Raw genomic sequence first — 72,089 nt, 5'->3', positions numbered from 1 at the left:
TGGTGATTAATATGAATTAAACAAGTAACTTAATTTGTGCTAAAGAAATAAAGATGTTTAGCTAAAGCATGCTAGACGGCATCTTCACCTGTGAGAGCAAAAGTGAAGATGCCATTTTGATTTGTCGAGAGAAGGTTAGAAGAATGCATTAACTAAAGCAAAAAGCACTTCCAGAGATGGAAGCAACCTTGCGTTCAATACGTTCGTCCCTGTTTCACTACAGAGATGTGGGAAATGCGATCGATCACCGAGAGGTGTACGCCAAGGGAAAGCAGAATCACTCTTATATCTTCAATGCAATTAAGAAACTTGCGATGTTTATATTAACTATCCTTTCTCATTCTGTTTCGCACATAAGCCTTGCCACCGCATAACACGATCTTTGTATATTCTTCACAATCAGTCTCAACCTCGGTATCTTGTATTATGTAACCTGTATCTTATATCATCATAGCTTAGGTTTACTTTATCGCACTTTACTTTTATTGCAATTTACTTTATTGTCGCATTTTTATCGCTTATCTTTACTTTATTACATAATTTACTTTACTGCATTTTTAAATACCTGTACACACAACCTTTTTATAAATTGAAAAACCCCCAATCGCATATACCACAAATATAATGAAATTAACCTAAGACAATCCCTATGTTCGACCTCAGATCACACCGAGAAACTTGCGGTGAAATTATACTTGGTTTTAACGCAAGGAAACTTGTGACAACGCATAGAATACTACAAGATTCTCATAAATAATGCATATCTAAAAGTAGTATCACATAGAGTGTGTCTGAATAAGCATAACACAGCATCCACATTCCATTCCTATTCCAAGTCATTGAGTTTATGGTAACATGAGCTTGTATGATCGATCATTCATCACAATCCATATGCCTATTTAGAATCACCGCATCTTAAGTGTTGTATGGCATCATCGCATTTCATTCTTTATACACATTCATTCTTTTGCGCAACAAGTTTATGGCGCCGTTGTCGAGGATTGGTTAATGGTTTAGTGTTGAGTATGTTTGTGGTATTTTGCAGGACAGATCTCTTTGTACTGGCTGATCAACGCGGAGAGTAGTCTGACGGCTTATGCATATTGGAGTAATCCAGAAATTCTAAGCGGACCCAGAGATCAAGTGTATTATTCGCGTAAAAGCACATCAGGGCCAAATCAAGCGGTGAAGAAGCATGGCTAATCATAACGAGGCACCCGCAGGGAATCAAAGGGAAAATTGGCCAGCACAAGATTCCATATTCCTTGTTGCTAACCGCAATGTCCCAATGAGAGATTATGCAGCACCGGATTTCTACAACTTCTCACCAGGAATCTCAAGATCAACGGTTGAGGAGAATGTAAGCTTTGAAATCAGACCGATTATACTGCAGATGATTCAAAATGTGGGGCAGTTCGGAGGAGTACAAGGAGAAGCCCCACATACGCATTTGACGAACATTGTAGACATGTGCAGCGGATTCTCCATGCCTGGTATGACTCAAGAAAGACTTAGGTTATATCTTTTCCCGTACACACTGCGGGACGAAGCGAAGAGGTGGACTCAATCGTTAGAGCCGGATGAGATTAAAGCATGAAGACAGTTGGTTGATAGGTTCATGAATAGATTCTTCCCTCCAGCCGTCAATGCAAGGAAACGGAGGGATGTGTTGAATTTTGAGCAAAAGGGTTATGAAACTTTGAGTACCGCCTGGATGCGTTTCAAACAATTAGTGAAGAGTTGTCCGCATATCGGGATTCCCGATAGCATTCTAATGGAGACATTTTACAATGGCTTAGATCAATCAACGCAAGCAGTTGCCGATGCCTCCACAGCAGGAGGATTAATTGACAAATTATATATGGAAGCCAAAAGCATATTAGATCGCATCTCGCGACATTTTGATGAGTGGATTGATACCGGGTTTAAGGAAAGTGGTCTAGAGCAAGAAAGAGTAGAAAGTGCTGATGTGTCAACTGATACAATGAGCACACTGGTAGATCAAAAGACCACGATGACCTCTCTCCTTCAGACGGTGGCTAATCAACAGAGAAATCTCTCTCAAGGTTTAGTGCAAGTTAATGCATTGACGCATGTGGCCGCAATGAATTGCGTTCAATGTGGGGAGGGCATCCAGCAGAAGTCTGCCCGTGGAATCAACAGGCTGTCTATAATGAGTCATTTGGCAACATCTAGAACCCTGGGAATCACAACCAGGGGAGCCATAGTTTCCATCATAATAGTTATCAAGGGGATCAAGGCAACCCTCCGGTCTTCAATAATCCAGACTGTAGCCCAAGTAACTCTCAAAGTACACCACCCTATGACCAACCGTTCTTATATGATACCTCTTGCAGTACCTCGTCTCTGGAGACTTCACTGAAGCATTATATTGAAACGAGCGAGGCAATTAAACGATCGCAAGCTGACTCCCTTAGAGGTTTGGAAGAGCAAATTGAACAGCTTGCAATTGAGTGGAAAAATAAAACGCCTAGTACACTGCCTAGCAGCTCAAGAGCATCGGGACCACGAGGCAAAGAGCAAGGTCATGCAGTGACATTGAGGAGTGGTTAAACAACAGCCCCTATGTCATCAGTACCAGATGCTATAACAAAACTAGTAGATTTAACTGTTGATGGTGACCAATCAACCAGTAGTGGAAAAAGTACCAGTTCAGAAGTAAGTTCACCTATAAAAGGTGAAGCTCCTCAAGACTTGAATTCTAAATTAACGCAACCTCCAGGTAATGAAACACAGCAAGAATAGGACCTCAAATATAATGCAATTAACCTAAAACAATCCCTGTGTTCGACCTCAGATCACACCGAGAAACTTGCGGTTAAATTATACTCAGTTTCAACGCAAGGAAACTTGTGACAACGCATAGTATACTACAAGATTCTCATAAATAACGCATATCTAGAAGTATTATCACATAGATTATGTCTGAATAAGCATAACACAGCATCCACATTCCATTCCCATTCTAAGTCATTGAGTTTATGGTAACATGAGCTTGTATGATCCATCATTCATCACAATCCATATGCCTATTTAGAATCATTGCATCTTAAGCGTTGTATGGCATCATCGCATTTCATTCTTTAAACACATTCATTATCTTGCGTAACTAGTTTATGGCACCGTTGCTGGGGAACTGGTAACGGGAACATGGACTAATAGCTTAGATTAAATTTCATGCTAACAAGTTTATGTCGCCGTTGATGAGGAACTGGTAACAAGAACATGGACTTGTAGCTTAGATTAAATTTCATGCCAACGGTATACTGATTTGCAGCCAGAAGTGACTGACAGTTAGGAACAACTAGAAAGGGAGTTCCTAAACTGCTTCTACAGTACAAAGCGCACTGTTAGCATGATGGAGTTGACGAACACCAAACAGTGGAAGGGAGAGACAGTCATCGATTACATCAACTGATGGAGAGCATTGAGTCTTGATTGCAAAGATAGACTCACTGAATTATCTACAGTGGAGATGTCACTCAAGGCATGCATTGGAGCTTATGTACATCCTACAAGGGATAAAACCTCATACATTTGAGGAGTTGGCAAAACGCGCTCATGATATGAAGCTGAGCATCGCCAATGGGGAACTAAAGATTTCCTAGTCCCGGAATGGAGAAAATACAAGAATGAACCCAAGGGCACTGAAAAGATCGTGGATAGTGCCACAAAAGAATCTATGGTCGTTCATGTGACCCTGCAACAATTTTCCTCCAAAGGAAAACAAACAAAATTTGAAAGAAGGTACAATGAGGGCGAGAAGTGTCGTCCAACTCTTAAAGAAAGACAAGAGAAGATTTATCCATTCCCTGACTCTAATGTGGCAGATATGTTGGAGCAACTGCTAGAGAAGCAACTTATTCAACTGTCGGAATGCAAGCAGCCAGAACAAGTAGGAAAAGTAGATGATCCTAACTAATGCAAGTATCATCGAGTCATTAGTCACCTAGTTGAAAGATGCTTCGTGCTGAAGGAATGAATTCTGAAGTTGGCTCGTGAAAAGAAGATTGAGTTAGATTTGGATGAAATAGCTCAAACAAATCACGCTACAGTAGCGACAACTTCAAGGTTCCAACATTGCCTGTGTCCCATGCACAAAGACAAAGCCTAATCTAGTTCGGAGCCTTCAAGCCTATAGTTGTTTGGTTTCAGCAAGAGATTCAAATAGCAAATTCCAAAAAGAAAGATGAACTCGTTGGAGATGACAACGAAGGATGGATAGTTGTGACTCGTCGATAAAGAAGACAGCCAAACTCCACCCAAAAAAAGTCACGTTCCTAATGAAGCTATAGAAGAAGGAACAAGACTCATAAAAAGAAAGGCAAAAATATGACGCGGAAGCCTAAGCCTTCTTTGAAAGAAGACAAGAACTTTCCTCAATTCCGACGGCCAGCTACTTTGGCAGAATTTCTCTCAATAAGCTTTCTCAATAATCATCCAAAGAAAGTATCAAAAGTTATTGCATGTCACACTATCGGCATAGTGGAAGTCAACAACAATCATATAACTGTCGAAGAAGTCAACGACTCAGAAGAAATGAAGCAAAGAACTTCTGTCTTCGATCATATTAAGCCTTCAAGTGCTCGATCTTCAGTCTTTCAAAGATTGAGTATGGCCACTGTAGGAGAAGAAGACCAATGTCTAACAACTACTTCTACTCAAACTTTGGCCTTCAAAAGGCTAAGTATATCCACATCAAAGAAAGATCAACCTTCAGCATCTGCTTTTAATCGTCTTAAGACAACAAGCGATCAACATAAAAGAAGGATGAAAATCTTGAAGGCGACGACGTCATTCCATGAAGAAAACAACGACGAAAAGATTCACAGTCGTGTCCCTTCACGCATGAAGAGGAAATTTTCTGTTGACATAAGTATAGAAGGTTCCTTGATAGTGAAGCCAAAACCCATCATATTGATGAATCCTACAAATGAAGAGGATTATCAAAACCATAATGAAATAAGAGCTTCTGAAGTTTAAATGAAGAAGCTCCTCATCGCAAGAGCCTAAACTACATGATGCTTCTAGCCCGCATGAGCTTAAAATGTGAACGACCCCCAAAAAAAAAAATCTTTGTACGAACTACTTTACGACTTGATCCCTGTCATTATAAAGGGTACCTAAGCAACTTAGAGAAATTTAAGTTCAGTAGCACATTAAAAAAAAAATCTTTTTAAACAACGTTCTGACTTGATCCCTATCATTATGAGGTGCATAGGCAACTTAAAAGAAACTTCAAGTTCAGTCCAGTAAAAAGAACTTGAACTACATCATGATTTGATCCCTTTCTTTAAGGGTACAAAGACAACTTAAAGAAATTTAAGTTTAGTCAATCAGAAAGGTTACCACAACCATCTAAGTATGATACTACAAGATTGATGTTGATCATCCCCGCTAAAGAATAACACTCCAGATTGAAGATGTTCATCCCTATTAGGGGCAACACAATGGATTGAAGATTTTCATCCCTCGTAAGGAGCTAGCACAGTAAATAAAAGACACACACTTGGAATGCACTTCGTTTCCTCTTCAAAATCAAACTTGAATGCTCCTCTATCTTCAAGTTCAGAGGTTTTGTCGATGCTCCTCAATCTTCAAGTTTAGAGGCTTCACTAATGCTCTTCCATCTTCAAGTTTAGAGGTTTCATCGATGCTTCATCTTCATGCTGAAGTCTGGAGGCTTTGTAATGCCATCTTCATGCTCAAAGTCGCAAAGTCGAGCTCAATACGAAGATTCATCGATGCTTCGTCAAACTCAAGTGCAGAGGATTCGCTGATGTTTCAAGATCAAATGTAGAGGATTCGTCGATTCTTCAAGCTCAGGTGCAGATGATTCGCCAATGCTTTGCCAAACTCAAATGTGGAAGATTTGTCAATGCTTTGTCAAACTCAAACGTGAAGGTCTCATCGATGCTTCTCCATCTTCAAGTTCAGAGGCTCCATCGATGCTACTCCATCTTCGAGTTCAAGATCGGCGTGCATGGCCCCACTTCCATCTTTAATTTCAAGGTCGGTGTGCATGGCTCCACTCCATCTTTAAGTTCATGGTCAGTGTGCATGGCTCCACTTCATCTTCAAGTTCATGGTCGATGTGCATGACTCCGTAAAAAAAATCATGACATGGCTTTCCTTCATCTCCAAAGTTTGGCGTGGTTTTCTTCATCTTTAAATTCATGGCGTGGCTTCGCTTCATCTCCAAACTGATGGCGCGGCTTCACTTCATCTCCAAAATCATGATGCAACTTCGCTTCGTCTCCAAAGTCTGGTGTGGTTCACTTCATTTTCAAAGTCGTGGCGTGGCTTCGCTTCATCTCCAAACTGATATCTCCAAAGTCTGGTGTGGTTCACTTCATTTTCAAAGTCGTGGTGTGGCTTCGCTTCATCTCCAAACTGATATCTCCAAAGTCATGGTGCGGCTTCATTTCATCTCCAAAGTTTGGCGTGGCTCGCTTCATCTCCAAAGTCTGTCGTGACTCACTTCATCTCCAAAGTCTGGCGTGGCTCGCTTCATCTCCAATGTCTAGCGTGACTCCCTTCATCTCCAAAGTCTGGTGTGGCTCGCTTCATCCCTCAAAGTCTGGCGTGGCTCACTTCATCTCCACAAGTCTGGCGTGGCTTCGCTTCATCTCCATAAGTCTGGTGCGGCTTCGCTTCATCTCCATAAGTCAAGTGTGGCTATGCTTCATCTCCACAAGTCTGGCACGGCTTCGCTTCCTCTCCACAAGTCAAGTGCGACTTCGCTTCATCTCTACAAGTCAAATGCAGCTTCGCTTCATCTCCAAAAGTCAAGTGCGGCTTTGCTTCATCTCCAAAAGTCAAGTGCGGCTTCGCTTCATCTCCGAAATTCAAGTGCGGCTTCGTTTGGGAGAAAAAAATGAAGTTAAATAAAAAAAGAAAGGAAACAAAAAAGAAAAGATCAAAAGAAAGGAAAAAAGAGGAAAAGAAAACAAAAAAGAAAGAAAGAAAGAAAGAAAGAAGAATGAAAAAAAAAAAAAGGAAAGAAAATTGAAAGAATAAAAGAAGAAGAAAAAATTGGTGAAAAAAAAGAAAGAAAGAAAGAAGAGATTAAAAAAAAAAAAAAGAATACATTGGAAGAAGAAGAGAAAAGTGAAAGAAAGGAAAGTGTAAAAGATGAGGAGAAGATGAGGACAATGGAGGGGTTTAGGGTCTTATTTATAAAGTTTTTTAGGTTCCATAATAAATAGGAAATCCAAATCAAATAAAGATTTGATTCAAAGTATTAGATTTTTTATTAGATTTCCTAATTTGATTCTATCCCAATTTCAATTTTTTTAAAAAAAACTAAATTAAACAAATTCTCTATCTAATTTGATTTTATTAGATTTTGTCCTTAAATTTATCTTCAACTAAGATTACATATTCCAAATTTTATTCAAAATCAAATTGTTCAACATTGAGATTAAATTGTAAATAAAATCGCAAATTAAAATTTGGGTATATTCCAAATTTTATCCCAAATTTAAATCACCAAATCACCATACTTTTATCAAGCCAAATTATTAAGGATAAATTTTCAAATTAAAATTTGGGCATCTTCCAAATTTTATATCAAATTCATCTCAATCTAGGTTATTTATCTCTATTTCCAAATCAAGTTGTGAGAAAGATCTAAAATTCATGCCAAATTTCCCAAATTAAAATTTGGCCATATTCCAAATTCAAGTATCCTATGGAGTTTTTTTATCTTCAATCAAAATAAATTGCGAATAAAAAAATCTCAATTGATCTTTTATTAAAATGTGGGCATATCCCAAATTTTATCTTAAATCCAAATCAAATTAAATTGGGACAAAGCTCAAATTTTTTCATAAATTTGGCAATATTCCAAAATTTATCCCAAATTCAAGTTAAACTCATGTACTAAATTCATAGTTTGACAGACACATCAATTGAGGTCAAATTCAAGAACAGATATATTTGGGTTTTGATTCCAACTTTATATTTTTCGAGATTCATCCAACCATATATGTGCATAAATCTCGAAAGAGGACATTTGTTGAACGAGAAATTTTGGACCAATCACAAACTACCACGTCATTTATTAAATTAATGACAAAATTCCAAATAATTGAATTTTGAACTAATTAGAAGTCGCCATGTGTCCCAAATTGAAGTTGAAGATAAATTCCAATGATGCCACGTGGTTTCATCATGACCGTTGAATCCTATAAGATTAATTTGACCCAATTTGATATTATTATTTGGGTTAGAGTCCAACTAAACCAAAAAAAGGGGCTGAATTTGACCCAAATGTCAAATCAAGCCCAAATCCAACTTATTGGGCCCAAAGGCCAAGAACATGGACCAACCAAGCCCAAGCCCACGAAGCCCACCTGTGAACTCTATAAATAGAGAAGCTCCTCTCATTTGGAGGGGTCAACAATTCTCCTCTCATTTGGAGGGGTCAACAATTCTATACTCTAGAGAGCTTATAGGGAATTCTCTACAATCAGAAGACTCCTTGACTCCTGAAGCTGATCACACCTAAAGACTGAAGTCCTTCGAAGATAAAGCATCCTGAATATTGAAATCCTTTGAAGATGCAAGCATTCTAAATACTGAAGTCCTTTGAAGATACAAACACTTTGAAGACTGAAGTCCTTTAAAGATGCAAGCAATTCTACATTCAGAGAGTCCAAAGAGAATTTATCAACAAGTAGAAGACTCCCAAGACTTCTGAAGCTGCACTCCTAGAAGATAGAAAACCTTTAAAGACTGAAGTCCTTTGGAGATACAAGTATTCTTCCAAGACTTCAACTCCAAGATCATCACGCGCTTTGCTTCCTTAAATCAAATGTACGCATTTGACTGAGAGAGAATCAGGGGATCAAGTATTAGAGATCGAACCACATCGCATCAAACCAACCTTAACATCAACACCAACTCAAGTTCAACTCCACGTAAAAAGTTTCTCCAGAAGCCTCGTGCAAACACTAAATCCTTCAGAAAGATCAACAAGCCCGAAGGCCGATAATCCAAGAAGATCAACAAGCCAGAAGGCCAATCATCCAAGAAAATCAACAAACCCAAAGGCCATTCTTCCATGAAGATCAACAAGCCCAAAGGCTGATCGTCCAAGAAGATCAACAAGCCCAAAGGCCGATCGTCCAAGGAGATCAACAAGCCCAAAGGCTGATCATCCAAGAAGATTAACAAGCCTAAAGGCCGATCGTCTAAGAAGATCATCAAGCCCAAAAGTCGATCGTCCAAGAAGATCAACAAGCCTAAAGGTCGATGCAAACCAAAGGCCGATCACCCAAGAAGATCAACAAGCCCAAAGGTCGATCGTTCAAGAAGATCAACTAGCTTAAAGATTATAATTTATTTTGAAAGCATCAAAATACTATGTATTAGAGATTGTACTCACTTTCCACAAAATTAATACAAATACAAAGTTCAAGTTCCACGAAATAAATTTCTCTTTAAATCTCGTGCGAACAGAGGGTTTCAAGAACATCATACCTATGTTGAATTCCTCCACTCCAAGTTGTTCCTCACAAATTCTCAGCTTCAAATCTTCAGTGAACCACCGAGAGATCATCTCTACTATTCTCAACCTTGAATTTGAGTGGTGGAACTCAAGATTGAAGTGAATTGTGAAGGGATTTTGTGAGGGTTTATGTGCGAGAGAATTTCATAAATTTTCTCAAAATTTTGTAACTCACCCCTCAATTTCTTAAAATTGAGAGTTTTGTTCATCAAAACCATGCAAGCACTGATAGAACACTTTAATTGGATAAGTTTAGTGGGCTAGATGGTAGTGTATTATGAAAACACATCAATATTTCAAAAATTTGGAAATCTCCACTATCAACCTTAAGTTCTATTTTTTATTTCTAATTTTAATTAATTCAAAATTAACTAAATTAAAAAAAACAAAATTCAATTTTTGAAATTTAATAAAAATGAAAATTAATTTGATTTTAATTAATTAAATAAATTTAGTTAATTAAATAATAATTTAATATCAAATATTAAATTAATCACACACCTAATTTTGAACATGAATCTTATTTATGTAATTGATATTTAAATATTATAAACTCTCATATTTCGTTTAATTTTGCTAAATTAAACATTTAATTATATCGAATATAACTATTCAAACACTAATTGCAATTTGAACAATTCAAATTGAAAACCCTAAATTCAATTTGAACAATTCAATTTGAACACTTCAAATTGTAATCATTTCAAATTCACTCAATTTACCAATTCAAGGTCTTCATGTTTTACGATCTAGTAGAGGGACCTTATGGACCTACAGATCATGAGCTCCAACGATTTGAGATTAATTGGCTAAAACTCTTTAGACCGAATTAATCAATATTCGTTAACTACCGAGTCACACCACTATCGCTCGATAGTTGCATTCTTCTCACTGTAGATATATTTGTATCCATTTGATTTAACCATAATCAGTAAGTCGACCTTTCATAGGTTGTTCGTAATAACGGTCAGGTCAATATGTTGTTCTACCTCTGAAATTACATCTTGCTCCTTAAGTTCCACTGATCCTCTATTGAACAATTGGTTTGTAATCCAATCACTAAATCAGATCCCTCTCAGGCCAATAAGAGGGTAGGACCCCTTGTTTAAGACTTGGATTCAGCACTTAAGAGAACAACCTTTTTCCTATCCCTTAATCGGGTAGGCATGAATTCCATCTTGCACCTTATGTCCCTAGCTATTTACTCGGTCTTACCCCTAAAATGGGAGGCTTATTGAGCTAGTACTGTTGAGCCAACCCTCACCTATGTATATCTAAGGATAATCTCCAATAAACAAGAGTCCATAGTTAGCTCAGGATTAAGATCGAGTTACCCAGGTCATCTAAGCGAAATAGTCAGTCTTAAACAGTAAATAGCGTTATATAGTAAGAGTGACTTTTTTCTTGGTCCGATCTTACGCAAACTCATTGTATAGGACACTTCCACTCCTCATGTCAGTACATGAAAAAATCAGGATCACTTCATTTGTAGCACTTTATAACAAATTGTAACAACTACAGAGTAGGTCGCATCCGATAGTGTTAACAGAATAAGGCACCCACTTTATTCGTATACTATAGACCGTTTTGGCTATTTACTCAAACTTGATTCATCTTTATGTCTCAACATAAAGTTAAAGTATACATATAATATCCATGGATCTTAGCTTATTGGATTTAGTCTTTACAAGTGCAATTTACAAAATTCAATAACAATTTTATTGAAGAAATAATGAATAACATATTTATTGATAATAGAAAATGTTTAACTTTACAAACTATGAGTTTTAGGACATACAACCCAACAGAAGATGTGTTGCATTATGCAATATATGGTCATCACCCTATCTCTCGGGTTTAAATTATCGTGGTGTTGGGCGTCAGCTTTCTTTTGATGAAATAAAGCCATATATTGGCTCCAGGTGTGAGGCAATGTGGGGTTAAGGACAAGTAACCTGTATGTGATGAATGCCATTCAGCCTCAGGCTTGGCCACCATCTCCAACGCGTGTTGCAACTCTTCTTCCATGGGGTTGTGGATTATATGGTTCCCTTCAACATTAGGGTTATTGGGCAGGTCATATAATTCATTAATCATTTTTGCATCCAAGTGGACCCTCACACAATTGATTTTCGCATAATCCATTGTGCGATTAAAGTTGCTAGCATAGAAAGTGACTGCTACGCATGGTCTGATTGATGTGTGGCCTTCACAGTACTTCTGCGACCTAAGAACGTCAATCACATCAATGAAAAATGCAGGCAAAGTCCCATTAGTAAGGAAAAATCCCAATTCTAAGTGCAACTTTGGCTATTCTTCTACCTTTCGTTTTTCTTTTTCATCAAATTCCTTTCCTTTCTCTTGAGTAGGGTTTTTGGGCACCCTACTCCCTTCACCCAAAACTTCTTTGTGCAACTCATTCTTTTTGTCACTGGTCAAAGAGGGGTCTAATTTTAGTGGGACTATGATTAATTGTTCATTAGAAGGATCAATGACACTTAAGGAGTTAGATGTAACTTACGAGCAATTTGTGAAAGATCAGCGCATTGTTGATTGGTTATATCCAATGGGCACAAAAATATATCTATAGTGCGAAGAGTAAAGCTGTTGATCTTTTCTGGAGTGACTGGCAGTTAATGAAGTTTGATTAATTTAATTAAAGAATTTAATTAATTAATCAAATACCATCGAGCTTCAATCTATAGGTCCATAAGGTCCCCGCGTTAGCTCAATTAGGATTATTGAGAATCAAAATTTTGAATTAATTTGAATTGTTCAAATTAATTAAAGATAATTAATTATATTAGATATAATTAATATAATGCATATGATATATTTTAATATAAAGTTTTAATGAGAGAAATAAATATTTGAATATGATTCAAATATTAATTATATGAATACGATTATATAAAATCTCTAGGTTAAAATTAATATGAATAAGATTCATATTAATATCATATGCTATATAAAAGATTAATAAACTATAGGTTATATTATATGTGATATAATATTGACTATAGATTATAGTTATATGTGATATAACATATAGTTTTATTAATATATAATATGGTGGTTATTATATATATTCAAAATTCAAAATTATGAAATATGATTTTGTTTAGAATTTTAAATAATGGAGAGGGAGTTCTTTTTATAACCACCCTATCCCCCTTTAATCTCTCCATAACATGAAGCACAGAGAAATTGTCGGAGTGAACAGTTTTGTTCATCTTCATCCTCTCGATCATCTTTGCTCTCTTCCCAGTGTGTGAAGAATTGTATCTAAACAATAAAAAACCTTTTCTCTTCCCTATATTAATCAAGATCGAGCCCACAACTCTGCTAGGATTCTCATCCTAAAGGATACGAGGAAGCCCTCGGGGTGGTGTCTCCTTTGTTGCTATGAATTCTTCGTTCATGGTGCTATGATTGTGAGATCAGGAAAATGTTTGTTTGTGACCGTGTTGTGATTTGGGAGAGGAAATTGAGAAGGCGTATATCTTCAAGGGTGAGTTCTCGATTCTTTTTTTTCCCTCTGTAAATCACAGTTTTAAATGAAGGATTGTGAGGTCCATAGCGGAAGTAAGATCGGTCCTAATTTTCAATTCTCACAGATACTTAAAACACAGTAACCTAAGTTATGCAATATTACAGAGAATATTTTACAGCATGCCTCTAAAGGAGGAATTAAGGTTAGAATAACACTTACCCTTGAAAAACTAATTCTTCACGAATTTCCTCCCAATTGGTCATGAACTCTCCGTACAGAAACAAACCTCAACATGGAAACCACCACAAATTTGCCTCATGTATTCTCTTTAGGAGTGAGAATTACAAAGAGAGTTATGGACTTCTTTGATGTTTAGAAGATAGATAGATGATTTTGAGAGGGAAAAGAGTTTTTCTATGTATTTTTTCACAGGGAGAGAAAAAACCAGAACACACTCTACTTCAGAAACAATAAAGAAGATTAAGATCCTGTAACTCTCTCTCTGCACGTTTTTTAGAGAATTAAGGGGAGGGAAGTTGTAACTCCTTCCCTTTAATTTTAAAAGTTAAATTTAATTTAATTTAATTTAATAATATATATATATATGTTATATCAAATCATAACCTATAGTTTTTATATTGTATCAAATACAATATAACCTATAGTTTATATTCACTCAATCATTTATGATATTTAATATAAATCACATTTATACTGAATTTAATTATATGAATATAATCCATCCAATTAATATTTGAATCATATCCAAATATTTAATTCCTCTCAAAACAAACTTCATATTATAATGTATCAAATGCATCATATTAATTATCGCATATAATTAATTTAAATTACTTATATTCACTCAATTAATTTAATATAATGTATCAAATACATCATATTACATCATATTCACTTAATTAATTATTGAGAATTATTTTTGAATTAATTTGAACAATTCAAATTAATTCAAAAATAATTCTCAATAATCCCTATTGAGCTACAGAGAGGACCTTATGGACTTGTAGATTGAAGCTCTAGTGGTACTTGAATAATTAATTAAACTTCTTTAATTAAATTACTCAACAACTTTTTCTGACCAAACTCATGCATTGCCCAGATTCAATCATTCCCAATTAATCATGCTATAAGATATGGCTATCCAACTTGTAGTATGTCTCAAAATTGAACCCTTTTGTAATGCAATTCGATTTTAACTTGTATTTCGCTAAGAAAAAAAGTTGTAAATTGAATTAGGGTTAATTTAGTTTAATATCGCAAACATTTGAAAGCATGATTGAGCAATGAAGATTAGTCGTACAGCTAGAAAGCAATAAAAGGGTCAATAAAGCTTTATAGCATACAAATCTCGGATGTGAAGATAGGACAACAAGTCATACCCCCACATAATGCATTATGTACAAAAAGACATCCGCCACCCTTGCATATGGAAACGGGCGAGTGGTCATACACTAAGAAAATTACATAGAAAGTAAATTAACTAGCAAAATGAAATACATAGGACGAAAGCATGGTAAAAAGAGGTGGAGACGGACATGCGGCCATGGACAACACGTCTTGGACAAGCATGGTCGTGACATTCTTGCCTACTCAATTGGTTGACGTCCTCATCAACCGACTTTACTCAAACTCAGTAATTTGTTGAGTAGTTGCCTTGAGGTTATCTGAGCGCTCCCAACTGACTTCTTTATCTTTGAGGCTTTTCCACCTCTCAAGGAACTCTTCAAAACTTTGTCCTGGTCTTCTAACTCTATTGCTTCTTCCAGCAAGTATCTCATAGACTTCTTCCTGTATCATTCCCTTTGTCGTGGCAGGTGGATAAGTTACAACACTACATCACTCATCAGCATGGTTGAGGTGATAGGGCTTCAAGTTACTTACGTGGATGACAGAGTGAATCTCCATCCACGACGGTAATTGTACCCGATAAGAGGCTTTCCCAACCTTTTCGATGACTTCCACCTGTCCTTCATAGCTCCTCACGAGGTAACATTCTCTTTTCCCTTGTAATTGAAACTATTCTAGACATAATCTTACTCGAACTTTGTCCCCTGGTAGGAACTCTCGACATCTGAGCTTCCTATTCCTCCATCTATTCATGTGCTTTGTTCATTCCTTACATAAGCATGAGCTAGCTGGAAGACTATATCCCCCTTCTAGTGAAGTTTTGAGCTTCAGAACTTTTACTCACACAATGGCTGTCTACGATGTGTGACATGAATGACTATCTACCATGTACAATCTCTTGATCAATCCTCCTCTTTGGAGGTAGAGACTTGTGTAACTCGACAACGCGACACGTTTCCAAGATGCACAAAATGTCTTGAGGGGCTTTCCCTTCCATGGTTTCAATTGACTCGTGGGTAAGGTCCCTCTTCAACTGGACGGCTGAGATCATCTTTACCCCATTCAGCTTCTAATATGCAAAATGGTGGGCGTATACCCTATGATCATTAAGCATTTGGCGAGGGGTATTGGTATTACCTTGTGTTCGAGCAAGAATTCTATCCCTAATACCACATCAAAGTCATCAATTTTAATGAACACAAAATCGGTATGGAACTCCAATCCTTCAACTTTACGACTGTTATCTTTACAACTTCTGTACTAGTAAAAGTCGCAGAGTTCACTGCTTTCATTTTCCCTGTGCCTCCTTCCCAATGGAGATTCAGTCATCTGTTTCAGTTTCAGACATAAAGTTATGGGTGGCTCCAGAGTCGACCATGGTACTCTTTGCCGACCTATGGTTGACCCAAGCATTCATATACATCAATCTACCTTTTTAGGATTCCTTTGTTTCTTCCATATTCCTCTGGAGGGCAGCTAAGAATCTTAGGACCCCAACTCATAGAGTTTCATCTTTCTCTACTTGCATATTCTTGTTCTCTATATGAATAGATTTGCCTTTCAAGTCTTAGGCTGATGAAGCTTGAAAGGCATTAAAGGCTGCTTGTTTCAGACATTCGCTTGCATTGTGTTGCCCCTTTCATATATAACAAGATAGAGGGTGGTAAACATTCTATTGATTTGGCCCCCGCCACATATTTCCAGTCTTATGTTGAAGTGGTTTACTATCCCCACTAGTATCTTTGTCTCCCCTACTATTTCTTGATGGGCTTGAGTAGTTGCTCTTACTTCCTCTAGTTAGAAATCTTGAGTGTTGCCTCATCTCTTGAGATTCATCAAGTAAGTCAAACAATCATTTGGTCGCTGCATATATGGCTGGGAGATCCTATACTCTCTGTTCATATAGTTTTTTTTTTCACCCACGGTTTCAAATCTTTGACAAAACAGAAAATTTTATCTTTTTTGGACATATCTTGTATGTCCAACATCATCCCGAAATTTTTTTTTCACAAAGTACCTAATAGTGCCAATATGTTTCAATTCTCGTAGCTTACACTTGCCAAAATTTCAACATTTTCGAGGAAGAACTAAGAACCCGATTCCTGCTTTAGTCTCTCCTATGTGTCGATGGTGCATCGACCTTCTTGGATCTCCATGAAACAGGACCTCCACCATAACTTGGCATCCTCTACCAGACGCATTGTCACCAAAGTGATCTTTGACTCTTCAGTAATGTGTTCGTAGCTCTGAAATACTGCTCTATGTCAAAGATAAAATTTTCTAGCATTTTCGCATCACGAGCCCCACAGAAGGGCTTAGACTTGGGTACTTTTATCCTGTTAAATTGGACTGCACTATCAGCTGGGGCTTGGTTTTCCACCGCTCTTATGGTGAGGTTAACTCTTGCACTAATGTTTGTAATTTCTGCCCAAACAATATCGAGAGTGGCTTGAAATTCTTCGGATAACTCAGTCACCATCTAAATTATCGCATTCTATGAGCTGTCTAGTTCTTCGACACTCTCTTCCATAAAGGGAATTATTAATAATTCCTGGATGGGCATTCCATCCAAGTGGCCAGCCACCACATCAATTTCATCGACCTTGTCAAAGACTTCTTGTATCCGAGTTTCTAAGAAATGAACCTGATCAGGTACTTCTATTAGATATAACATTTTCTCTTCTATCTCGACCAAGCGATCAACATGGGACTTGCCCAACTGCTTCATAGCAGAATGATTGCAACTTTTCAACTTCACAAGTCAACTTTCCTCTGATACTAACTGTCACAATCACACTCTTGTAAGAGTCTCAAGGCAATTGTGTGGTACTTGTTCTCACCCTTAAACAAGTCAGCTGATCCAAATTCAAATAGTCGATGGCATAATGGGTGTTTCTTGCAAATTTGAATAGTTGATGGCAAAAGGTTTTCACAAATATTTGAAAGCATGATTAAGTAATGAGGATTAGTCATACAACTAGAGGCAATAAAAGGGTTAACAACACTTTATAGCATATAACTCTCGAATGTGATGATAGAACAACAAGTCATACCCCCACATAGTTCATTCTGAACAAAAAGACATCTGGCACCCTTGCATATGGAAACGGGCTAGTGGTTATACACTAAGAAAATTACATATAAAGTAAACTAACTAGTAAATGAAATATATAGGATGAAAACATTGTAAAAAGAGGTAAAGGCGGACATGCGGCTATGGGCAACACGCCCTGGACAAGCATGACCCTGACAAGGGGCATATACCTCTGATGTCTACCAAGGTCCATTCAATGGCCTTGTTGTGGCATTTAAGCACCTTCAATAATGATTCTTCATCAGAGACATTCAAATAAGAATATATTATAACTGGCAATGTGTTTTTCTCTCCCAAGAATGCATATTTCAGGTGTGCAAGTAATGTTTTCAACTCCAGTGTTGCAGTTCTTCAAGCAATTGCTTGGTTTTCTTTAGATTTCTATTATTTAGGTCTAAAGATTCAACTTTCTTCTTTGTTTCGGTTATGGCACTGAAAACTCCGTCTTCATGTTCTTCCTCAAAGTCTTCTTTACATTCTTCTTCACAAGTAAATTAAGATTCAACTTCATTTCTTTTAAGTTTCAATTTCAGTGCATCGATTTGTTGACAAGTTTCCACTTCATTGGGATATTTAATTGCATCAAATACATCAAATTTGACTTCCTGGTCATTTACCCTCATTGTCAGTTCTCCCTTGTAAACATCTATAAGGAATTTTCCTATGCATAAAAATGGCCTACCAAGAATAATTGGCATTTACCTGTCCTTTTCATAATCTAGAATTATGAAATCAGTGGGAAATATAAACTTGTCAACTTTCACCAAAATATCCTCTATTTTTCCTTCTGGATATGTGATGGATATGTCACTAATTGGAGCGATACTGTTGTAGATCTCGTCGCTCCAATCTCCAATTTCTTGAAGACCGAAAATGGCATTAAGTTGATGCTAGTTCCTAAGTCACACAAGGTGTGACCCAAGTCAATCCCTCCAATAGAGCAATGGATTGTGAAGCTTCCCAAATTATTTTGTTTTTCAAGAATATCTCTCTTGAAGAAAGCATTAGTTTCTTGCATTAGAGCCACTGTTTCAAACTCGTTCAACCTTTGCTTCTTTGATAAAATGTCTTTAAGAAACTTTACATAGGAAGGCATTTGCTCTAACACCTCAACCAAAGGGATATTCACATGTAGTTGCTTCAAGATGTTAAGAAAGTGACGAAACTGAGTTTCAACATTTTCTTCTTTATTTGTTGAGGAAAAGGGGGTTGTGGTCGTGTGCTGAGGTTATGATATTTGCAGAAGATTTCCTGCAACCATCGACTTGCTCTTCCCCTCCTTCTTCTTTTTCCTTAGTTTTCTTATGCGTTGAGTCATTCTTGTTCGAATCTAAAGTTGGTTTGTTTGTTGATTGTTCCAGGGTCTGTGGCTCACAAATTACTTTTGTCTAGTTGGTTGATTTCCTTACTGTTAATTTTTGCAGATATGGTTTGTCATTTAGAGGTTTACCACTTCGTAATGTCACAACATGACACTGCTCCTTTCTTGTGTTGTGTGGATTTTTCATATTACTCGGTAAGGAACCATACGGTCTGGCCCTCAACTCACCAACGAGTTGGCCCACTTGTATTTCAAGTCTATGGATTGAGGAAGCCTGACTTTGCAAAAAAAAACATTATTTTTCTGCATATATTTTTTTAGCAGGTTTTCTATTAAGGATGATGATGAATTGGCCACATGTGTGCATTGGTGATGTTCTTGTACTGGTTGGTGATGCTGCTATTGATGATGTTGGTAATTCTGGTGGAATCCTGGTGGTCCACCTTGATTTATCTGTTGGTCACCTGATCTATTATGCTATGTTGGCTGATTCTAGCCCCAAGCGAAGTTGGGTTGATTTTTCCACCCTGGGTTATAGGTGTTGGAAAAAGAATCATGCTTCACGAAGCATACAGACTGTGGGTTTTGCAGGCACAAATCATAACTATGCGGTTTGCTGCTTCCCACGCAGTTGGTATCAGTAATATGGTTCATCGCCTTGACTTGGTCGTTACTTTTGGTATTAACTTGATTCATCATCATTGATTATAAAAAATTTATCATGGCAACTAGTTGAGTTTGTAGAGCGGTCACAATTTCCTTGTCAACTTCTCCTTGGTCACTTCGCTTTCTACCTGATCTCGAGCCAAAGTTATTATCTTTCTAATCCTCACGATTTCTTAAGATTCTATCCAGAATTTCCTTTGCCTCAACATAGGTTTTGTCTAACAGTTTCCTAGTTCCTGTTGCAGCTGCCTTTGCCGCTTGTTGTGAATTCTTGTTTAACCTATCATAGAAAATCTCTATTTGTATATAGTCAGGAATGCCATTATGTGGGCAATTCCTTACCAACTTCTTGAATATGTTCCATGCGTCAATGAGAGTTAATGTCCCTTCACAGCTTAGCATTCTTCGTAGGAGGAAAATACTTTTTCATAAAATTCTCCACTATCTGTTTCCACGTGGTTATTTCACCAGGTTCTAGAGAGTAGGCTCATTGTCTAGCCTCTTCCTTGAAGGAGATGGGGAAGAGTGACAATTGCAATTCCTCATAAGTAATGTTTGGGATGACAAATGTATTACAAATCTCTAAAAGCTCTTAAATGCATATGAGGATCTTTCCCAAGAAATCCTCCAAACTGAGAAGTGGTTTAGATCATTTAAAGCATCACAGGCTCCATTTCGAATCTGGCTCCTTTAAAAGTCGGTCACATGATACCTAGAGAGAAGTTGTAAAGATTTGGTGAAACGTACTCCCTTATGGGTCTGTTGTGATCATGGGCACACAGTATTAGGTGGACTAAGGCTGTGTTGGCATTATTGGATGCGTTTTTCATTGGTGCTAAGATAGGAATATATGGATTTTGATTGTTCTCATTAAGATTATCTTCCATGTTTTGATTCCTCAACCTCCTTCTTCTATTTACTCTCTTTCTCATTCGAAATGTACGCTTAAAGTGGGAAAAAACTTATTGTTTATTTTCTCTCATATAACTTATAGTATTAATATGAATCATATCCATATAATTTTAACCTATAGTTTTTATATGAATCTCATTGATATGACTAATATTTGAATCATATTCAAATATTTATTTCTCTTATTAAATTCTATATTACAATGTATCAACATACATTATATTAATTGTAACTCATACAATTAATTCCCTCTACTTAATTTGAATAATTCAAATTAATCAAAAATTAATTGATTCTCACGAATCCTTATTGAGCTAAGAAGGGGTCCTTATGGACCTGTAGATTAGAAGCTCCAATGATACGAGATTAATTAATTAAACTCTTTAATCAAATTAATAAACATTCGTTAACTGCTGATCACTTCACTAAAGACAAATAGTTGCACTCTTCACACTATAGATGTATTTATGTGTCCATTGGATATAACAAATCAACAGTACGTTAACTCTTCACAAATTGCTCGTAAGTACAACTGAGTCAAAGTTACCATTTTACCCCTATAGTTACATTTAAATTCTTAAGTACTATTGATCCCTTTAATGAACAATTAGTCATAGTCCAAATAAAACTAGACCCTTAACTGGCCAGTGAGAGGGAGAGGCGCCTCATTGTTCAAGATCCAGAATCAGTCCTTAAAAGAGTAATTTATCTACTTACCCTAACAAAAGGAATAAGTGAATTCCTTCTTGTATAACTATGTTCCCAACTCCCCACTTGGACGAATCCCCAAAATGGCAGCCATATTGAGACGGCAAAATTGGTCATTCTTATCCATGTAGATCAAAGGACCGCCTTTATAGGCAGAAGTTCACAACTCACTCAGGATTACAGTCAAGTCACCTATGGTCATCCTAGTGAAATGTAAGTCTTTTCTAGTAACGGTGTTATAAAGAAAGACTAATCATTTTGTGATTCAATATTATACAAACTCTTTGTATAGGATACCCTCTCTCACATATCTCCACATGAATGATTAGGATCAGATCATTTGTAACACTTTAGAACAATTGTAACAATTACAAAGCAGATCATATTTGTAGTGTCACCTAGATAGTGTATCCAACCTTATCCATCTACTACAAACCATTTAGGTTATTACTTAAACATGATCCACCTGTTTATTTCCACATACATGTTTAAGCTACATTAAGTAACCTTATATCTTAGTTTATTGGTTTTGAGTTAATGAAACTAAATTTCAAATAAAATAACATCTTATTATATTAAATAAATAATCTGTTTGTACAAATAAAATTACAAACTACGAAACCACAAGATTTAGGGCATCAACCTCAATATACTCATTATTGATGACCTAAGATTTTTCTTGTTATTGAAGTGTCCCTAGATTCCCCTGCTAATGTAACTCGAAATGTTCGAGATGCATATGAGAGGTGGGTGAAGGCAAATGAGAAGGCTAGAGCATATGTTCTTGCCAGCTTAACTGAAGTCCTAACAAAGAAACTTGAATCCATGGTCACTACACGCGAGATTATGGATTCATTGTGAGATATGTTTGGACAACCATCCTCACAGATCAAACATGTTGCGTTAAAGTTTATTTTCATGGTCGTATGCAAGAGGGGACCTCAGTGCGAGAACATGTTCTCAATATGATGGTCCACTTCAATGTATTTCCTACAATTTTATAGTAATGATGTTATGAACAAGCTAGACTACACCCTTACCACCCTCCTAACTAAGCTACAGACTTTTGAGTTCCTGATGAAAGTCAAAGGACATAAGGGAGAGGTAAATGTTGCCACTTCCTCTAGGAAGTTCCACAAAGGTTCGACCTTTAGAACCAAGTCTATGTCTTCTTCATCTGACACTAAGAAGAGAGGTTAAGAAAATAAAGCTAACCTTGCTACAGCCCAGAGGGCAAGAAGGCCAAGGTTGCTTAAGGAAACTGTTTCCACTACAACCACGAGGGATACTAGAAATAGAACTGTCCCAAATATTTAACGAAGAAGAAGAAGGCCAACCAAGGTAAATGTGATTTATTAATTTTGGAAACTTGTTTAATGGAGAATGATGATTCAGCCTGTATAATTGATTCAAAGGCTATTAATCATGTTTGTTCTTCTTTTCAAGAAATTAGTTCCTGGCAACAACTTGGGATTGGCGAGATGACTATGCAGGTTGGAACAGGGCAGGTCATCTTAGCAGTGGTAGTGGGAGATGTGAAGTTACTCTTTTAGAAATCATTTCTTTTATTGAAAGATGTTTATGCAGTTCCTGATTTGAAAAGGAACCTGATTTCTGTACGAACTTGCTTGAACAATCATATATTATTACTTTTGATATAAATAAAGTGTTTATTTATAAAAATGGTGTTAGTATTTGTTTTGCAAACTTAGAGATTAATTTATATGTGTTAAGGTCATTAGTATCTAAAGTTCTTCTAAATAATGAAATGTTCATAACTACAACTACTCAACATAAAAGACAAAAGGTTTCTCTTATTGAAAATGCCCATCTTTGGCATCTAAGATTAGGTCACATAAATCTAAATATAATTGAGAGATTGGATAAGAGTGGACTTCTAAGCGAGTTAGAAAAAAACTCTTTACTTGTATATGAGTCATGCCTTTTAGGGGTGAGCAAAAAAATTAAAGAAAAAATAAGTCGAATGACCGTAACTAATCGAATTGAGGTCGATCGATCGATTTTGAAGACTGGTCAATCGGTAGTCAATTTGCATTTTGAAAAACCGAGCGATTAGTCGAGTGATTTGAAACAGAAGTGCATCATGACCAAATCCGACCGATAATTATTAAATAATGATTATATATTAAATTTAGTATCATATAATATATGTATATATAAAAATTGACAGGTGTGCATAATGACAGGTGAAGTTCAATTGCTAAAATATATTTAAAAAAACTATTTTGGTAGGTAATTTGTAATAGGTCATCATTACCTAGGTAATGATGTGGGTAATTTATTACCTATTAAAATTAAATAAGTATATTTTCTTTTTTACTTTTTTTCCCACCTTGTCCGATCCCCCTCTTCCTTCTATCCCTTCTTATTCCTTCACTCTCTTCTTTTACTCTTCATCTTCAAAATTTTTCTTCTTTCAAGTTTTACTTTTTGGAGTGAAGTATTTACCAAAATCGTACACTCCGACCAGTAGCTCCATGACAATGGTTCCGTTTGTAGGAACTCTTAACGAAGAGCATTCATGAACGCGTTCAGGTTTTTCCGATTCATTGTGACCGAAATTACCATACACACATTCTATCAAATAGTTATGCAATTTACACTAATTAACAGCATGCTTTGATAAATAAAATACAAGGGATTGAGTTCACATACTAGTTGAAAACTCTCTTCAATTTCGAACTCAATGCAGTGGAAACTACCCTCTACGAACTTTATCGACCACCAAAGAGTCGGCTACGGCAGCACAATTGTCTACATGAACGGCAGAAATACGAATAAGCACAAGCAAGCAGGAGCGGGGATGACACCACCATTTAAAGCCCTTGGTATTCTCGGAATGAGAATATAAAGAGTGGTCTTTGTTGAATTTGTTAAAGGAAGGATGAGCAGGTTGATCGTGTAAAACGATAAGCAAGTGGGAGAGAAGGCTATCATATAACGAGTATGCTTATTGTTTAGAAAAGCTACATGATCGTGTAGGTTTTACTAAGCAATCGTCTAGTAATAGGAAAACGATCATTTAGAAAACACGACTCACTAGGTGATTGTTTAGTGAAGCTAAGCGATCGTTTAGAGAAAAGCGTGTGATCATTTAGACGCGGGTGTGCAATCATTTTAAGCGATGAAGCTCTATCGTAAAGGCTCTCAGCTAAGCGACCGAAATGTTTTCATACAGATTGTGATTTTTTTCAAACCCCTTGCAAAATGAAACAAATTTTCATTTTACTCTTCAGTTACAATAACCAAATACTAAATCTCCCACTAACGCACGACCGAGGAGAGGTTTTCGAGCAATTATCATATCATTAATCAATTTAATTTATAAATGAATATAATCATATTATATTCTTACCCTATAGTTTGATATCATATATCTACTATAGTAATTTCTCCTCCACTTGATATAAATCATATTTATATCTAATTTCCTCCAAAATAGTGTATCTCATACATTTAGCCAATTATATCATATATAGTGAACCAGTTTAATTATATCATATATAATCGAACTCACTCTTGTCAATTTGAACATTTCAAACTGACCCAAAAACTGATTCTCAACTTTATCCAAGCTACCTAGGGGATCTTATGGACCTATGGTTTGAAGCTCCAACGGTACATGAATAGCTGACTAAACTCTTTAGCCAATAAATTTACCATTCATTAATTGCCAAACATTCCACTAAAGATCAATAGAGTAACTCTTCTTACCACAAATATATTTCTGTGTCCATCGGATATAACCAATCATGAGTACGATGACCCTTCACAGATGCTCGTAAGTACAGTTGGGCCAATTTACCGTTTTGCCCCTGTAGTTACATCTCACTCCTTAAGTACCACTGATTCCTCTAGTGAACAATACAACACAGTCCAATTATGTGTGAACATCTCATGGGCCAAGAGAAAGTGTGTGGCGCCACATCGTTCAAGCTTTGGAATCAACCCTTGAGGGAGCTATCTATCTACTTGCCCTGCCCCGGGGAAGAAGTGAATTCCATTTTGTATAGCTGAGTTCATAACTCCCAAATCAGACGAATCCCCAAAATGGTAAGTTTGAATTGGCGACCTGGCCACTCGCACCCATACAAATCAAAGGACCGCCCTCAATGCCAGAAGTTCCCAACTCGCTCAGGATTGAAGTCATGTTACCTATGGTCATCCTAGTGAAGTGAAGCATATGTCATGAACGGTGTTATATAATGAGACATTAACTCTTTGTGGTCAGGTCTTATACAAACTCTTTGTATAGGACATCCCCGCCCCTATGTCCCCTACACGAATGATTAGGATCAGACCATCTTACAACAGTTGTGACCATTACACAAAATGGGTTGCATCCGTAGCATTACCAAGATAAGGTTCCTCCTGTATCCATATACTACAGACCATTTTGGTTATCAATCAAGACATGATCCACTTGTATGTCACCATATACATGCTTAAGTTACATATAGATAATCAGGGATTTTATGTTTATTGGTTGGTAAAAACAAACAACTGAGCAAAAACAAGATGTGAAGTAAATATCATATATTATACAACACAAGTGTTCGTAAAAACTGTTTACAAACTATAGGACACGAGACTTTAGGGCATCAACCCCAACACCCTTTTCCTTCTCCATTTCTTATATTTTTTCCTCACTTTCTAGTCTTTTCTTTATTTCTCTTCAAATCAAAGTTTTCCTTCACTTCCCCAGAGTCAAAAGCCACAACAAACGAACTTTTCTTCTTCTTAATGACTACGACAAAGCTTCCTTTTGAAAATCGATTGGTCACCAGTGTGGTCGACCGATTGATGTCTTTGCCCATTCTAAAACTGCTTGCAACCGACTGATGGAGGCCAGTTTATCGGTGGGTGACGACGGTTTTTTCCCAAAACTGACGCCGCCCAACCGACGATCACCCTTAATGCCTTGAAGGCAAAATGACAAAAGGAACTTTTTTTAAAAAAAAAACAAAGGTTATAGAGCCAAATAACCCTTTGAACTTATACATTCAGATCTTTGTGGTCTTATGAATGTTAAGGCAAGAGAAGGATATGAATATTTCATCTCTTTAATAGATGACTATTCAAGGTATGGGTATGTTCACTTAATGCAACACAAGTTTGAAGCACTTGAAAAGTTCAAGGAGTACAAGGTTGAAGTTGAGAATTCATTAGGTAAAACAATTAAAACACTTCAATCAAATCAATGTGGAGAGTATATGGATTTAACTTTTCAGAACTATTTAATAGAACATGGAATCACATCCCAACTCTCAGCATCTGGTACACCTCGGGAAAATAGTGTATCAAAGAGGAGAAATAGAACCTTGTTGAACATGGTTTGATCTATGATTAGTTATGCTCATTTATCTGATTCTTTTTGGGGATATGCAGTAATGACTATAGTTTATATTTTGAATTGGGTTTCGTCCAAAAGTGTTTTTGAAACGCCTTCAAAATTTGGGGTTATCCAACACATGTGCTTGAGACAAATCCAAAGAAATTGGAACCATGTTCAAAATTGTGCCTATTTGTAGGCTATCCCAAGGAAATGAGGGGTGGCTACTTCTATGATCCTAAAGAAAATAAAGTATTTTTGTCGACAAATGCAATATTTTTAGAACATGACCACATCAGGGAGCATAAACCACGCAGTAAAATCGTGTTAAATGAGCTTTCCAGTTAAACTACTGAAATTTCAACCAGATTTGTTGAAGAGGCTAGTACATCAACAAGGTTTGTTGATATTGGTTCATCTAGTCAAGTATATCCTCCTCAAGAGTTGAGGATGCCTCAATGTAGTGTGAAGGTTTCCAACCCATCTGCTCGTTATATGGGTTTAACAAAATCCATAACCTTCATATCAAATAGTGATATTGAGGATCCATTGACCTATAAATAGGCAATGAATGATGTGGACCGAGATGAATGGGTTAAGGTCATGGATCTCGAAATGGAGTCTATGTATTTCAATTTGGTCTAGGATCTTGTAGATAAACCTGATGGGGTAAAACTTATAGGTTGCAAATGGATCTCTAAGAGAAAAAGAAATGTAGATGGTAAGGTGCAAATCTTTAAGGAGAGACTAGTGGCAAAGGGTTATACCTAGGTTGAAAGAGTGGACTACGAAGAAACTTTCTCACATGTTGTCATTCTTAAGTCTATTTGGATTCTCTTATCAATTGCCATATATTATGACTATGAGATATGACAAATGGGCGTCAAAACTACCTTTTTGAATGGTAATCGTGAGGAGACCATCTACATGCACCAACTAGAGGGATTTATTAAACAAGGTCAATAACAAATGGTTTGCAAGCTTAATCGATCCATTACGGAAATCCTGGTGAGAATACAAATACTGCCCACTTTATAATTGTTACAATAGTTGTAAAATGTTATATATGATCTGATCTTGATCATTCATATGGAGACATGTAAGTGGGATATCCTATACAAATAGTATATAAGACCGGACTGCGAAATTATTAGTCCCTCTTTAAAACGCCATTACTTGAAGAGATTTACATTTCACTAGGTTGACCATAGGTAACCTGATCTTAATCCTTATTGAGTTGTGAACTCCTTCCTATGAGACAATCATTTGATCTATATGGGTGAGAGTGGCTAGATTTTTTGACTCAATAAGCCTACCATTTTGGAGATTTGTTTGAGTCAGATGTTGGAAACACAACTAGGGGTGTTCAAATGACCCAACAAACCAAACAACCTGGACTATCCAACCCAAATTATAAGAGTTGGGTTGGGTTAGTTTTAATTTTGGGTTGGATTAGGTTGAATATTGTATGTTTTTTTTTTTTTTTTTTTTGGGGGGGGGGGGTGTTAGGTTAGGTTCAGGTTAAACTTTTAAGAATTTGGGTTAACCCAACCCAAATTTCTAATATTATTAAAGTATATATATTATAACTCATATATATTTTTATGACATTTGTATGAAGTTTGTAATAGATATCTTAGATTTTGATATTCAACATTTGAGTTTATGAAATTTTAATTATTAGTATGTGTTGTATACAAATTTACATTATTTTTAAGTTAATAAAAAATATAATATAAAAAGAAAAGAAAAAACTAAGTCGACGACTCAACTCAACAAACCTAAATTTTAAGGGTTGGGGTTGGAGACCCTATTTAAATCATTCAGGTAGCCAAGTCGACTAACCCGAATTTTCTGGTTGGTGCAAAAAATCCCTCTAACCCAACCCATATACATCCCTAAACATAGTTACACAAGATGGAATTCACTCATTCTCATTTTGAAGGTAGGTAGATGAATTGCTCCCTTAAAGGCTGATTCTAGGTCTTGAACAATGATGTGTCTCACCCTCTTACTGACCAAAAAGGGATCTAGTTTATATTCAGGCTAGAACTAATTGTTCATTAGAGGGATCAGTGGTACTTAAGAAGTTAGGTGTAACTACAGGGGTAAACGGGTAATTTGACCCAAATATAATTACTAGCAATTAGTGAATGGTCAACTTACTGTTGCCTGGTTATATCCGTGGATGCAAAAATATATTGGTAGTGCAAAGAGTGCATCTATCGGTCTTTAGTGAAGTGATCGGCAGTTAATCAATGTTGATTAATTTAATTAAAGAGTTTAATTAATTAATCTCGTATCATTGGAGCTTTTAATCTGTAGGTCCATAAGACCCCTTGCTAGTTGACTAAGGATAAAACAAGGAATAATTGTTTTTAAGATAATTTGAATTGTTCAAATTATTTAAAGGAATTAAAGGTATTAATTATATTAATATGAATAATATAAAGTAAATGTATATTAATACCTTATAGTATATAGTAATTATAAATATGAGTTAAAATTAAAACTATATAATATGTGAGAGATAAATACTTGAATAAGATTGAAATATTATTTACATGAACAAGATTCATATAAATATTATAAGTTAAAATTAATTTGAATAAAATTCATATTAAAACTATAAGTTATAAGGGAGGATTGTATTTTAATATGATTAAGGTGCATAATATATGGTTCATTAATTAATGTTAATTAATCAACTGTATATTATATTATTAATGTAATCTTAATATTATAATAAAATAACCCCCTATTACAAGGGATTTATGTTTGTAACTGTGTGGGAGGGAGTTATTGTAACTTCCCTCCCCTCACCTCTATGTCTGTGATGTGAGAAGACACAAAAAAAAGCATAATTCATTTTTAATCTAAAAGGAACTCTCTCCAAAAGAACTTTCTCACTCCCTCTCAAATCTTTCTGTGTTTCCCTTCTCCTAAAAACAAAAAAGAGACCACACTTCCTATCTCTTGTCATGAGAGTGGTAGACACTCCAAGTGGTGGTGTCTTATTTGGTGGAATAAAAAATTGATGTGTTCATGCAGTGTTGAGTTCGTGATCTTCGAGAGGTTTTTAATGAAGAAGAATAATTCTACAAAGGTAAGCACTTTTTCTTCTTTTCCTCTCAGTAGAATAACATACTTATAGGCCTGATTTATAATGTTTATCCTGTTGCTTGCATTTCGCTTATTCTTTGTATTTTACATTTTTCAAATTAGAAACCAATTGCATGGTATTCATGCACTTTCGCAAAGGAATTCCATTCCTTCATGGTGTCCCTGGTTCATTTTTTTTTGGAAGGAGCTTCGAGTTCAAGAGATATTTTCTTAGTTCGTGGTTGTTTGTGAAGTTGTGGAGAATGAAGCATTGAAGAAGATCTTCAAAGGTATGTTACTCTTCTCTTTTAAAGCATGCTTATGAATGTGTATGTTTATCCCTTTTTTTTTTTTGTATTTTCTTTGTTTCTCAAGAACTTCCAAAATGAATTTCAATGTTAGATGCGTTCACAAGCTTTCGCTGAGTAATTCTATTTCTTCAAATAGAAGATGTTAAATTTGATGAAACCTTTGCTCCAGTTGCTCGACTAGAGGATATCAGACTTCTGCTTGGAATAACTTGGTGAAGTTTAAACTGCATTAAATCGACATAAAAGGTGCTTCCCTAAATAGATATCTCAATGAGAAAGTGTATGTTGAGTAGCCCAAAGAATTTATGGATCCTCCTCATCCTGATTATGCATATAAGCTCAACAAGGCCCTTTATGGGCTCAACAGGCGTCTAAAGCCTGGTATGAACATTTGAATTAATTTCTTATAAACAATGGTTATAGTACAGGAAGAGTTGATAAGACTTTGATTGTGAAAAAAATCTCAAGAGAAGTTTGCGGTTGTCTAGATTTACGTTGACGACATTGTCTTTGGAAGGATATCACAAAAGATGGTAAAATTCTTTGTGAAAGAAATGCAAGAGGAACTCAAAATGAGCATGCTAAGAGAATTGTCCTATTTTTGGGGTTTCATATCAAAAGCTAAATGAGGAAATTTTTATTTTCTAAAGTAAATATGCCAAGAACCTTGTCGATAGGTTTGTGTAAAAAAGGGCAGTGTTAAACGAACCCTTACTCCCATTCAGGCTAAAATTTCTAAAGACTCAGAAGGAACTCAAGTTGATGAGAACTTACTGTTAGCACCGAAAATGTGTTATCTCTCTCTCCTTAATCCGGGATCGTTAGGCTATTTAATGAGTTTAAATTATGTTTTTATAGATCTCGAGTGTACAAAAGGTTAAATGAAGTGTTCGGTGCAAAAATATGATAAAACGGCCAAGTTGGGAACTAAATTGCACAAAAAGGGAAAGAAGGTCAAAGCATATTGCTCCCAGCCGAAGCCTCCCCTGGTCTTCACCTAATTGTGGAAGAGGGGAGGTGAGTTGATACTTAACTCTCTCTCTCGTGCCTTTCTTCAGCTTGTTCCTATTCGTCTATTCGGGACGGGGCAGGCAGCCCACATACATGAAGAGAAGAAGAGAGGGGGGTTCCTTGATATTAAGGCGTCAAGGCAGTCGAAGAAGGCCACAAGTGGAAGCAACCGATGCTTTGGTCATTCAGTTGACTCCTTGCTGCCGTCTATGCTTGCTGTCATGCTGGCAAAAGCAGGGGTTTCGGCCGGGGTTTTAACTTAAACCATGGCATGGCAGTAAGTAGTAAGTGGGCCTAGTCTTTGCCCAGTCTTCGCCTTCTTCAGTGGCCAAGTTGAAGCGTTCAACGTCGGCCTACCACCTTTCTTTTTCAAGGTTGAGCTTCTTCAATTCAAGTAGTGTCTTTTTCCTATTCTTATTGGTAAATAGCATCTGGAAGCGAAGGCGTTATTGAACGAAAGAGATGCTGTGGTTGCACATTTCCATTATGTACTTTCTATGGGAGCCGTTTTTGCTTTATTTGCAGGATTTCACTATTGGGTGGGTAAAATCTTTGGTCGGATTTGATACCAATTTGTCACACCCTCTCTCATATTACCTATTTAACCTAAGAGGAGAGGTGAAGATAGCAGATGTCAACCCTCTTATGACAACTTCTGCCAACTAAACCTGTAAAACATCATAACCGTCATAGAACTCAATATAACTTATCATTACATTATATTATTTCTACATCATCACTGAACAGATATCTTATTACAAACCAAACTTTGACTCTAAATCTGTAGAATCTAACTAATTATCATCCACTTTCAGACACACAACTGACTATTAAGCCCTTTTACAATGGTGGCAGACTGAACCATCCCTATTGAATTCATATAACATTTAATTTTCGTACAGCTTTCCTTAAACATCAAGCATTCCACTACTCAAAAGCAGTGTCGAGCAATGCTCGGGGACAAAAGCTTCATATTTCTCGTGGAAATTGGGCAGCATTACAACGCTATATGTAGCGTTGCAATGCTAAGAACACCAAACAGAAACGTGCGCATTGGCTTGTGCAGCGTTACAACGGTGTGATGCCTACTTTATATTTTGTTTTATGTTCAAAATGTAGGTTATCATGCCGTTTTGCCATTTTTGGACTCGTTTTTCTTCTCCTCTCAACCAAATGCATTAATCTCTTACCATTTTTATCATCTTGGAGTTGGATTATTAATTTTAAAGGATGATTTGTGGTTAGAGGTAAGTACTTAGCTTGGGTTTTGTAATTTTTCCATTCCTTCTTCATTCTTGAGACTTAGGTTGTAATATTGCTGAGATTATTCTGAGTTTTAAAGATTTAATCTTGAATTTATTCTTCAATCTATCTTGCATGGGATAATCTGATAAATTGGTTGTGTTAGTATGATTAATTTCTTTGATTAGCCCTAATTTGTAATCGTTAGGTAGTTAATCACTTAGAAGCAAGGATTAAGTAAGTTTGAGAAGTCAAACATTACTTTCTAATCTTGATAAATCTCACTCGAGTAGTTGGATAGACGATGAAAATCAATTATTCGCTTAGCATTACCCTTAAATTTAATGCTTGTTATTTTGTTGATTAGTGGAGGATTCTTGCTCATTCTATAAATTAAATTTATTGTAAGGACTACCGGTTAGGATTCTAAGCGAGTAGGCTAAGTTCTAATTGGAAAATCTTACACTAATCTTATGATAAGTCCATAATAGAACTAGAAGGGAATAGGATAAACTAGGCCGACCCAAGCTAAGTGTTTTGTTTCGATTGATAACTTTCACAAAAAAATTCACTCAATTCACTCCGTGCATTTAATTTACTCCACACCATTTTAATTTTTATGTAATTTACGTTAATCATCTCCACAAACTCCCTCCCCCCTTCAGTTACATCCTATAAATTTCGAGGTTAAGAAATCTAAATCGACTTTTTGTGGATCAACCCCAAACTTTCAACTTGTACTACTAGTTAGTATAAGTTTTTTGTTCAGAGAATTATAAATAACATTTGATTGGTGGTCTTTTGGAAGCGGCACCATAAGATTTATACCATATCACTTATACAGAAGTATCATTGGAAGTTTATTATATTTAACGGCCAACAGACCTAGTATTTCTTTTGTTGGTTGTGTTTATGCCAGATATCAGTCTTGTCCTAAAACCAGTCACTTGCTCAGTGCTAAAAGGATAATCAAATACATCAATGGCATTAGTGATTATGGTTTACTATATACATTTGATACAAGTAGCTCTCTGGTTGTCTATCACGATGTTGATTGGTTTGGAAGCTCTGAAGATTGAAAAAGTACTTCTAAAGGTTGTTTTTTCTATGGAACAACTTAATTTCATGGTTTAACGAGAAAAAAAAATTGTGTATCTTTGTCGACAGTAGAAGCTAATATATTGGCGCTAGAGTAACTGCACTCAGTTAATCTGGATGAAGCAAATATTAAAAGAGTATCATGTCTCACAAGATGTCATGACTTTAACCATGAAAACATGAGTGCTATTAATATATTCAAGAATCCTGTTCAGCACAGTCGTAACAAACATATTAACATTCGAAACCACTTTATTCGTGACCTTGTTAAGAGTAACAAATTGTGTTGGAAAACATCAGCATAAAAAAATCAAATCGCAAACATTTTCACGAAGGCATTAGATGTTGTCCGTTTTGAGGCCCTGAGAGCTACTTTGGGCCTATATGTTGTGAAGGCATAACAATCAATCCAGTGTGTCGGTCGAGGTGGAACTTGGCCCATCAAGTCTGTAAGCCCAAGTGGATAAGAAAATTTATAACTGCCTTAAGTGCAGTTGCAAAGGGCGTAAGGAAGTTTAATTGTGTTTTAATTTCAAAGTTCCTTTTGAATTCGAAATGTTGACAGTTTCTCTGGTCATCTCAACTGTTCCAACTCAATCTCTTGTTTAAGGACCAAAGAAAAGGCAAAAAGAAAGTTGCATGTCAAGAAGGATGCTCCATCCACCACAAACAAATATGGAGTTCAAGTTCAAGGACTTCCTGTTTCAAACCAGGAAACTAAGGTTCCACCTTCTATGGCTAAACAAAGGCGATCAGGTGTTGGACTCACTATTGAGGTAAAAGGGAAGGAAAAAGTTAGTACTTCTGCCCTAATAATGACCGATCTTATAGGTTCTGGGGTAGAAATTTATCTAGACAAAGAGAAATCCACTTCGAGTGACTCCTCTAGTCACATGCATGAATATATTGCTCAGCCTAGGAACACTAAGAATGTCAAATCATCTTTAAGAGGAAGTTAATGAAGGAACGGTGAAGTTTTGAACGAAGGCAGGATCGTTCCCAATTTTATTTTTCACAAAATAGAAATTTTACAGAATATAAATTTATGTATTATACAGAGAAATTACAGCATGCTAATTTAAGAAGGAAAATGAAATTAGGGTTAGAAAAGCGATTTACCCTTTAGGACAAAATTTTTTACGTAATCCCTCAATCCAGATCACGAACTCTCCAATCTGGATCTCGATCTCTAAAATCCAAAATCTCAAATAGCCACCACCACAAATGAACCTCCTATATTCTCCTTAAAGATTGAGAATTCAGGAGTTGTGGGCTCTGAATATTTTAGGAAGAGGGAGAAATTTTGAGGGAAAAGAAGAAAAACCCTTTTTTCTTCTCTGTGAAATCATGGAATTTTTCAAAGAGATCTCTCTGATCCTCAGAGAGAAGAGGAAGAATATGATCAAAAAAAAAAAAAATTGAACACCCCTGTATTGCAAAATTATGGGAAAGAAGTTGTAACTCCATTCCTTTAATTAAAAATAACTTAATTTAATTAATAATTATATATATATATAATAACTAACTTATTATATAGTTATTATATATATATATACTATATGTTATATCAAATATAACATATAACCTATAGTTTTTTATATTGTATCAAATACAATATAACTTATAGTTTTATTTTCTCTCAACAATGCATGGTATTTAATATAAATCATATTTATACTAAGTTCAATTATATGAATCACATCCATATAATTAATATTTGAATCATATTCAAATATTAAATTCATCTCTACCATTTGTGGTATTTAACATAAATCATATTTATATTAAACTTAATTATATGAAATTCATTCATATAATTAGTATTTGAATCATATTCAAATATTTAATTTCATCAAAGTAAACTTTATGTTATAATGTATCAAATACATTATATTAATTATACCACATATAATTAATTTCCCCAATTAATTTGAACAATTCAAATTAATCCAAAATTAGTTCTCAATAATCCTTGTTGGGCTACAAATGGGACCTTATGGACCTATAACTTGAAGCGTCAATGGTACCTGAATAATTAATTAAATATCGACAGTTGCACTCTTTGAACTACATATATATTTATGTGTCCATTGGATATAAGCAGTCAACAGTGTAATGACCATTCACAAATTGCTCGTAAATACAATTGGACTAAAATTATCATTTTGTCCCTGTAGTTACATCTAACTTTTTAAGTATCATTAATCCCTCTAATGAACAATAAGTCATAGTTCAACTATGAGCAAATTCTTCTCAGGTCATGACCACATTGTTCAAGCCCAGAATCAGCCCTTAAATGAGCAATTTATCTACTTACCCTAACATCAGAGAAAGAGTAAATTTGTAGTTGTGTTCCCAGCTCCCCAATCAGAGGAATCCCCAAAATGATAGGCATATTGAGTTGACGATCTAGCCACTCTCATCTATGCAAATCAAAGGACCACCTTCATAGTTAGTTCACAACTCACTCATGATTCAGGTCATGTCATCTATGGTCATACTGGTGAAATGTAAGTCTCTACTATTAACTACATTATATAATGAGACGAGTAATTTTGTGGTACGGTCTTATACAAACTCTTTGTATAAGATACCCACACTCACACGTCTCCACATGAATGATCAGGATTAGATTATTTGTAGCAGTTTACAACATCTAAAAAGCAGGTCGTATTCGTAGTGTCACCAGGATAAAGTACCTAACCTTATCCATATACTACAAACCATTTAGATTATCATTTAAACATGATCGACTTGTATGCCTCTACATACATGTTTAAATTATATAAAATAACCTAGGATCTTAGTTTCTTGGATTGAGTAAATGCTCATAAAATAATAATTATTTTATTAACAATTTGGTTATACAATGTTTACAAACTACAAGAATACAAGAGAGATTTAGTACATCAATCCCAACAGTTAAAGATACAGAGAGTAGATTAGTTGCTTATGAGAATCCTGCTTCTATCTCTGGTGATGTTAAGTTAAATTTTTCTGAATTTGGTTTGGCTGAGAAATAAAATGTTGGTTTACCTGAATCTGTTTTGATGGAAAAATAAAGTGTTCATGAGTCTGACGGAAATGTTTTAAATGATTTAATTGAAAAAGTTCTCTGAAATTCTTTCCTCTATATCCACTCTCACTTATATTAGTAATTTGGAAAATGTTGCTGTCAACATGAATGTTGAAAGTAATCCTCTTAATGAATTGGTGCAATCTGGTGAAGATGGTGTTAAAACTCTTCCTGAGACAATTGTTATGGTTGATCAAGGAACTATTGCTGGTGATTCTCTTGGTAACACAATTATTACTAGTGATGTTAAGAATATGAATGTTAAAGTCTTTGTTGATATTGAACCTAAAACTAGCAAACAAAATTACGAGAAAGCTCCTAGCACAACTGATGAAAATATTGATGATGACACATCCTTATCGGAGTTACACTCAAAGAAGAATGAGCATGTCGAAGTTAAAGTTGATGCTTCTTCTGAGACATCAAAAAATGTGTCATAAAAGACTCATTCTGAGGAGACTTCTGATTGGGGCTTGAGAAGCAATTCTGATGATGAGGACATGGGTCATTGTTCGACTCGGGAATCATGTCGTTAAGCCGACTCCAAACTAAAACAAAGGAAAATTTATAAAATACCCGAACTACTCCTATTACTACTAAAACGTAGCAACAGTGGTAAGTGCGGGGATGAACCATAGAGAAGCAAAGAATTAATTTCTTTTTGGGTTAGAATTCACCGTGGAAAAATAGTAAAAATGGAGGTTTGGTTTTTGGTTTTAAATTGAAAACATACAAGATAAAGTAAAGTACAATGGATATATGAAATGGTAATGGATTTATGTGGTTCTCGAATTAAGTAGCCATTCAATGTAAATTAAATCATTGTTTTCAACCAAAATATTATATATTCGAATTATGCATGCATAGCTACTCAATTTATGCGAATTAACTAAGCTCTACAAGCCCGAAAATCAATTAATCTGAATCGATCGAGTGTTCTAATTCGTAATTAAGGTTGGAAGTCGTGTCCTAACTAACCTACATACTCCTAGATACAATTAGGTCCTCAGCGGCCATAAAAAATTAGAAACACATGCATTAAGATTCAGGATTCAACTATGTTGATTAAGTGTTAGGACAACCATGTTTAGATAATCAATTTATTTCTTAAATCTAGGTTAAACGTGTGATGCAAAGATTCATGGACAACCTAAAAACCTAAGCATGCTCATCTAATCGGTGCTACAAGGGTAAATTCAAAGCATGGACAATTACAAGGATATGTGCGAGCTTGAATTCAACTAGCTAAGACATGCGATCATGATAGGGGTGTCAATCCAACACATAAAACCAAGTCTAAATTAAACAAGATTTAAGAAAAACACAATTTTGGATTAAAGCATAAAAATTGAACAGAAAACTCATCAAAATACAAAGAATGTTGATCCAAGAACTAAACGAAAGATTACCTCATCAATTCATAGACAAACCGACGGGATTCATTCCAGTACATGTTCATAACCTGAAAATAAAATAAATCTAACCTAATGATACTGAAAATATAAAGGACAAGGAAAAAGTCGAGGCCTCTCCTCGGCCTCCATAGAAGAACAACAAGGTTTTCAGCGTTTTTAGTCTTTTCAGCATAATTTTTGTCCTAAACAAAGAGGTGAATTTATAGAAAAAATCTAGGGCAGCGTTGCAACACTATTGTGGCTGAAAGGATGCGTCAGGCAAGAAGTCCAACGCTGGCCTCGACGTTGTCACATGCGCATGCCTTAAGCTCGTCCATCAAATGTCGTAGTGTCACAACGCTGTTGAAGAACGTTGCAACGCTGATGCTTCTATCCCTCAACATCGAAGTCGAGCGTTGCGCAACGTTGCAATGGTAGTGCTAATGAAAATCCGGAGTGTTGCGATGCTCGGTGTAGCATTGTAACATTGTGTTCACTGCCAGATACTCGCTACTCAATGTTGGACAACTCGATACTCGATGCTCGTTGACTTGGTATCGTTTTTTGATTGCTTGACAGCCTTTTACTTGATGGTACTCGACGACGCTCGATGGCTGATCATTCTTGGTGGAACTCAATGGCATTTTTTTTCTTTTCAACTCTTTTGAAGCCCGGATGTCCAAATTAACTCCAAATTACTTCAAATTAACCTCGTTCTTCACCAAATGATTAATTCTACCTCTTGATCCCTCGATACCTACAAAATAGAAAAATAAACATATAAAATCCACTAACGAGCTCGAATTTAGCTAGGAATATTAGCTCTTTTTGAGAGTTAACAGTCATGTTCTTGACACCCGTGCCTCTGTAAAAGCCAAAGGCAAATAGACAGCTAGTTCTAATGTTTCTCCTATGCCTTTAGATGGGGTGTCTTTTCACATTGAAGAAAGTGCAAGCCTATGAAAGTATGTTGTGAAGAGAAACATTATTGATGAAAAGAAGTTGTTAAAGGACACTAAAAAATGTCTTGAACTTATGGAGCTGCTTCTTGATGCTAGTTTGGAAAGAACAGTTATGAATTCAGGGCCTTATTATCCCCATTTGTGTCAGAGTTCATTGTGAATTTGACTTCAAATTTTGTTGACACTGCTAGTCCAGAGTTTTAGAAAGTACATGTTAGAAGATTTGTTTGTTATTTCTTCGGCCTTAATCAATCAATTTCTACATAGAAATATGCTAGAAAACGTGACTGAACAATGCCCTTCCTTGAGGGATTTAGTGTTTGAGCTAACTGATGGTGTCAGATCTTCATGGCTTAGGAATGGTTAATTGCCTACTGCCATGTTGAGCATAAAGTATGCCCTTTTTCATAAGATTGGAATCTCAAATTGGTGTCCTTCATCTCATAAGCCAATCTTGTCTATATCTCCTGCCACTTTGATATATCATATTGGAACTCGGGCTCAGTTTAATTATGAGATGTTTGTTTTGAATTAAATTAAATGTCATATTGAGTCAAAAAAACTTCGTTTACCCATTTTCCATCCCCTGTTGATCTGTGGCATATTGTTGACTTAGAAATTTGACTTAGTTACTACTGCAGAACCCATCGATACTCCTCCCAATCTCTTCTATGTTCATCCCAAGCTCTTGCAAAGTCATCACGTCCCTGACATTGTCACCGTAACTTCGACCCCTCATCTTGATGACCCTATCCAAACCTTAATTAGATCCTCATTTGGAAGTCACATTCTGCACCTATTATCAATTGAGTCTTATGATATTGATACCATTATGTAGAAACTTCAAGACTGTAAGATCGAGATTGACGAAGTGTTGCAGTTGATGCGGGCCACTCTGTCCAGATCTAGTGGGGGTTCATCTTCTGAAATGAGGGATTGATTTTTTTCTTAAGCCAGAAATGGGGAGATAACGAGGGAGCACAACTCGGTTTTAGTTTTGATGGTTTCTGCTTTGATGGCTCTGGTATTGGTAGTTTTATTGTTTGTTTCTATTTTGACTTTGATTGGTTGGAGGACTTAGTTTGTTTGATTTGTGTTATAAAGACCTCTGCCTATTTCATTGTTATTATTGTTGTTTAGATTTAATTTCTAACAACTCTTATTTTGCTGATTAATTGGTCTATGATAATTCTGCTTTAAAAAATATCAGCCAAATGGGGAGCTTGTTAGATGTTTGTTGATTGGCTCCATATTTTTTTCTAATGCAACTTGTGGTGATTTTTGTTGTTGTTACAAATGTAATCTTAAAATCGGTGGTGGTTTTTGTTGTTGTCGCAAATGTAGTCTTAACACCGGTCACAGATAATATTATTTCCTACAGTATCTTTTCTTTCCTTATCTAGAAATTTTCTACATATTTATTTTGCTCAATATTTTCCTTATTTGAGGTGCTACTTATTATTTCTGATTGAGGAGTTTATTTCCTTTCTTGGCCACGGTTTTAAAATGAGAATAATGGTGTTTTTTCTAGGGTTGTCGCACTTGTTTATAATCTGAAATTGTTTTTGTTTTTGGTGGTCGATTTATGCAACGTCGAAGTTTTTTATCTATACTCGCCATATTCCATTGTGCGATTGCATTGATTGAAAATTGCAATCTCTTGAAGATAATTTCTGCCTTAGGGGGAACATAAGGTATTGCTGTTGAGAAGGGATTCTCGGTCTTAGGGGGAGCCTAAGACTTCATTCTTGAGAAAGAGTTCTATATCTTAGGGAGGACCTAAGATTCGTCAGTGAAGGGAGTTGACTGAACTAGCGGAAGATAATCAAGAAGAGAGGAGCCTCACACACTGTCGAAAGTCAAAGTGTTCAACACTAACATTAACACACTTAGAGAGAAAATTTCACATCTAGGGGAGCCTAGGTGTCTGTGAATTGGGCTAAACGTGAGTCATTGTAGTATTTATTAAATTACAAGTAAGTACTACTTTGTAATTGTTTAATTCTTTAATATCAGTAGATTATGTTTCTTGGACAAACTATCCCCTGTACATAGGTGGATTTCATCAAACTAGGTTACCAACTTCTGCGTGTCTTTACTTGTTTTTCTTGTTATTCGTATTTTGTTGTTACAATGCTTGTCTATGCTTTCCACTTAACATCTGTGTTCTGAGTGACAAGTCATCTTATAACTTTTTCAAAAAGAAAGAAACTAAAAGAAACAACATTTTGGAAACACCTTGTGACTAATCAAAAGACAATACCTTTTTAGAATAAACTTTCTTTTAGTCGAAAGAGTTGAGAGAGTTTAAATTAGGGCGGGTGAAGTTGTAAACTCATTCTAGCCCCACAACTATGAAACATCAAATTTATGTTTTATTAACTCCTTACACCTAAATTTATCACTTACAAAACTTTACAACTATTTAGCATTTCTTTTGTCTGCAAAAATGGTCATTAGATGGGTTTGAGATTTTCAGAAACTACATATATGGTTGTTCACAATTTTTGTTGTATTTCTTCTTCTCCACACCCTTGATCCTTGTATTCATCACACCAAAACACAATACAATTTTTAATTTTTCTATGTAAACATCTAGATTTTATAATAACTCTCATTCGATGTATCCTACATACAGATAATCTCATAATGTTCATCCTTTCCATAATTGTATAGTATCTTCATTATTTCAAAGTGTTGTAATATTATCTTAAATTTTCATATATAATTTAAAACTATCTTTTCAAATATAAATGTTTTAGAATTACTAATAGAAATTGGGATTTAGAGTGTCTGGAAGTGATTTGGACAATAGTATGGTAATCTTAAATTTTGTTTTAAATTATCGTCACAAATTCTAATTTTTATCTAAAATTTTAAAAATTTTATTTCGATTTTGAAATATTTATGAAAAGACAGAGTGATATTACAACTATATAAAAAGAAAATGACAAAAGTTACCAAATATATATATGTGTGTGGTGATCAGTAAAAGCGCTTTTGTATATAAACCAATAGCAATTCCCTAAAGTGGGGCGGCCATTAAAAGTGTTTTTCCGTGGCTTTGGCGGCAGATGGTTAAAGGCTAAAAGCATACAACTTTTCTTATCTCCGCACTCATAGTAAGAAGACAATTCTCATGCCCATACTCAAAATTTTCATCTTTTTGTTATTATTATTAAAAAATAATAATAAAACTAAAAATACATAAACCAAACCGTTACAACAAAATTGAGCGAATAAATTATTGTTTCAAAGTGTATAGACAAAACTTCATTTTTTTAGCTTAATTGGTAGTCTTCCAACTCTCAAAATTGGAAGTTTGATCCTTTATTCCACCATTGTTCTACTAAAAAAAATTTAAAAAAATTTAAATAGTATATTATCAACTTTATATTATATTATTAAAACAAGAATCAAAGATTTAGGTGGAATTGAAATGTAAGTTAGGTCGCTTTCCTATTTTATTTATTTATTAGTATATTCTCTTAGTTAGGTTACCAAACAAAATTAACATGTATAGTTGTAAAAAAACGAGAAATTGAATATTAAATCACCAATCAGTCTAAAAGCTTGAACAATTATTGTAAATTTAAGTGTATAAACACTTCACTACTCTCCTCACTTGTGGAATTAATATTAATTAGAGAGCAAATGATTTTACTGAAAAATTTCTTTAAAATTAATCATATCAATATTTCAATATTAAAATGCTAATTTACATATTGCTTTTCATTCAGTTTCACAATTGAACAAATATTACAGTTCAATTATAACATATATATTTAAAAAAAAAAAAACTATTATAAATATTATATAAATAGATGTCCATTGCTTAGTGTCCCAAAAGTCATGTGTCACCTTTTATATTGTCCATGTACTTTATAGTTCTTCATGTTTGATGTCCATGTAAGTCCATATCCTAACTTGCCACTTTGCCTATAAATAGTGATATTTGGTGGATCTTAAAATCACACACACATTGGGCAAATTCCATACAAATTGGAGAAAGTGAAGAAACTTGAAAATTTTCTCATTTCTTTTTATTTTATTTATTCATTTATTGTTTTATTTATTTTAATATTTATTTATCATATTATTGTATTATATTTATTTTAATATTATATTTTATTACCATCTGAATTCCTGTTGTACTCCTCAAATTCACAACACGTTATCAACACGAGCTCCCATCGTTGTTTTTTTTCTTCGTTAAAGGTAGGTCCTAAAGGTTTTCAGTTTTTCCTTTTCGTTATAACTAATAAATTTAATGTTATTTTGCATATTCAATATCTATTAAATTTCTAACATAAGTACAATATTTTATGATAGTGTTGCCATGACAAATCTCACAAAATTAATATCGCCCTTGATATTAATGACAATAACTATATGTCATGGGTACTTGATGCCGAAATCCACTTGATGCTATAAATCTTGGAGAGACTATTAAAAAAGGAAATACACATCTAGTCCGGACAAAACAAAAGCTATGATTTTTCTTCATCATTATATCTACATGGGATTGAAAATTGAGTATCTTACAATAAAATATCAATGTATCTTGTGGAAAAATTTGAAAGAGAGGTATGATCACAAAAAAAAAAAATATTCTTCCTAAAGCTCATTATGAGTGGATACATTTGAGGTTACAAGATTTCAAATCAGTAAGTGATTATAACTCCGTATTATTTAAAATCAATTTGAAATTGTTATTATGCAAAGAGAAAATTACTAATGTTGATATGTTAGAGAATACATTTTCTACATTTCATGTTTCGAATATGCTCATGCAGCAGCAATATCGAGAGAAGGGTTAAACAGTATTCTGAATTAATTTCATGTTTTCTCGCGGTCGAACAAAATAACGAGTTATTGATAAAAAATCATGAATCTCGACCAACCGGAACAACACCATTTGTTTAAGTGAATACTGTGAATGTTAATAATCATAGTCGATGTCGTGGTCGTAGTCATGGTTGAGGTCATGACCGTAGTAGAGGAAGAAATAATTATTATTTTCATGGTGGTCGCTCTAATCATTCAAATTTCAAAAGAACCATGCAAAATGATGATCATAAATGAAAAGCCCCACAAGATAAAAGTTTAAAGAGTTTTGAAAATAAATGCTTCCAATGTGGAACCTGTCATACGTCAAAATACTTAGTTGACCTCTATCAAGCCTCCTTGAAGGAAAAAAAGAAAAATGTGGAAGCAAATTTTGCATATCAGGATAATGATATATTTGACCCATCCCACATGAAAAATTTGTAAAATATAGCAAATCAACTACCAAATACATTTATAGATACAAAGAAAGTAACTAAGTCACATATACCAGCTGCAAATGTTCCATTAAAAATTGATATCCCAACATAATAAGTTGTCACTAATGAGTTTGGAACACGTTAGAAGCGTGGTAGACCAATGGGTTCCAAATATAAAAATCCTCAAAAATAAAAAATAATTAATAGTAAAAAAGACTTGGTTGGGGATGTAAGTACCCATGAAGAAATCATCAACATGACTAGTGAGGAAGGTGAAATACTTAAAGATAATAATGTTATTTCAATAAACTATGTCACGACAGGAAAAAGATGACATCAAACTAATGTAATTATTGACACCATTTTTGGTATAATGTTGCTCTTGATATTATATCTGAAAATGGGGATCCTAAACAAAAATCTGTTGAAGAATATCGACATAGAAAAGATTGGCTTCAGTGGAAAGAAACACTAGAGATAGAATTAAACTCACTTTCAAAACGTCAGGTTTTTGGACCAGTAGTTCGAACACAGAAGGTGTTAAACCTGTAGGATACGAATGGGTATTTGTGAGGAAAAGACATGAAAATAACAAGGGTATTTGTGAGAAAAAGAAATGAAAATAATGATGTCACAAGATATAAAGCAAAACTAGTTGCACAAAATTTTTCACAAATACTTAGTATTGATTTTGAAGAGATGTATTCTCTGATGGTGGATATTTAATTGGTTTGATTGTATATGAAAGTCTGGATATGCATCTTATGGATGTAGTCCCAACATATTTATATAGATCTCTTGATAATGATATTTATATGAAAATCCTAAAAGGATTTAAGGTACTTGAAACATATGCATCAAATTCTCGGGAATGGTATTCAATAAAGTTACAGAGATCACTATATGGATTGAAACAATCAGGATGGGTGTGATACAATCGCCTAAGTGGATATTTATTGAAAGAATGATATCAAAATAATCCAATATGTCGGTGTGTTTTTACAAATAAATCACAATCAAAATTTTTTTATTATAACTGAACATGTTGATGACTTGAATATAATTGGAACTCCTTAAGAACTTTCAAAGACAATAGAGTATCTTAAGAAAGAATTTGAGATGAAAGATCTCGGAAAAACAAAATTTTGTCTTTGTTTGCAAATTGAGCATTTAGCAGATAAAATATTTATTCATCAGTCAACTTATGTAAAAGACTTTATATGGACAAGGCACATCCATTAAATATTGCAATTGAAATCCGTTAATTGGATATAAATAAAGATATATTTCGACCTCAAGAAGATAATAAAGAAGTTCTTGGTCCTGAAGTAACATATCTTAGTGCAATTTGTGCACTTATTTATCTTGCTAATAATACAATACTAGATATTGCATTTTCAGAAAATTTATTGGCTAGATATAGTTCTTCTCCTACAAAAAGACATTAGAATAGAATTAAGCGTATACTCTATTATCTCCGAGGAACAATCGATATGGGTTTGTTTTATTCAAATAAATCAAATTTTGATCTAGTTAGTTATGTAGATTTTGGATATTTATCTTATCCACACAAAGCTAGATCTCAAACAGGTTATTTGTTCACATGTGAAGGAACTGTTATATCATGGCGATTGGTAAAATAGACTATAACAACCACTTCCTCAAATCATGCTGAAATTCTTGCAATTTACGAGGCTAGTCGAGAATGTGTATGGCTAAGGTTAATGACTCAGCACATTCGTGAAACTTGTGGCTTGTCTTCTAATAAAAACCCTTTAACAATATTATACGAAGACAACACAGCTTGCATAGCCCAAATCAAAGCAGGATATATTAAAGGAGATAAAACAAAACATATTTCACCAAAGTTTTTTTACACTCATTATCTTGAAGAAAATGGCAACGTCACTGTATAACAAATTTGTTCGAATGATAACCTGACAAACTTATTTATAAAGGCATTATCGACTGCAATTTTTAAAAAATTGGTGCACAACATTAGAATGTGGCGACATAGAGATCTTAAGTGGTGTTTTCATGAGGGGAGTAAACATATTGTATTTTTCAGGAGTATATATTATATGAAATATGAACTCTTTTTTCTTCACTAGGGTTTTTTTTTCATTGGGTTTTTTTTATTAAGGTTTTTACGATGCATATTTTATATATATATGGACATCTAAATGGGAGTACTATGAGTATTATAATAATAAATAGATGTTTATTGCATAGTGTCGCAAATGTCACTCTTCATATTGTCCATGTGCCTTGTAGTTATTCATGCTTGGTGTCCATGTAAGTCCACATCTTACATAGTGGCATTTAGTGGATCTTAAAATCACACCCACATTGAACAAATCCTATACAGATTTAAGAAAGGGGAGAAACTGGAGAATTTTCTCATTTCTTATTTTGTTATTTTATTTTATTTATTTATATATTATGTTTTATTTATTTTAATATTTATTTATCTTATTATTATATTATATTTTATTACCATATGAGTTTCAATTGTACTCCTCAAATTCACAACAATGATAATTATTTATGAAAAAAATACTGATTGCTCCATTATAATTAATCGTACTAGTACATTGTTTGCACTAATTAAGACATCAATATCTACGGTCAAAATCTATGTTCTATAAAGAATACAAATTAAAAAAACACAACTGCCACGTGTTCGTTAATCTGACAAAACCCTCCACCAAGGCGTTGTCAGTTCCACGCTGGACTTGACCCTCCAGTCTCCACAAGCCGACTTGTCTTCCAAGTCGCTGAGTCAATTTCCGAGTTCGACTTTCGATTCACAGAACGCTTTCCTTTCCTTTTTCAATATCCAACTGCCCGCCGGCGCCGGAGCTGCAGCCGACTCCATTTCCGGTCGGTGACACGTCGCCTCTTCTCTCCCGTCCAATGATCATCTTGAATGACAACGACATCACCCGACTTATCGGCGACTTGAATGATGGAGTGGTCGGCGACAATGAAGCCGCGAACTCGCCCTCTCTCCGCGTCGGAATCTCAATTGAAACTCCAGCCAGTTCCGCCGGCTTCCGCCGTGCCCTAAACGACCGAGTACCGGCCGAAGAAGGAGCCATCCGGTCGGACCGATCGCACTCTGCGCAAAAACCAGAACTCGAACCGGATTCAGCTATCACCGGTTCCTCAATGGAAATCGCTACCTCCGCTGGTGTCTCCGGAGCCAGCTCGACCGGCGAGCGACAGAGAGGGCAGGTGGCATGAGAATGAAACCACATGTCGATGCAATCGATATGAAAGCTATGAGAACATTTGGGAAGTGTACGGCCCTTTTCATTTTCCTCAAATTCGGACAAACACACGGCGCAATCGATGGGATCGGAGTGGGATTTGGAAGAGAAAGTGAAAACAGGGAGAGAATTGAGAACAGAGGAATCGAGGCCGCGATGTTGAGAGACGGCGGCGCCGTGTGGGGCAGAGGGGTTTTCGGGTTCGAAATAGAAGACGAGGCGGTTACGGCGGCGGAGAGTTCCACGGCGGCGAGCTCGGAGAACGTACCAGCGGGCGTAGAGGTGAAGGCAAATGATGAGAATGACGACGAAGAGGAGGATGATGATGGCGCTGAGCATAATCTTGCCGCTTAGGGCGAAATCGTTGAGTCCCGGAGGAGAAGGGGGAGAAAGGTCTTCCATGGCGGCATCCATTATTTCAAGAGAAAGGATTTTGGGGGAAATTGTTTGCAGTGAAGATGGGTTTTTAGTAAGGAAGAAAGGAAAGTTCTTTGGGGTTTCTTCCCTCTATCGGACAAGCAGACGCCAGAGTTGACTGAAATGGAGCTGAGGAGTCCCTTTGTTATTTTTGTCGAGGGACTTTGAGGGTTTTGTTATATTTATATATGGCCCTTTTGGATTCACATGATATTTTTTTTTTCAAAAAAATTATTTTTATTTAAATATTTTTTTATAAAAACTGATAAAAATATATTTGAAAAGCTATTTTGAGTAATGGTCAAATACTTCAATTTTTTCCAAAATAACTTATTTTTTAAATTAAATACTTAAAAATATATTTCAAACACACACGTAATAAATCAATATAATCTAAGAAATAGGTTGCATTTAATTACATTTGGTATTATTTACCTGTGTTTAGTAACCGTACCGACATTTTGGATCCACTTCTAAATATGTAATTAAAAAAAATGCAAACTGGTTGACGAACAGAGGGTAGAGGGTATTCAATCCAGTTGCATTTGGAAATTATACCAATATTGTTACCATCAACTTTTTTTTTTTTTTTTGAAAAGTTGTTACCACTGTTATGCATGAGAATTATAAATTTGTCACTTTTACTGTCACCATTATCATTGTTGTTTGACCTTAAATGGTAACGATAAAAGTAAATGTGACACAATTCTTAATAAATGTAATCAAAAGTGGTCCAATTACATTTGCAATTATAACTCATTATTATAGATTTATCAATGAAATTCCATTACGATTCCAACCATTTTTGTTACGAAATGATAAATGTGACCATATTTGTTTTAATCTCTATCTCTTTATAAAATTTAATCATTTTGATTCACTTATTGACTATCATTAATTTTTTAGTTTTTTTTTATATCAGTAAGATATTATAATTCAAAAAAGAGAGAATATATTATGAATATTATTATAATAAATAGATGCTCATTGCATAGTGTCCCAAAAGTCACGTGTCACCCTTTATGTTGTTCATGTGCCTTGTAATTATTCATACTTGGTATCCATATAAGTCCACATCCTACTTGTCACTTTGGTAGATCTTAAAATCACAAACACATTGAGCATACTTCGTACAAATTGGAGAAAGTTGAGAAATTTGAGAATTTTCTCATTTCTTATTTTCTTATTTTATTTATTTATATATCATGTTTTATTTATTTTAATATTTATTTATTTTAATGTTATATTATATTTATTTTAATATTATATTTTATTATCATCCGTATTTCCGTTGTACTCTTCAAATTCACAACACATTATCAGCACGAGCTCTTATCGTTTTTCTCGTTAAAGATAGGTGCTAAAGGTATGTCGGTTTTTTCCTCTTTGTTATAATTAATAAATTTAATGTTATTTTGCATATTCAATATCTATTAAATTTCTAACATAAGTATAATATTTTATGATAGTGCTGCCATGACAAACTTCACAAAATTAGAATTTGCTGCCCTTGATATTAAGGGTAATAATTATTTGTCATGGGTACTTGATGCCGAAATCCACCTGGATGCTATGAATCTTGGGGAGACTATTAAAGAAAGAAATACGAAATCTAGTCAGGACAAAGCAAAAGTTATAATTTTCCTTCGTCATCATATCTACGAGAGATTGAAAATGGAGTATCTTACAATAAAAGATCCCCCTATCTTGTGGACAACAGCATTATCGAGATAAATGCTTTAAACAATATTCTAAATTAATTTCATGTCTTCTCGTGGCTGAACAAAATAACGAGTTATTGATGAAAAATCATGAATCTCGACCAACCGGAACAACACCCTTCCTTGAAGTGAATGTTGTGAATATTAATAATCGTAGTCGAGGTCGTGGTCATGGTCGAGGTTATGATTGTGGTAGAGGAAAAAATATTATTATTTTCATGGTGGTCGCTCTAATCATTCAAATTTCAAAAGAACCATGCAAAATAATGATCACAAAGGAAAAGCTCCACAAGATAAAAGCTTAAAAAGTTTGAAAATAAGTGCTTCCGATGTGGAATGACTGGACATTGGTCATGTACCTGACATACGTCAAAATACTTAGTTGACCTCTATCAAGCCTCTCCGATGGAAAAAAGAGAAAAATGTGGAAGCAATTTTGCATACCAAGATAATGACATATTTGACGCATCCCACATGACAAGTTTGGCTGTGGTAGACTTCTTTGAATCTTTTGAGAGAAGATTGGCACAGTTGGTGGAACATCAAATGTTTCTTTTGACTTTGAGAATATCTAGATTTAATGTTGTTATTTTTTTAAAATCTATCTTCATGTTTTTTTAGTAACTTTTGTATATTTTAAGTGTTTTTTCTTATTGTAATTATGTTTTTTTAATGAAGAAACATGGATCATTTTCATATGTTGGGTATTTAAAAAATGAGCAAAGAAGATCTATGTCTAACAGAGTGCAACTACACATACAATACTTACAAGTAAAAAATATTTTTCCAAACTGACAATACTGGAAGCAAAAGTTAATACGTGCTATGGGTTCGAATCTAAGAGAAATTCTCGAGAATGTTTACTACCCTGAAATTGGATCAAAAGAACCAAATAGTGAAAGTGGGTATCACCTAAATGCGGGGGAAGGATGCAAACAAATGCAAGGACAATGACAGCAAGAAAACAGAACTGTTATTGAATCGCTTGTATCAAAAGATTGAACAAACTTTACATCAGGACCCCCATTCAGGGCTTAGTGCTTGCTCGACCTCGACCTACTCCCTTTGTCTAGAAGTGATATCAAGTTCTGTAAACCTGATAGAAGGTTTTGGAAAAACAAATATTATTTTGCCTAGAGGAACAAAATTTACAATTGACAGTGCACTGTTCTCTAGTCAATCAAAAAGAAATCTTTTAAGTTTTAAAGATATACGTTACAATGGTTATCATATTAAGACTGATAGTAAAAATAATGTGGAATATCTATATATCATATCCATTGTCTCAAATGAAAAACGCATATTGGAAGAGTTGTCTGCTTTATCTTTTAGATTATATTATAGACATATACGAGTAATTGAAACATATGCAACAATGAACCTGAAGTTCATGAATCCAAACATATTTACAATTTGGCAAGACCGATTGGTTCATCCAGGATCTATAATGATAAGAAGAATTATTGAGAATTCAAATGGACATCCATTGAAAATCCAGAAGATTTTTCAATTTAATGAATTATCATATGATGTTTGCTCTTAAGAAAAATTGATAATTAGACCATCACCAGCTAAAATAAGGACTGCATCACCTGCATTTTTAGAACGAATTCATGGTGATATATGTGGACCTATTAACCCACCAAGTGGACCATTTAGATATTTCATGGTATTAATAGATGCATGCAGTAGATGGTCACACGTGTGCTTATTATCAAGTCGAAATCTTGCATTTTCAATATTACTTGTTCAAATAATTAAGTTAGAGCAAATTTTCCTTATTATAAAATCAAGATCATTCGTCTTGATAATATTGGTGAATTTACACATCCCAAGCTTTTCATAATTATTGTATTTCTATTGGGATAAGTGTTGAACATCCTGTAGCTTATGTTCATACACAAAATGGTTTGGCATAATCATTCATAAAACATTTGCAATTAATTGCAAGACCATTACTTATGAGAGTTAAGCTTCCTTTATCTGTATGAGGACATGATATTTTGCATGTAGCGTCACTTGTACGCATTAGGCCAATAACTAAGTACTCGTCATTACAATTAACTTATGGTCATGAGCCAAATATTTCCCATATGAGAATTTTTGGATGTACAACATATATTCCAATTGTTCCATCACAACGCACTAAGATGGGTCATCAAAGGAGATTAGGAATACATGTTGAATATGATTTACCATTAATTATAAATATTTTTAACCCCTTGGTGATGTATTTATTACACGATTTGCTGATTGTCTTTTAATGAGACAAATTTTCCAACATTATAGGGAGAAATTAAAAAATTATAAAAAGAAATTACATCGAATGCATCATTATTGTTTCATTTAGATCCCCATATAGATCAATGTAAACTTGAAGTTTAGAAAATAATTTATTTGCAAAATATAACAAATTAATTATCAGATGCATTTATAGATGCAAAGAAAGTAACTAAGTCACATATACCAGCTGCAAATGTTCCATAAAAAATTGGTATCTCAACACAACAAGTTGTCACTGATGAGTTTGGAACATGCCAGAAATGTGGTAGACCAGTAGGTTCCAAAGATAAAATCCTTGAAAATGAAAAATAATTAATAGTGAAAAAGACTTGGTTGAGGATGTAAATACCTATAAATAAATCCTCGATATGACTAGTAAAGAAAGTGAAAAACCTAAAGATAATAATGAGATTTCAATAAATTATGTCATGATAGAAAAAGATGGAATCGAACTAATATAGTTATTGACACTATTTTTGTGTATAATATTGCTCTTGATATTATATCTGAAAATGAGGATCCTGAAATAAAATTTGTTGAAGAATAACAACATTGAAAAGATTGGCTTCAGTAGAAACAAGCAATCGAGGTAGAATTAAATTCACTTTCAAAACGTCAGATTTTTGGACTAGTAGTCTGAACACCAGAAGGTGTTAAATCTGTGGAATACGAATGGGTATTTATGAGGAAAAGAAATGAAAATAATGAGGTCACAAGATAAAAGCAAGACTAGTTGCACAGGGTTTTTCACAAAGACTTGGTATTGATTTTGAGGAGGTATTCTCCGGTGGTGGATGCAATTACATTAAGATATTTAATTGGCTTGACTGTATATGAAAGTCTGGATATGCATCTTATATATGTAGTCACAACATATTTATATGGATTTCTTGATAATGATATTTATATGAGAATCCTAGAAGGATTTAAGGTACTTAAAACATATACATCAAATTCCTGGGAATGGTATTCAATAAAAGTTACATAGATCACTATATGGATTGAAACAATTAAGACGGATGTTGTACAATCGTCTGAGTACATATTTATTGAAAGAAAGATATCAAAATAATCCAATATGTCCATGTGTTTTTATAAAGAAATCACAATCATGATTTGCTATTATAATTGTATATGTTGATGACTTGAATATAATTGGAACTCCTGAAGAGCTTTCAAAAGCAATAGAATATCTCAAGAAAGATTTTGAGATGAAATATATCGGAAAAACAAAATTTTGCTTTGTTTTGAAAATTGAGCATTTAGCAGATGAAATAGTTATTCATCAGTCAACTTATACAGGAAAAATTTTGAAAAGATTTTATATAGACAAAGCACATCCATTAAATATTCCAATGGAAGTCCATTCATTAGATATAAAGAAAGATATATTTCGACCTCAAGAAGATAATGAAGAACTTCTTGATCTTGAAGTACCATATCTTAGTGCAATTGGTGCACTTATGTATTTTGCTAATAATACAAGACCAGATATTGCATTTTTAGTAAATTTATTAGCTAGATATAGTTCTCCTACAAAAAAACATTGGAAAGGAATTAAGCGTATACTCCATTATCTCAGAGGAACAATCGATATGGGTTTGTTTTATTCAAATAAATCAAATTTTGATCTAGTTGGTTATGCAGATTCTAGATATTTATCTGATTCACACAAAACTAGATCTCAAATAGGTTATTGATAATGGGCAGAAATGCACGTTATTACAGTGCTAAGTTATTAAACAATGCAGTTTTGTGTTGATAAAATGTATAAGATTGCGTCCAAAAAGCATTAAGTTTATAACATTGCGTTCGTTTGCGTTCATCGCATAAAAACCGTTAACTTTTGTATTTTTGTGCAGAATATGCATTGAAGCAAAGCGTAATATACGATCACAAGAAGGCAACGGTCGAGTGCAGCATTATCACAAGGCTTTGCGGTGATTTGTGCTCGCAAATATCTGCTCAAGAAGGATTGCCGCATAGAGCCGACACAACTTGGTGGGCGCATCTGGGTGAAAAGCATAATAAATCACGATGGAGCAGAGAGCTGATGATGGTCGAGTCCAAATTAAGTTGACAAACCGCTAACGAACTACTGTAGCAAGTACACTCAACTTTTCGGTGACAAATATTTGATGCATCAGTCAAAGAATTAATGTCATCCCATTAGTGCAATCATAAGAGAGTAGAAGCTTTTCACCCCGAAACTTTATAAATACCGAAGGTAACCTTCAGAGAAGGGGTTTGTCTGTTCGTCCAGTTCAACAGTTAGATAAGTTTCTCCATAGTTAAGAGTAGCCTTGTGCTTAGATTTTCTTTTATTTAAGGCGAAAGTGAGAGAAGCGAGATTGTGCCGAGAGATCATTCCGGTGAACTTGGAAGAGTGCCGGAAGCGTCAAGACCGGAGAGAGGGCTAGCTCTTGTGGAAGCAGGAAAATCTTTTAAATAGAACAGAGTTGATAGTGTAAAAGCCTTGGGAAGCAAGGGATTGCTACCGAGCTCTCTATCCTTATCTTATATTGTCATTTTGTACTTAAACTTATCTATAGAAATGGAATCTACTTCTTTATATCTGTTCACTCTCTGTTTATTATGCATGAATAGCTAAACCTATCGAATGGGTTGAGAAGCACTTAGCAACATAACTGGGGATCTTCATTCTATGCGATTATCTTGTATTATGTATGCATCATTCGTCCATTAGAGATACTCAGGAGGGTAGTCTAAGGACAAAATTTAGGCTTGGAAAAGTCAAGTTAGAATCTAGGCTCGAGAGAGTTAGATTAGAAAGCATAATCAAAAGATAGGAGCTTAGGAATAAGCACTATTTGCTATTAACGCATCGCATGCATTCTAGAGATAAGTTACGATTGTGTGCGGTCACCTTGTCATTGTGTGCATCTTGCATCATCGCATAGGCAAAAAGTAGAGACTTAGAAATAAGCTCTATGGACATTATCGCATTCATCACATGCGTCCTAGAACTAGGAGCACCGCATTTGCATTGGAAAATGATTTGCTGCCGCATGAATGTAGCATGATTGCATAGTTTGACGCATTCCAGGGAAATGCTAGCAAAAGACTTTCTCAACCCGTTCCTCCGCATACTCAGTGTATCTACCGCATAATCAATGTTTTCTCAAATCTGCCGCATACCTTTTATACCGCAAACAACAACTAAAAAACAACTATTTGATTTGTTGATTACCGCAAAGTCTTCTTGAAAATTATCACCGCATACCGTTTTCCCTAGTCCCTGAGTTCGACCCTGGACTTATCAGGAAACTCAGTGGAATTTATACTTGGATTCTGCTGAGAAAACTTATTGCTCAACGCATTCTCATCACTGCAATTCATTCCATTATTTCATCTCATAAAATAATGCATCAGTTATTTATTCACATGTGGAGGAACCGCTTTATCATGGCGATCGGTAAAGCAGAATATAAGGCCACTTCCTCAATTCATTATGAAATTCTTGCAATTCACGAGGTTAGTCGAGAATATGTGTGGCTAAGGCCAATGACTCAGGTGAAATATGTGGCTTGTCTTCTAATAAAATTCTTCCAACAAAATTATTCGAAGACAACACAACTTGCATAGCTCAAATCAAAAGAGGATATATTAAAGGAGATAGAACAAAATATATTTTATCGAAGCTTTTCTACACTCATGATCTTGAAGAAAATGACGGCATCATTGTACAACAAATTTGTTCGAAGGATAATCTGGCAGGCATATTTACAAAGGCATACCAACTGGAACTTTTGAAAAATTAGTGCACAACATTGGAATGCGACGACTCAGAGATCTTAAGTGATATTTCCATGGGGGGAGTAAATATGTTATATTTTTTAGGAGTATATATTATATGAAATATGTATTTTTTTCTTCACTAGAGTTTTTTTCCATTGGATTTTTCCTAGTAAGATTTTAATGACGCATATTTCATATATATATATATATATATGGGCATCTAAGGGGGAGTATTATGAATATTATAATAATAAATAGATGCTCAGTGTCCCAAAAGCCATGTGTCTCCCTTCATGTTGTCCATGTGCCTTGTAATTATTCATGTTTGGTGTTCATGTAAGCTTACATCCTACTTGCCACTTTATCTCTAAATAGTGGCATTTGATGGATCTTAAAATCACACACACGTTGGACAATTTTCATACAAATGGGAGAAATTGGAGAAATTTGAGAATTTTCTCATTTCTCATTTTGTTATTTCATTTCATTTATATATTATATTTCATTTATTTTAATATTTATTTATTTTATTATTATATTATATTTTACTACCATTTATGTTCTCGTTGTGATCCTCAAATTCACACAAGAATATACTTTCATTATTTCTTTTCTTCTTTGAAATAGCTATTAGTGTTGTTTAGCAAGAATCTCATTCTTGGTGGTTGGTTAGAAAGGAAAATAATATTCATTGAGAAAAGAATGTTTCATTAAGAAGGCTTATCCACTAGTCAACCGGTAAAATAAGCATACTCACCGATCATCTAGTTATTTTTTGCTGGTCAATTAAAAAGTGAGTAATTTTATATAAAAGAAAATCCATCTTATTAAAAATAAGATTTACCCATGGGTCAACTACTTTAGGTTGGTCGGTTAGAAAGTAAGTAATCTTCGAATAAAACAATATCTATTTGATTAAGAATAAGGCTTACCCATGAGTTAACTAGACAGGTTATTTAGCCTCAGTTAGAAAATAGAGAAATTACAATGTATGTCAAACCTATTTTAAGAAACCAAAATCAAGACTTTAATTTTTTTTTTTTTTTTAATTTTGTAGGTGTGACAATCACATAACTATCACATACAAATCAAATAGCAATCACATAATAATTACATAAAAATCAGATAACAATCAAAATTTTAGGTGGAAATTTTTTACCATGTTTGCAAAAAAACAAAATAAAACCTAAGGATATCCAATTATTTATTTAATTATTTTATTAAAGTTGCAATTGCCCCTCGAAAATAAGTAATTTACATACAAAAGAAAGTATTTTCATCAAGAATAAGGCTTACTCATGACCTCATCGGTCAATTGGTTGCTCTACTAGTCAATTAGAAAGTAAATAATTATCATATAAAAGAATATGCATCTTATTAATAGCATAAAGTTTACACATTGGTCAACTACTTTCTGTTGATCAATTGGAAAGTAAGTAATCTTTATATAAAAGAAGATCTATTTCATTAAGAACAAGTGCTTGATTGAACAGTAAATGATCTTCAAGTAAAAATGAGATCTCCATGGAGATCTATTTGATTAAGAATGAGGCTTACCCATCGTTGGCTATTTTTCGGATCGTAATTAATTTTTCACAACTTGTTAGAGAATAATGAAAACAAAAATGACGCATTTAATTCTATCATAAAATTTAAATGGTTTATTTATTTGTTAATTATTTTGTTAAAATAAAATATTTATACCATACATTATATAAAAATAAGTTTAGCCATAAAAATAAGATTAGCCTATATACTTTTTACAAAAATATAATTTTGATTTTTTTAGATGATGCAATTTTATTTTAATTAATTATTGTCTTTTAGAAAAAAAATAGAGTTTTGGTCTCTGAGATTGAGGTTAAGTTGTATTTGGGTTCTTGAACTTTCAAACTTAACATTTTAGCCCATTAGCTTTGCATTTCGTTCCATTTTGATCCCTCTATGAGTTTTTGTTAATACTTACGAATAGCAGACATGACGGAAAAATTAAAAAGATATTGTCCTTTTAGAAACTATTTAGGAAAATATTGTTGTTTTCAAACTATTTGTAAAAATATTGTTTTTTTTTTAAAAATAAGTTGAGGGTTGAAAATTCGACCTAGATAGGTCGAATTTTGAACCTTTGACCTTCCTTTCATTTGTACGTCGAACTTTGAACCCTCGACCTTGCCCTTCCTAACATTATTATTGAGCCTGTTTAATTATCATTCCGGAGACCTTCATCTATCAAAAGATCGTATTTCTAAATTTTCATAAGGTCCCCCTGAAATTCCTTCCAAAGCTTGAATAATTTTTACGGATTCTGTCATCTCAGCAAGTCTGACTAAATAATGAGCTAATGAATATCCTTCTTTTTGCCACTGAACTTCCCAATCAAATTCGAGAGCGAGATTATGAGAGAGAGCGAGAGCGAGATTTTGAGCGAGAGCGAGAGCGAAATAGTGAGATTTTGATAGAGATCGAGAATACCGTACAAATTTCCCTTTTTTTTTTCCTTTTTAATTATTACACATTCCACCTTCTTCTTTCTAATCTTTTTTTTTCCATTTTATAAAAAAAATTTCTAAAAATATTTTATTATTTTATTTAAACTCTAAAAAGAATAAATTAAAAAAATAATAACTCATAAAAATTAAACAAATGTAAATTAAATATCTCATTTATATAAAAATAATTACAAAAATCAATGTGTCCCACAAGGCGGACGTCGTCGATTTCGAGTTGGTTGTCGTCGTCGACTTCGAACTTGAGGTTGCTCGAGTTCTTCTTAATGTTGCTCTGGTACTGCAGGCGCTTCATAATATAAATATTCATTATGCCCTCCACGACCCCGACCATGTCCATGCACGTATGAAAACGAAGGACCAGCCTCTGAGTCATAATGTCCTGAACCAAATGCTGGCATCATCATCATCGGACTAACATAATCAGTTTGACTCTGCATTTGCATCATAGGGGGGCAACTCTTCCACATTATGTGCAACCTCATCAAACTCATCCTCTTCCCGAACAGGTCCTCTACGTTTAGGAGCTAGTGGAGAAACAATAGGTATATCGTACATATAATGAATTTTCTCATATAGTTTTGGTTATCACTACATATAGCAAGAACCTGGTTCGGATCATTCGCAACCTCACGGAGTCTACTTTTGTTCGATCTCTGTGAATTATAAAACAATTAGAAAATATTTAAAATAAATTTAAATTAAAAAATTAGATAATATTCATTCATTTACCAGATGACCCACAGCTGCTCCTGGATGAGTGACGTAGCGCCTTGTGATATTATTATACTAATGAATATATTTTAGAGTGACATTTGTGTCAAACTGTTCAAGAGAAACCCCCACTGCAATAAACTTTGCACGATAGTGCTATCGCACTACCAAATGTGCAACTTTTTCGGACCAATCTCCAGTCCTTAGGTCAATATCATGTAGTACGGGTTCAATATTACAAGGCGATGGGATATCCTGTTGAAAATCGAATTGTCTCATCACCCTGTTAGGAAGATGCCACTCACCAATGTGAAAACATATGAGAGGACTCATCGTCCGCCATATGTTTTGATCATTCGTACAAAAATTAGGCAACGTATGCACAATAATTTTGTACGGCTCTCAAATAACCTGAAACACAATATATTATATTAGAGAATATTAAAGAAAAATACAATAAAAATGTGAATAAAATAATCAATTAGGTTTAGTGTAATTTACCTGTTCAGGTTGAAGCAGATCAAACATGTATCTATACTGGTTGACTACATGTGTGGCTGTCCTAGTCACACAAAATTTGTCTCTCCACCTAAATTTTTAAATTGATAATTTAGAATTTAAATTAACTAGATCAGTGATATAAAAATTAATTTGAATTAAAACAACATATCGAGAACCGTAGGCTCGTCCAACTAACTGAGCGTCATTAACATGATGTAGCTGTGGAGCCATTGTTGGAAATCGCTCCCAAGCCCATAGTTGCAAAAGTATGAAAGGCCCAGCTATCTCTCGAACCTCAGGTTTTGTTGCTTTACATAGTTGTCTATACAACTATGCCAAGAATGCTCCACCCCACGAATACCGCCCCCGCATCATGGAGGTTAGCTAACAGTAGCAGGAACATCAAGTGAACAAAATGACTTGATTTATCTGAAAACAGACTTCCACCCATCATTTGTAGTATATATGCTCACGCATATCTTATGACGATTTCCTCGTCTGCATCATTTGTGAGCTCACAAAATTGTGTTCCTAACCATATTAAACGTAACCTCAATCATTTAATCTTGTTGGCAGGTGGGGTCGCACCGAGGTATAGTTGACAAACTTCTAACCAGTCATCGTACATCACTCCGGTGACCGACTCATCGTCAACAAGTAACCCCAACAACATTTCTATGTCTTATAAAGTGATAGTTCACTCTCCAACAGACATATAGAATGTATGCATCTCGGGCCTCCATCTCTCGACCAAGGCTGTGATCAGATGCCAGTCCAACTGAATAAATCCTGCCTCTCAACATGTGCAAGATATTTCTCCAGTAGTACGATCTTGCCATATAATATATGATCGATGAATGGACTAGTCTTACAAAACATCGGGATCAACATGTCTTAGGTTTAAAGCCATGATCTGAAAAAAAAATATATATTAAAATTGACTATAATTGAATAGTAGAGAAAAATATGAGGGTAAAGAATAATGTAAAATTTTATTGATTACAAAAAAAAAAAATGAATATACAATAGATTATTATAAAAAAATTGAATATACAATAAATTATAATAAAAAAATTGAATATACAATAAAATGAATATATAATAAAAAAATTATTTATTATTCAATCCCTAACTATCTGGAGCCCGTCTTAGTAATGAAGGACACTTCCTTCGATTATGTCCTTACTGGTTACAAAATCCACATCGTTGTCAAGTGGCTGGTTCTGTCCAATCCATCTCGTTGTGATAACGTGAACTTTTTGGTCTACCAGATCTTCTCAACAACGATGGATCAAGATGTAAGACGGGCATATTAGGGTGTGTGATCTAGCAATCTTCATGCGGTACAGGTTGTAATTGAGGAGAGTAACATTCAGCATACGTTGACAATTTGTAGTAGTCCTCAATAAAATCTTCGTTGTTCATGTTAAAATATGAGCAAACGGCCATAAAATGCAAGCATGGAATGCGAATGCTTGCCACTTGTTACATGAACAGTACCACTCGGTATTAAGCACACCTCTTCGTGTGTTATAATTTCTCTCAGGTGTTTTATACTTTGGGATCTCGAACAAGCCATCATACCGAGCGGTACTGTTCATGTAACAAGTGGCAAGCATTCGCATTCCATGCTTGCATTTTATGGCCGTTTGCTCACATTTTAACATGAACTACGAAGATTTTATCGAGGACTACTACAAATTGTCAACGTATGCTGAATGTTACTCTCCTCAATTTCAACCTGTATCGTATGAAGATTACTGGATCACATACCCTAATATACCCGTCTTACATCCTGATCCATCGTTGTTGAGAAGACCTGGTAGACCGAAAAGTTCACGTTATCACAACGAGATGGATTGGACAGAACCAGCCACTCGACAACGATGTGGATTTTGTAACTAGTTACGACATAATCGAAGGAAGTGTCCTTCGTTACTAAGACGGGCTCTAGATAGTTAGGGATTGAATAATAAATAATTTTTTTTATTATATATTCATTTTATTGTATATTCAATTTTTTTATTATAATTTATTGTATATTCAATTTTTTTTATAATATCTACTATATATTCATTTTCTTTTTTGTAATCAATAAAGTTTTACATTATAATAATCTAATATATTCAATTTATTCAATTTTGTTGTCTAATGATTATTCAATTATAGTATAATAATCTAATATATTCAATTTGTTGTCTAATGATTATTCAATTATAGTATAATAATCTAATATATTCAATTTATTGTCTAATGATTATTCAATTATAGTATAATAATCTAATATATTCAATTATAGTCTAATGATTATTCAATTATAGTATGATTATTAACTCTTTTTTCTCTTTTTTTATATATATATTTCTATGGAAAGTTCAAATAAAGTGAAGACTCTCGCTCTCTCTTAAGATCTCACTCTCTCATTCTCGCTCTCTCTCAATATCTCGCTCTCTCTATTATTGTTGTTATTTTTTCATTAATGATTACTAGCTTTCATTTCTTCTGGAGCAATCACAAACACTTTTTGATTATGGATCTACTACCAGAAACTCAATGCATAATCTTAGCATTCAATGTGTATTCCTGAATAATCTCATTTTTCAATTATTCAACCATTTCATTTTACCAAGTTCAATGTTAGTCAAATTAGTCAATATAAACTAAATCTCGCTCTCTCCAACATTCTCGCTTTGAATCTCGCTCTCTCCTAAAATCTCGCTTTGAATCTCGCTCTCTCCTTAATCTGCAAGTCCACTTATCTCCTTAATCGCTTTAAAGTTTCGACATTTGTGTAATCTTTGACAACCTAATATACAAAATTTTGTTCGTAGACAAAGGTAATTCAGAATTGTCTTTCATTCCAAGGCATAACTTGTATCCATGCGCTTCATATTCGCCTGGAGTTCACTCCCAGAAATATAGCCATCCCCACCCCCTCATGTCAATCCCACAAGCCTCCGTCTAATTCAAAATGATAACAAAATGCATAGGTTGTTAAAAGCAGCTCGAGTACACAGATAAATATAGTATACCATCTTATTACTTTATTTCCTCTATGAGGGAAAAAAAAAGTAATAAACCTGCAATCTCGAGGGTGGATGTGTGTCGAAACTTCAACCTTCGACAACCTAAGCGAGATTCGCAAGATTTCCCTTGTTGAGGGTTGAAGTTTCAGCCTATGTATTGTTTCCAAGTTTTTCTTTGTTCGTCGAGTTCTCTACATTCGACCTCTAGCCTCGAACTCCCAAAACAACAATATTTCTCTAATAAGTTTCAAAACAACAATATTTCTCTAATAAGTTTTGAAAACAACAATATTAATATTAAATGACACTTATTTTTATTTAAAAATATAGTTTCTTTATACTAGTACAAAATCTACATTACTTGGCACTTGTAGTTATTAATTATTTGACGTTTCTTTGAGAAAAAAAAGTCAAGCAATGACCTTTTAGAAAAGAAAATGTCAAGTAAAATGGTTAAAAAAGTGGAGATTGACAGAATATTTCAGATATTTTCATGTGAACTATTACTGGACACGTTTTTCGTGTCAAGTATAAGAAGCTCTTACTTGAACATTTTTCGTATCAAGAAAATATAAAAAACAATTAACTTATTATTGTAAACAAGTAAAAGGGTTAAATGCCCTAGATTGAAACTCTCCTTCCTCGTTTTCTCTCTTGCAACCCTCTCCCCTCGAAACTCTCTCTTCGCAACACCCCACTAGCCCCAGCCGACTCTTCCTTTCCTTACTGCCGGCAGCCGACCACCTCCTCCCTCAGCCACTGCCCTCCAGCATCCAGCGGAAGTTGTCCGTCGCCATCGAGCCCAGCCGTTTGTGTGACCAGACACCGTTGCTCGTCTCCTTCGCCCAAGCCGAAAAAAGCGTTCGCCACCCGTTGTTCGCTCCAACCATCCGTTGTTGCTCATACCCCAGCCACCGCGACGCTGCTGCACACCATTTGAAGTCGCCCCGCCTCACGCCAGAAGCTGTTTTCATACAGCCGCGCTGCCACTATTCTAGATCCGATCAGTCCTCCACTGAATCCACTGTTTTCATCCTCAACCGTTACCGTGCCTTGGGATTTTGCCAGATTACGAAATTGGGTGAAATTTTGGGTAAGTTGGATTCCTCTTGGTATACCTATTGGTCCGATGTGGGTTTAATGTTTGGTTGGGTTTTTAGATTTGGGTTGAGACCCCTCAAATTGGCTTGTATCTACATTGAATTTTGTGTTCGAGACTCGAATGAAGCATCAATTTGAGCAAACACTTCGGGTAAGTTTGTTTTTCATGAATCTGAGGACTTGTTAGTCTAGGAGTTAGCCATGAAGAATTGTAGCATTTTCTTTAATGATTTGCTTGTTTGAATATTTGATGATAAGATTGATTTTGAAGTGTTGGAAGGAGTTAAGTTGTTGTCCAATAGGTTTGAGACTGATCTTGGCAAGATTTTGATAAGGCTAGAGGTTAGTATTAATAGTTCTTTGTTACCCATTGAAGTATTGGTTTAATAATTGAGTTATATTCAATTTTTGATGTTCAATTCAAGGATTTCAAGGAATCGGAGCCACTGTCCAGCAAAGTTAACGATGTTTGAACGTTTTGATAGTTATTAAGGTCTTGAAACTCTTTTGAAATTGTTACATAGTTGCTGGAATTTGGATATGTAACCATTATTATTGAACTTAATATATTTGCTGGAATTGTTACATAGTTGCTGGAATTGGTATGATAATCAATTGAAAAGGGCATTGCAGTCAGTGAATATGTCGGTTTTGAGCATAAACAACGTAAATCATTTTGTTGATTTGACCAATTTCATACACAAAGAAAATATTACAACAAAATGATTTTCAGATACTCAATGAACAATTTCTCCATAATAGTCTCATCCTCTTCTCCAACTTGAATTATGAAGCTTCAAATAATGCCTCAATTCTTCACCTTTTTCTTTTGCAATAATCACATCTTGCAATATTCCACCATTTCCCTTGGCCAATTTTACCCTACTTCGTTTCTTATGAGACACAATAGTTTTACTGTCATGAGTTTCAGTCTTTGTGAAAGTCTTGATCATCTCCTCGATCTTACATTTCTCACTCCTTCTGGTAAGTATATCAAATTTATTATTATTTTTTTTTTAATCAAGAATATGCTCAAAACCAACATACTCAAATTTATCACATTTATCAAATTTTATCAAATTTATTATTCTTGATCATCTCCTTGATCTTACATTTCTCAATCAAGCATATGCTCAAAACCAACATACTCACTGACTGCAACACTAAAAAATTAATATATTCTTTAATATTTATTTTTAATACATTCGAATCAAGCCACACTTTGGGTAATCTATTTGGAGTTAATTGGTTATTTTGGTGAATGAAATTTTGAAGAAATTTTTTATTGCCTGTAGATAAGATTGGGCTTCCAATATTCTCTTCTAGTGATTGATTCCTGTATTAATTTTCTATTAAAGATGCACTTTGATTGCCTTTATAGAGGGATTACAACTGTGTCAAGTCGCTTTCACTTGAAAGTTGTGAAAGTTGTGAAAATTGGGGGAAATGTATTTGCATTCTTCTATTTTAAATTTTAGCATATGCTTGATTTATTGATAATCTTCTTCCTCTTTATATTTTCTCAAATCTCTCCCATCTTCCTTCCTTTTGCAGCAAAAAGTAATTGTTCCTCCTGAGGCTGGATATGGTCAAAAGAGAATGAATGAAATCCTAGTAAGTCCCTAACTTTAAGTTGTAGATATTCAAGTTTCGAGTATTATATTTTTCCATCGTATAAATAAGCCAATCATGTTATTTTTCTTTGTGCGTGACTTTTTATCATTGTTGTATTTAAAACTTATTTCTATATTTTGAAATTTAATGGTATCGCCATTTATTCTCTTTTACAGGTTGACTTACTTAAACATGGCTTACCTGACCCTTAGTTCTCGATCTCTAGACTTCAAAGCTCAATGTATAGATTAAATAATGTACTTTGTTGAGAGGTTACTTATTAAACGATTTGTCACTTTTGTGTTTGTTGAAAATTAAGTTTTGTATATAAAAAAATTTTTTAGTGAATATATTGAGTTGCTAGATCTTAAATGTATAATGTTTATTTAGTTGATTTAATTGTATTGTTGGAATACAAAGCAGAAAATGAGAATATCAATTGGGGCATTGAATTAAAAAAAGACATATACTTGACAATAAAAAACATCAAGAGTTATCATATATGATATGTAATCAATGTCAAGAATCAATAAACTTGACATACCACCTATGCCAAGTGTGTTATCTTTCTTGACACGAAAATTGTATAAAGAAACATTTGTCTCGACGTTTTTTCGGAGTCAAGTTATCACATTATATTTGACAATCGAATACTTTTATAAGCATCAAGTATACCCCGTACTTGACATTGGAAAAACATCAGGTAATCCAATTTCTATAGTAGTGTATTTCTTCATTTTTCTCCTTTTTCTTCCTGATCTTCTTCTTCCTCCTTGTTTCTCCTCTCTTCCCCAATACAACCCTACAAAAACAATTCATTTCCTTATTCCTCATTTTCTCAAAAAAAAAAAAAAAAAAAAAAAAAAGAAGAAAAAGAAAGAAAGAAAGAAAGAAACTAGAGAGGTTCCCTCATTGGTCCCTTATTTTAGTATTCTTTCGTTTCTTTTTGTTTTTTTAACGTGAGAAAGTGGAAGGGAAAAGAAAGAAGAAAACTAAAGTTTGTCACCTCGAGTGATTACCTACAACCAAACCATAAAGAAGAGGAAGAAGATGGACAAGGAGAAAAAGGAAAAATTGTCGAAAATAGAACACAGTTTAGGGGTTAAAAACTTTTGGGACAAATTAGATACGAAATGTCCATATTTTCCTTAAATGAGAATGATAAATCTTTTATTCTCATTTTCCTACCTTTTATGACTTTCCATCCTTCTCTCATCTTTTCTCTATCTTCTTTCTAACTTCTCTTCTCGCAAACTCGCTTGCAAAATAAATCCAACCAGCATCTACAAATAAAAAAAAAAAAAAAAAAAACTCAATAAAAACAAATAAAAAACTCAGCAAACCAAAATAACTAGGTCTACTAGTCTCTGGTAAGCTTTAGGGAAGCTAGAACTTCTCTCATATGTCGAAGTGGAACTACTAATAGGAAGCTAATGAGCCACCCTAGAGCAAGATCGATTAAGGGAAAGAACTCCCGTTTATGTTCACTTTGAGTAAAGAATCTTATATGAGGAAAGCCTGCGACTTTCTCTTGCTTGGTAAAGGCATGGAAGTTGTTGGAGAGAAAGAACGTGTTGCCGCTGAATAATTTGGCCGGATGGGTTGTCCCGAAGAATCCATGTGTGGAGGGCACCATCAAATGAGGCACACAAGAGAGAGATGGGAAGGGGTTGCTCTTCTTTCCTTTCATTTTAGGGTTTTATTGTATTAAGGGCATAATGAACATTTCACATCTAATTTGGCCCAAAAGTCCTTTTTTAAAAAATTGATCCCAAAAGTCTTTAATCCCCCAAAACGTCATATTTTTGGAAATTCCCCTAGAGGAAGAATGAATAAAGGGAAAGAAAAAGTAAAAACTAATAGTAAGAAAATAGTAATTTTTCATTTAAAAAACTATAAATTGTTGTGAATTTGAGGAATATAACGGTGCACGACGAGAATACGATGTGGAGAAAATATAATTGAGTGTTTAAACTTGTAAATCCACTCTAGTGAGAGTTGTATTGTGTTCTTAAAAAATTCTAACATTTGTAACGGTTTGATCCTAAACCCTGGAAAGGATCGGGTTTGCTCTTGAACCCGTAAAAGGAGCGGTGGTGTAACGGTTGGGCTCTAATCCGTGGAAAGAGTCGGAAAGTTTTTATTCAAATTCCCAAGAGACGCTTGGGGAGTGGAGTAGGTCGAGTTTAACCGAACCAAAAAATTATGGTGTCTTCTTCTCTAACTCTTTCCTTTTTAGTTTTGCAATTAATTTAAGCAATTTATTGTATGTTTTAGTTTATTCTTATTTATTTGCTAAAATTTGATAGAATTAAATTATCACATTTTTTGTCATCTTATTTGTTGCATAAATTGAATTTTTCTTATTATTTATAAAAAGTGTATTAATTAGTTTAATTTGGTTAATTTAGAAAAAAAAATTTAATTAAACCCTATTCACCCTCCTCTAGGGTTGCCATATCGATCCAACAATTAGTATGAGAGCGGGTTGCTCTTCATGAAATATTTGAATGGTCAATAAATGAAATGAAAGCATGCTCTTTAAATGTCAAAGCTATTAATTGCTTATTTTGTGCTTTGAATGAAGTTGAGTATAATAGAGTGTCTATTTGCAAAACCGCTAAAGAGATATGGGATAAATTAGAAATTACTCATGAAAGAACTAGTCAAGTAAAAGAAACAAAGATTGACATATTAGTTCATCAATATGAAATGTTTAAAATTGATGAAAATGAAGCTATTTCCGATATGTTTATTAGATTTACTAACATTGTCAATACTTTAGGACTTGGGAAAAAATATTCAAATCTTGAGAAGATAAAGAAGCTATTGTGGTCTTTGCCTAAACAAGGGGAGCCTAAAGTCACCGCCATTCAAGAGGCAAAGGATCTCAAATCTCTCTCCATTGATGAACTCATGGGCTCGTTGTTGACGTATGAGATAAAGATCAAGAAAAACATGGAGGATTAGAATAAAAAGAAAGAAAAGAGTATAGCTTTAAAGACCATCTCTTTAGAAGTTGACTCCCAAGATGAAGATGACCTTGATGAAGATGATGTTGCCTATCTTTCACGTAAGTATAAGAACTTCATCAAGAGAAAGAAGCAATTCAAGAAGCATCTCTCCAACCAAAAAGAGTCAAAAGGTGAAAAGAGCAAAAAGGATGAGGTAATATGCATGAATGCAAGAAGCCGGGTCATATTAGAACTGATTGTCCTTTTCTCAAATCATCAAAAAAATCCAAGAAGAAAGCAATGAAAACTACTTGGGATGATAGCGATGAAAGCGAAAGTGGGAGTGATAATGAAGTGGCCAATTTTTGCTTCATGGCTCATAGTGACAAAGAGGATGAACAAAATGATGAGGTAACTCTAGAACCTCTTTCTTATAATGAATTGTTTGAAGCTTTTGAAAATATACAAAATGATTTAGAAAAACTTAGTTCTAAGTATGTTGTGCTTAAAAAGAAATACAATGTTTTATCTAGTAAAAATAAGTCTTTACTTGAAGAAATTGCTTGCTTAAAAGAGAATAAGCATGATGCTATGCATATTGATGAAATGAATATCTCTTGTGACAAGCATGCTTTTGATTGTGATGAGAAAAGTGCCTTGCTTGACAAAGTTAAATTTCTTGAGCATGATAGTTGTGAAAAAGATAATTTGATTAAATTACTCAAAGAAAAGAAATTTAGTGCTTTGTAAGAACTTGATAAGGCTAAAGAATCTATTAAAAAGTTGACAATAGGTGCTCAAAGATTAGATAAGATAATTGAAGTAGGCAAGCTTTTTGGTGATAAAAGAGGTTTAGGCTATATTGATGAATGTTCTACTCCTTCAAGTTCTAAAACTATCTTTGTTAAAACATCTCATAATATGCCTAAGCTTAATATGCCTAAGGTTGTGTCTAAGCATGTTAAATCTTTGTGCCTATATGTCATTATTGTGGTGTTGAAGGCCATATTAGACCTAAGTGTTTTAAATTGAAATATGCTCATACTACTTTTCCAAGAAGAAATTTTTCTCAAAGGGCAAAGTTTCACAATGCTCCAAGGAATAATTTCTCCAAAAAAAGTAGAGTGCATAAATTTGTTGTAAGAGATAAATCTTTGTATAATGTTGTTTGTTTCTCATGTAGCAAGTTTGGACATACAACTTATTCTTTTACTTGTCTAAATCCAATGCCTTAAATGTCTATGCAAAAATGAAATGGATTCCCAAGTTTGTCAATGCTAAACATCTAGGACCCAAACAAGTGTGGGTACCAAAGAATCAAACTTGAATATTTGTGTTTGTAGATTTGTTTGAAAGCCTCTAAGAAAAATAAGTGGTACTTGGATAGTGGTTGTTCGAGGCACATGACGGGAGACCAATCCAAGTTTGTCTCTCTCTCCAAAAAAGGATGGAGGTCTTGTAACCTTTGGTGACAGCAAGAAAGGTAAAATAATTGGTAAAGATAGTATAGGTAATGAATCTTCTATTTTAATTGAAAATGTACTTTTGGTTGATGGTTTGAAGCATGATTTACTTAGTATTAGTCAATTGTGTGATAAAGGTTTTAGAGTTGTGTTTGATAAAAAGAATTGCATCATTGAAAATGCTAGTGATAGAAAAGTTATATTTGTTGGAAATAGAGATGAAAATGTTTATACTATTCATTTGAATGATTGTCCTATTAATGATAAATGTTTATCAGCTTTGCATAATGATTCTTGGTTATGGCATAAAAGACTAGGACATGCTAGCATGCACTTAATTTCAAATATTTCCAAGAATTCTTTGGTTAAAGGTCTTCCCAAATTTAAATTTGAAAAAGACAGAGTTTGTGATGCTTGTCAAACGGGTAAGCAAACTAAGTCCTCTTTCAAATCTAAAAATGTAATCTCTACAACTAGACTCCTTCAACTATTACACATGAACTTATTTGGCCCTTCTAGAATTGCTAGTTTTGGAGGGAACTATTATGCCTTTGTGATAGTTGATGATTTTTCAAGATTTACTTAGGTTTTGATGCTAAAACATAAGAATGATGCTTTGAAAAGCTTTTCTAGTTTTACAAAAAGAGTTCAAAATGAAAAAGGTTTTTTGATTTCTAAAATTAGAAGTGATCATGGAGGAGAATTTGATACCAATGCTTTTGAAACTTTTTTTTTGAAGAAAATGGTTTTTCTCATAATTTCTCCGCTCCAAGAACTCCTCAACAAAACAGTATAGTTGAAAGGAAAAATCGTACTTTGCAAGAATTTGCTAGATCAATGTTGCATGAGTATGGTTTACCTACATACTTTTGGGCGGAAGCCATTAACACCGCTTGTTATGTTTTAAATAGAGTTTTAATTAGACCTTCTTTGGATAACACTCTTTATGAACTTTGGCATAACAAAATTCCAAACATTGGGTATTTCAAAGTTTTTTGTTCCAAATGTTTTATTTTGTATAACAAAGAAAAACTTGGAAAATTTGATTCTGAGGCGGATGTTGGTATTTTCCTTGGCTATTCCTCTACTAGTAAAGCTTATAGAGTTTTCAATAAATGAACTTTAGTAATTGAGGAATTTATGCATGTAGTATTTGATGAATCTTGTAATATTATTTCTAATGAGCCTATTTATAGTGATGTTTTAGAAGGAAATTTTGGAGATTTACTTGTTAGTGACAAAGGCAAGGAAATTGTTTCAAGTAAGCAAGAGGTGAGCTTAATAAAAAAGAACGAAGTTGGTTCTTCATCCATGCCTAAAGAGTGAAGGTATGCTCCTTCCCATTCCAAGGAATTAATTCTTGGTGATCCCGAACAAGGTGTGAAAACTCGTTCCTCTCTTAATATATTTAATAATCTTGCTTTTATTTCTCAAATTGAACCAAAAAGTTTTAAAGATGCCGAAAATGATGAATTTTGGATTTTAGCTATGCAAGAAGAATTAAATCAATTTAAAAGGAATAAAGTTTGAGAGTTAGTCCCTAGGCCCTCTCATGCTTCTATAACTGGAACTAAATGGGTTTTTAGAAATAAAATGGATGAAAATAAAAAAATATCATTAGAAATAAAGCCAGACTTGTAGCTCAAGGTTATTGTCAAGAGGAAGGAATAGATTATGAAGAAACTTTTGCACCCGTTGCTAGATTAGAAGTTTTTAGAATGTTACTTGCTTTTGCTTCTTATAAGAATTTCATTTTGTATCAAATGGATGTGAAAAGTGCATTTTTAAATGGTTATATCATGGAGGAAGTTTATATAGAACAACCTCCAAGGTTTGAAAGTTTTGATTTTCCTAATCATGTCTATAAGTTGAAAAAGACTCTTTATGGCTTAAAACAAGCTCCAAGAGCTTGGTACGATAGACTTAGTAATTTTTTTTGCTTAAGAATGGATTTAAAATGGGTAAGATTGATACTACTCTTTTTATTAAGACTAAAGAAAATGATATGCTTTTAATACAAATATATGTGGATGATATTATTTTTTATTCTACTAATCCATCTTTGTGTGAAGAATTTTCTAAGTATATGCATAGTGAATTTGAGATGAGTATGATTGGAGAACTTAGCTTATTCCTTGGACTCCAAATCAAACAACTCAAGGATGGTATTTTCATAAGTCAAGAAAAATACACAAAGGATTTGCTCAAAAGGTTCAAATTCAATGAAGGTAAAATTGCAAAAACTCCTATGAGCACATCCACTAAGCTTGACAAGGATGAAAAAGGTAAGTGTGTGGATATAAAAACTTATAGAGGGATGATTGGATCTTTAATTTATTTAACCGCTAGTAGACCCGATATTATGTTTAGTGTATGTCTTTGTGCTAGATTTCAATCTTGCCCTAAGGAATCACATTTACATGCCGTTAAAAGAATTTTTAAATATTTGCTTGGTACTATTGATTTAGGCTTATGGTATCCTAGAAATGTTGAATTTATTTGGTAGGATATTCCGATGTGGATTTTGCGGGTAGTTTACTTGACCGTAAGAGTACTAGTGGGACTTGTCAATTATCCACTACCAAAGTGGAATATATTGCAGTTGCTAGTTGTTGTGCTCAAATTCTTTGGATGAAACAAACTCTTTGTGATTTTGGATTAAAGTTTGATAATGTGCCTATATTTTGTGATAATACTAATGCTATTAATTTGACTAAAAATCCTATACATCATTCTAGGACTAAGCATATTGATATTAGACATCACTTTATTAGAGAGCATGTGCAAAATGATAATATTACTCTTGAATTTGTAGGCTCTAATAATAAATTAGCGGATATTTTT

The 72,089-nt window shown here is 34.4% G+C and overlaps 1 protein-coding gene across 1 annotated transcript; it reads right to left on the bottom strand.

The window, feature by feature from the left end:
• Positions 1-46,457: 46,457 nt before the first annotated feature.
• On the bottom strand, positions 46,458-47,756 carry LOC120084979 (RING-H2 finger protein ATL2). The gene has a single exon (XM_039040792.2). It carries the CDS (start codon positions 47,597-47,599, stop codon positions 46,721-46,723), a length of 879 nt encoding a protein of 292 aa, XP_038896720.1. The 5' UTR covers positions 47,600-47,756; the 3' UTR covers positions 46,458-46,720.
• Between the last annotated feature and the right edge of the window lie 24,333 nt (positions 47,757-72,089).

The sequence above is a fragment of the Benincasa hispida genome, chromosome 1 (genome assembly GCF_027475165.1).
Source record: "Benincasa hispida cultivar pf3 chromosome 1, pf3_genome.v1.1, whole genome shotgun sequence".
NCBI classification, from domain to species: domain Eukaryota; kingdom Viridiplantae; phylum Streptophyta; class Magnoliopsida; order Cucurbitales; family Cucurbitaceae; genus Benincasa; species Benincasa hispida.
The sequence above is the reverse complement of the archived record's forward strand: the minus strand, read 5'-3'. Positions and strand labels throughout refer to the sequence as shown.

Coding starts and splice junctions, on each gene's coding strand:
- LOC120084979 (XM_039040792.2), bottom strand. CDS start 47,599: ATGGATGCCGCCATGGAAGACCTTTCTCCCCCTTCTCCTCCGGGACTC.